General features: G+C 43.4%; 1 protein-coding gene across 5 annotated transcripts in view; it reads left to right on the top strand.

Moving 5' to 3' along the window:
• Window positions 1-70,981: 70,981 nt before the first annotated feature.
• Window positions 70,982-72,089, top strand: part of nrxn3b (neurexin 3b) — a 610,311-nt gene continuing 609,203 nt past the window's right edge. For all 5 annotated transcript variants that reach the window (XM_036976206.1, XM_036976207.1, XM_036976208.1 and 2 more), the window contains exon 1: window positions 70,982-72,089. This exon is cut by the window's right edge and continues 78 nt beyond it. In XM_036976206.1, the coding sequence (XP_036832101.1) occupies window positions 71,471-72,089 (619 nt within the window). In that variant the 5' untranslated portion in view covers window positions 70,982-71,470.

Here is a 72,089-nt window from a genome sequence, read left to right as displayed (position 1 = left end):
TGCCTGCCTGCCTGCCTGCCTGCCTGCCTGCCTGCCTGCCTGCCTGCCTGCCTGCCTGCCTGCCTGCCTGCCTGCCTGCCTGCCTGCCTGCCTGCCTGCCTGCCTGCCTGCCTGCCTGCCTGCCTGCCTGCCTGCCTGCCTGCCTGCCTGCCTGCCTGCCTGCCTGCCTGCCTGCCTGCCTGCCTATTCAATAATCTCTTCATTAGCCAAATGAAAGAGAATTTGAAGAAAGCTCAGCTGGAGAGCCAATCAGATAATGGAAATGTCAGTTAGAGACTAGAAATGAAGGACGTTGTAGATCTGAATCAGTCTGGAGGACAAGACTGACTCATAGGGGGACTGTGGGTTTAGGATGTCTCTGCAGTATAGAACAACTTCCTGGAAAACCACTTCACCTTTCGTCATAAATAAACTGCAATATATATTTGAGTAGGTCTTGAGGACATTTCATTTGGAAGAAGATGCTCTTGGTTTAGATTAGTTGAAAATACACTAAGCAGAATGTACTATAGCCTAGTCTAGGGCCCTCCAAGGCTTTCTGATTCCTATCCATTTAGCTATCTTATGGTAAATTCAACACACTGTATTGTGCTTGCCTTCGGCTTGTTCATATATAACTCTATATCTCCAGCTCATAACTCTGTAGCTCAGACAATTTTACCCGTTAGCCCTCTGAATTCGAACTCCTAACCCTTCCTTCCTGCCATTGACTGAGCCGTCTCCTATCACCCTACAGAAGCTCTACTGCTATTCGAAAAGCAAACATTAGCCATGTCGAGGACCGCTAGCTCTCTATCCGGCTCTCTTTCAGTCATCTCTCCACCTCTCTCCATCTCTTTCCCCCTCTCTCCACTATCGTATCGAGGGATCACCAGTCAGTGGAATGTGTGTGTGTGTGTGTGTGTGTGTGTGTGTGTATGTGTTAATGTGGGCTCCATGCAGGGCAGGTCGAAGTGACTGCTGTACCTTTCATTACCGTGCCAGTCAGTATGTGATTGCCTTGCAGATGGAGGGTGTGGAATATGAATGAAGTGATCCCTGATGAGAAAGTGTGTTAAAGGTGCTTGCACAGATCTGATCTGGCTCACGACCACACTCACACACACACACACACACACACACACACACACACACATACACACACACACACACACACCCTCTCTCTTTCTCTTGCACTGTGAGCCTGGAGAAACAGAGGGAACGTGGTCCTTCACATATCTGGCTGCTTGGTTCGTTCCCTTTCTATGCATTTCATGGAAGATACATTTGAGAGTAGCTAGACCCAGTGTTCTTAGGTTTTTATTTTCCAAGCCAAGGGAGGACAACTTCAATGAAATGTCTGTACCCTCCATCTCACAAAAACTTCAAAGTCGGAACCTTTTCTTTGGAAAACAAATTTCCTCTCCTCCAGAAAGTAAAACTAGTAGAAAGTGTGGATAACTGAGGAGGTATCCCAAATGACACCCTTTTCCCTACACAGTGCAATACTCATGACCAGATTCCTATTGGCCCTGGTCAAAAGTAGTGCACTATAAAGGGAATATGTGTGCCACATCTGACAAAACCAGTGAAAACATAATGTAATGTCCACTTGATTGCTGTGTTATGGTTTTCATATTTGTCTCGGTCTTTCTTTGCTGAGGAAGCAACAGAGGGAATGGGAGGAGTCATGTACCATATGAAGGTCTGAAATGAATGGACCATTTCTGTTCTTGTAAAGAAAGACACAACCACATGTTCCTAAGACACAACCACATGTTCCTAAGACACATTCACTTGTTCCTCTGACACAATCATGTGTTCCTCAGAAACAATCACCTGTTCCCAAGACCTGTTCCTCAGACACAATCACCAGTTCCCAAGACCTGTTCCTCAGACACAATCACCTGTTCCCAAGACCTGTTCCTCAGACACAATCACCTGTTCCTCAGACACAATCACCTGTTCCTCAGACACAATCACCTGTTCCTCAGACACAATCACCTGTTCCTCAGACACAATCACCCGTTCCTCAGACACAATCATCTGTTCCTCAGACACAATCACCTGTTCCTCAGACACAATCACCTGTTCCTCAGACACAATCACCTGTTCCTCAGACACAATCTTGTTCCTCAGACACAATCTTGTTCCTCAGACACAATCACCTGTTCTCTTCTGTCTGTTCTCTTTGTCTCTCTCTTTGTCTTCTGTCTGTTCTCTTTGTCTCTCTCTTTCTCTTCTGTCTGTTCTATTTGTCTCTCTCTTCCTCTTGTCTGTTCTATTTGTCTCTCTCTTTCTCTTCTGCCTGTTCTATTTGTCTCTCTTTCTCTTCTGTCTCTCTTCGATCTGGCTATCTCTGACTCTCCATGATTCTATCTTCCTTTTCTCTCTCTGTCTCTGCCTTGTTGCCTTTCTGTCTCTCTCAATTCAATTCAAAGGGCTTCATTGGCATGGGAAACACATGTTTACATTGCCACAGAAAGTGAAATAGACAATAAACAATAGTGCACTACTCTCTCTCTCTCTCTCTCTGTTTCTCTCTCACACACACACACTCACTCACACACACACAATTTCCCCCAATTTTCTGACACGTCACAATGAAAAATGCACACAAACACACGCACACACACAAACACAAAATCACACACTATATAATTACACATTGTGACAGATTCACCTGCCTCTATGTTGATAATCTCTACCTGCCTCTATGTTGATAATCTTCCTAACAGTTGTGTCTGCTTCACGTGATGTATTGTTGTCTCTAACTTCTTGCCCTATGTGCTGTTGTCTGTGCCCGATAATGTGTGTACTACGTTTTGTGATGCTACCATGTTGTGCTGCTGCCATGTTGTGATGCTACCATGCTGTGTTGTCATGTGTTGCTGCCATGCTGTTGTCTTACGTCTCTCTTTACGTAGTGTTGTGGTGTCTCTCTTCTCGTGATGTGTGTTTTGTCATATATATATATATATATATATATATATATATATATATACATATATATATTTTTTTCAGTCCTGCGGGGACTGGGGCTGGGAGTTCCTATACATATATATAGGAACTCCCAGCCCCAGTCCCTGCAGGAGGCATTTTGGTTGGCCGTCATTGTGAGTAAGAACTTGCCTAGTTAAATAAAGGTTAACTAAATAAAAATATATTAATGACAGTAACGTATTGTAGATGCTAGGGCTGCAGCTGGAATGAACAGCATGCAACCCAAATGGCACACTATTCCCTTTATAGTGCAAAGTGCACTACTTTTGACAAGGATCCACAGGACACTATATAGGGAATAGGGTGCCATTTGGGAAACAAACAATGATCCTAGCTGGTCATAGCTGTTTTAGCTGGTTCTAGCTGTTTTAGCTGGTCCTAGCTGTTTTAGCTGGTCCTAGCTGTTTTAGCTGGTCCTATCTGTTTTAGCTGGTCCTAGCTGGTCCTAGCTGGTCCTAGCTGTTTTAGCTGGTCCTAGCTGTTTTAGCTGATCCTAGCTGGTCCTAGCTGTTTTAGCTGGTCCTAGCTGTTTTAGCTGGTCCTAGCTGTTTTAGATGGTCCTAGCTGTTTTAGCTGGTCCTAGCTGTTTTAGCGGGTCCTAGCTGTTTTAGTTGATATAGCTGGTCCTAGCTGTTTTAGCTGTTTTACCTGGTCCTAGCTGTTTTAGCTGGTCCTAGCTGGTCCTAGCTGTTTTAGCTGGTCCTAGCTGTTTAGCTGACCCTAGCTGTTTTAGCTGGTCCTAGCTGTTTTAGCTGGTCCTAGCTGGTCCTAGCTGTTTTAGCGGGTCCTAGCTGTTTTAGCGGGTCCTAGCTGGTCCTAGCTGTTTTATCGGGTCCTAGCTGTTTAGCGGGTCCTAGCTGTTTTAGCGGGTCCTAGCTGTTTTAGCGGGTCCTAGCAGTTTTAGCGCGTCCTAGCTGGTCCGGGCTGTTTTAGCTGGTCCTAGCTGTTTTAGCTGGTCCTAGCTGTTTTAGCTGGTCCTAGCTGATCCTATCTGTTTTAGCTGATCCTATCTGTTTTAGCTGGTCCTAGCTGTTTTAGCTGGTCCTAGCTGTTTTAGCTGGTCCTAGCTGTTTTAGCTGGTCCTAGCTCGTCCTAGCTGTTTTAGCTGGTCCTAGCTGTTTTAGCTGGTCCTAGCTGTTTTAGCTGCTCCTAGCTGTTTTAGCTGATCCTATCTGTTTTAGCTGGTCCTAGCTGGTCCTAGTTGGGTCTAGCTGGTCAGATACAAATGGATTTGTCCATTCTAGACAGAAACTGTCTGAAATCTGACTTGGTCTGAGAAACAGAAGGTCATTTCTATAAATGTGTTTTTGGTATGGAGGAATTTGTAGATCTTTTAGTTTTGCATCTGTATTCACCGTGGGTATCAAGGTCAACTGAAGGTCAAGGTTACAACTGGCTGATACACATTATTATTATTATTCTGTGTGTGTGTCTGTGTATATGAGAATGGACAGAAGTGTATCTGGTCCTCGGGAATTATATCTGGGTGCCACCTGTAAGCGTGTTTGTGCTTCCCTGTGTTTGTGTGTGTGTGTGTGTGTGTGTTCACACGCATACGCGCTCACATTTCCATATCTGTGCGTGTGTGCTTGAGCATCTATGTGTGTTTGTGAGTAGCAATCTCCCCGCGACCATCTGGCCACAGCACTTAGTTATCACACAACTAGCCTTGCCAGGTGCCCAGGTGTCAGGGTGATCAGATGCCACAGCCGGGCCACCAACACCTCCATGCTTCCTGGACCCAGGGCAGCTCTACACTCAGACAGGCTGACAGTGATCCTAGCCAGGTAATCTTTTAAGTTATGAACTGAAGGGCTGTGGAGTGTAGTGGAGCTCAAAAGATCGGATGTCTCCCATTTAAATGGAGAGGGCATGTCCCTGTTGCATACATCCACTATGAGAGGCTCATGGTCCCACCCTCCCAAAAGCCTGGAAGGGATGAGCGTGCCAAGCCTTTGAGTTCCTAGCTTCGACCCCGCAGCACACAAACTCTTACACAAACTAGCTGATTGATGATTTTCTTAATAATGTGTTTTTGTTATTGTTGCTTTGCTTGGTATTTCCCTTAAGCTACCCAGGAAAGAGCTAGAAATAGCCCATATTACATTTTTTTCTGATTGCTTAGGCACTCTCTTTGAAACTATAGGATCTTTTTTGAAAAACTCTAACCACAAAACCTTACACCAAACCAGCAAAACATTATACATCTCTTGCAAAGGCAAACAAGTCTAGCAAAGCTCTTCAAACTCTTTTAAAAATGGGTGGTTTTGGGTCAATACAGTACAGTACACACAAACCATCATTTGAATAAGCTCACGAAGCACCAACTAGGCACTGATTGTATAAATGAAAAACACTTGTGGCTGTTGCTTTTTCTGTGTGCAGGGCACGGCAGTTTGCAATAAAGGTTTGTCGTACATGTAGTAAACACACATACACACAGGTATCCAAATGTTTAACGTATGGATGTGTATTCCGAACATAACACACTCTCAAAACAAATGAGGAAAAGTTGTTTTTCTCAATGTGTTCTAACACTCCTCAAACAACAACACGTGCAGTAGAAGAAAACAAAAATATGTGTGCTAGAAAACAAAATAACAGAAAAAAAAGAAGCTACATCTCACCTTCTTTGTGGGTCTGGCCATGAGACCTCCTCCACATCACATGTTGTCTTGAGCTAGGCAGCGTGGAAGGTATGGCCTGGAGGGCTGTATCCAGGCCTGGCATGACCCCTGACCCATGTCTCCACAAGCCTCATCCATTGCCTGTAGAAGTGGTATGCGTTGGTGGGACTGGCGATTATACACCTTCCAACGCCATGCAGAGAAGAATTCAACAATTGGATTCAAGAACAGAGAGTATGGAGGGAGATTGAGTGCAATGAGAAGTGGGTGACCTGTGAACAAATTGCGGACCACAGCAGCCCGGTGGAAACTAACATTGTCCCAGATGATAACGTACCTGGGCTGCTCTGGCCCCTGGTCATTAGGGATTAGTCTGGTGACAAAACAATGTAGCACAGTACAGAAAGACAGAGATCAGTCAATATGATGTAGCACCATACACTTCCAGATCCACTACCAATGATAGGATAGTATTGCTTACCTGCACATATTCATATCTCAGTTGTTTTACACGGTATGAGTCTCTTTCGAAAGGGACTCTGTACAGCTGATTCATCCTAAATCTATTGTGTTTCAGTAGACAAGACAGTGCAGAGAGACTCTATTTCAGTTGACGAGACAGTGCAGAGAGACTCACTCTGTTTCAGTTGACGAGACAGTGCAGAGAGACTCACTCTGTTTCAGTAGACGAGACAGTGCAGAGAGACTCACTCTGTTTCAGTAGACGAGACGGTGCAGAGAGACTCACTCTGTTTCAGTAGACGAGACAGTGCAGAGAGACTCACTCTGTTTCAGTTGACGAGACAGTGCAGAGAGACTCACTCTGTTTCAGTTGACGAGACAGTGCAGAGAGACTCACTCTGTTTCAGTAGACGAGACAGTGCAGAGAGACTCACTCTGTTTCAGTAGACGAGACAGTGCAGACTCACTCTGTTTCAGTAGACGAGACAGTGCAGAGAGACTCACTCTGTTTCAGTGGACGAGACAGTGCAGAGAGACTCACTCTGCTGACGTTTTGTAATATGGTGTTATCTGCCAATATGTGGTACTGCAGGTCTCTGAGTCTGATGCAGTTATTTGCAATGACCATATTTACAATGTGGGTCCCCTGCTCTGGGGTGAACAGTCAACCTCTTCCACCAGATGCTGGTTTTCTTGCAGTTCTGTAAAAACATTTGAATGGTTTTAGTGATAGATCCTTCTCATTATGAAAGTACAGTACATATTACTGTACCAGTAAGACTACAGCCCTTACAGTTACTTACCGGTTCTCATTTAGAAATGTCCTAATGATACCTGCAACAGTATAGCGGCTCAGATTTGGTTGAGCCCGTTGCCCAGCCTCCCTCATGCTCATCCCTTGGTTGACAATATGGTCAACCATAGTCGCTCTGATGTCATCAGTTATTGTATTCCTTCTCCCCCGTCCTACTTCACCTCTTATTTCTCATCCTCGTCCTTGTCCTCCTTGTTGTCCTCTGCCTCCTCCTTTTTGTCCTCATCTTGTTCTCACCCCCTCTTACTCTCTGTCCAATACTGGCCTCCATTGTTGTCCAAACCAAATGTTTACCTGTGGCCTATTTATGGTGCTCAAGCTCTGATTTGTAAGTCAACTCATTATCTAAAAGTGTTTTCACGTCTGTCAATGTGGAAAGGCAATTGGCAAAATTGTGTCGCAATGTAGAGACAGACCAATGTTTACAGTTTTGCTAGAAGTGTGTTTTTAAATTGCAAACTGAGTGTAAAGAAGTGAGTTGTGTACAGTTTTGCAAAAAGTGTGTTATAAAATTACAACCTGAGTGTAAAGCAGAGAACGTGCATTCAGTTTGGCACACTTGGTAAATGCATTGGCTACAAGTGTTAATGGTTTCAGAAATACACTGTTAGTGTTTAAGCTTTCAGAAAAAAACTGTAATACATGTAGCCTTAGAAATAAAGTTCATGAAATCAATAACCTGCTAAGATCAGATAACATTAATATATTAGCCATTTGTAAGACTAACTTAAATAATTCATTTTATTATACAGCAGTAGCAATAGAAGGAAATTACATATACAGAAGAGACATGAATGCCTATGTGGGAGGTGCTGCTGTATATATTCAGAGTCAAATCCCTTTAATGCATAAAGAAGATGCTTATGTCAAGTTATTGAAGTGCTGTGGATGCATGTTCACCTAGCTCATCTAAAGCCTATTCTGCAAGGGTGTTTTTATAGGCCACCAAGTGCTAACAGTCAGTATATAGGTAATGTGTTTGAAATAGAGGTCGACCGATTATGATTTTTCAACGCCGATACCGGTATCTATTATTGGAGGACCAAAAAAAGCCGATACCGATTAATTAGACTGTTTTCTATTTTTTTATTTGTAATAATGACAATTACAACAATACTGATTGAACACTTATTTTAACTTAATATAATACATCAACAAAAATCTATTTAGCCTCAAATAAATAATGAAATATGTTCAATTTGGTTTAAATAATGCAAAAAGAAAGTGTTGGAGAATAAAGTAAAATATGTGCCATGTAAAAAAAGTTAACGTTTGAGTTCCTTGCTCAGAACATGAGAACATATGAAAGCTGGTGGTTCCTTTTAACATGAGACTTCAATATACCAAGGTAAGAGGTTTAGGTTGTAGTTAATATAGTATTTGTAGGACTATTTCTCTCTATACCATTTGTATTTCATATACCTTTGACTATTGGATGTTCTTATAGGCACGTTAGTATTGCCAGTGTAACAGTATAGCTTCCATCCCTCTCCTCGCCCCTACCTGGGCACGAAACAGCAACACATCAATAACAACCACCCATCGCTCCACAAAATCCACGGCCCATTTCACATCAGTTACACCAGCCTCATCTCGGGAGTTGATAGGCTTGAAGTCATAAACAGCGCAATGTTTGAAGCACAGCGAAGAGCTGCTGGCAAAACGCACGAAAGTGCTGTTTGAAATAATCCTTATGAGCCTGCTGATGCCTACCACTGCTCGGTCAGACTGTTCTATCAAATATCAAATCATATACTTAATAATATATTAACAAGATGTTTATCTTTCATTTGCTGTATTGGACTTGTTAATGTGTGAAAGTTACATATTTCCCCAAAATATTTTTTTATTTCGCACGCTGCCTTTTCAGTGGAATGTTGTCAAGGGGTTCCGCTAGCGGAACGCCTGCCCTAGAAGGTTTAACCTGTCTCTCTTCTCTGGGGAGGTTTCCATTGCTTGGAAGGCAGCCACGGTGCGTCCTTTATTTAAAGGGGAGATCAAGCTGATCCTAACTGTGATAGACCAATTTCTATTTTTCCCTGTTTATCAAAAGTGCTGGAAAAACTTGTCAGTAATAAACTGACTGGGTTTCTTGAAATTGATAGTATTCTCCCTGGTATGCAACCTGGCTTCCGCTCAGGTTATGGATATGTCACTGCAACCTTAAAGGTCCTCAACTATGTCACCATTGCCCTTGATTCTAAGCAATGTTGTGCTGCTATTTTTATTTATTTGACCAAAGCTTTTGATACGGAAGACCATGGGTGTCAAACTCTGTCCCGTGGGCCAAATTTGGTCCGCGGGGTAATTATATTTGGCCCGCGAGACAATACCAAATTACTACTAGAGCTGGCCCGCCGGTATTATACAGCGCATTCACCACTAATACTACGAATCCCATAATGCTCTGCTGTTTTCGCGCGCCAATCAGGACAGGACCCAGAAACGCTCTCTCCTCTGTGACAGTAGTCATAGCAACATAGACGCTACAACTGTCAGCGAGCTAACCCTTCCCAAAAATGGCGAAAAGAAAGGCAGAAAACAGGAGCTTTCTGGACAAGTGGGAGGCAGAATATCTGTTTACATATGTAAAAGACAAACCTGTTTGTCTTGTTTGTGGAGTCAACGTGGCTGTAAGTAAGGAGTACAACATTAGACGACACTATGAAACGAAACACCATGACAAATACAAGGACCTGGACATGACTCAAAGGGAGCCAGAAAGTAGAGGAGATGAAAAGAAGTTTGGTTTCACAACAGAATATGTTTAAAAAAGCCACATCACAAAGCGAGGCTGCTGTAAAGGCTAGTTATATAGTGGCAGCAGAGATCGCAAAATCAGCCCGGCCCTTTAATGAGGGAGAGTTCATGAAAAAGTGCATGATGAAGGTTTGTGACCTCGTATGCCCAGAGAAAAAACAAGCATTTTCAAACATGAGCCTGAGCAGGAACACAGTAGCTGATCGCACATGTGATCTTGCCACCAATCTGTATGACCAGCTGATGGAAAAGGGAAAAGATTTTGTTGCGTTCTCCCTCGCTGTGGATGAGAGCTGCGACGCATCTGATACTGCTCAGCTGTCAGTCTTCATCCGTGGAGTGGACTCAAATCTGTGTGTTACGGAGGAGCTATTAGGATTCAAATCAATGCATGGCACAACCACAGGAAAGGAAATCTTTGAGGAGGTTTCCAAATGTGTAACTGAAATAAAGCTGCCGTGGGATAAACTCGTTGGATTAACGACAGATGGTGCGCCAGCGATGTGCGGTAAAAAGAGTGGACTGGTGGGCATGGTTCGGGAGAAGATGCGGGAAGAGAACTGTGCAGGTGAGCTAACTGTTTACCACTGCATCATACATCAGGAAGCACTGTGTGCCAAAGCCCTAAAGATGGAACATGTTATGACCACAGTAACACAGGTAGTTAACTTTATAAGAGCCAAAGGTCTAAATCACCGCCAGTTTAAATCTTTTCTGGAGGAGTGTGGTTCGGAATACGCAGACGTGCCGTATCACACAGAGGTGAGATGGCTAAGCAGAGGAAAAGTACTGAACAGATGTTTCGAGCTGCGTGAGGAAATATGTCAATTCCTGGAAACCAAAGGGAAGGATACAGCAGAGCTCCGGGAGCAAAAGTTCCTGTGTGAGCTGGCCTTTCTCTGTGACATCTCGAGCCATCTCGATGCGCTGAACCTGCAGCTTCAGGGGTGGGGGCGCATCATCACAGACATGTACGCTGCAGTGAGGACCTTCAAAACTAAACTGTGCCTGTGGGAGAATCAGATGCTGCAAGGAAACCCTTGCCATTTTCCCTGCTGCCAATCCATAAAAGCGCAGATCTCTACCGCCGTGTTCCCATGCGCACAGTTTGCTGAAAAACTCAGTGTTCTCGCCGCTGAGTTTAGCCGGCGATTTGCCGACTTCGATGCCCAGAAATGCAAGTTTGAACTGCTTAGTAATCCCTTCGCAGTTGATGTGGAAAATGCACCAACCAACATCCAAATGGAGCTGATTGAACTCCAGTGCAACGACACGCTGAAGTCAAAGTATGATGCTGTGGGCGCCGCACAGTTTCCACGGTTCATCCCTGACACAATGCCTCAGCTCCGCACCCAAGCTGCTCAGATGCTCTCCATGTTCGGCAGCACTTATCTATGCGAGCAACTTTTCTCCTCGATGAAGATGACCAAAACAACTCAGAGGAGACGTCTGACTGATGAACATCTTCGCTCGATACTGAGGATTTCTTCAGCTCAGAGCTTGAGCCCAGACATTGATGAACTAGCATCCAAGAAGAGATGCCAGGTATCTGGCTTGGGCACATCAGATTAGACCAGTGTGCAATAATTAACGTTTTCTTTATGCACTTTTTCTTGCTACAAGGCATGGGCTTGAATGGTTGATTGATTTATTATCATTTTATTTGTAAAATTATTAGCCAGTGGAAAAAGTTTATTTTGGTATTTAAATCAGAAGGCTGCAAATAGAAAAGAGGCATTCAATTTTTATTTAAATTTTATTTATTTAATAAATGAATGCCATTGATGTGTTTTTTCATTTGAAATTCGATTTTGCATGTCTCCACTATTAAATTATATATTGTATGGTAATAAGCGATGCTTGTTCCATATTCAATGTTAAAGCAAAACTTGTTTGGGTCCATATTAAAATGTTAATTTGTTCAATGTTGGCCCGTGACTTTGTTCAGGTTTTACATTTTGGCCCACTGGGTATTTGAGTTTGACACCCTTGCGGTAGACCATTCCACTCTTGTGGACCGGCTAAGGAGTATTGGTGTCTCTGAGGGGTCTTTGGCCTGGTTTGCTAACTACTTCTCTCAAAGAGCGCAGTGTATAAAGTCAGAACATCTGCCCTCTCAGCCAACAACATATGCAGATGATACAGCCTTATACTCAGCTGGCCCCTCCTATGATTTTTTGTTAAACGCTCTACAACAACGCTTTCTTAGTGTCCAACAATCTATCTCTGCCCTTGACCTTGTTCTGAACACCTTTAAAACAAAGGTCATGTGGTTTGGTAAGTAAATGACCGTATCCCCACAGGTGGGATTACTACCTCTGAGGGTTTAGAGCTTGAGGTAGTCCTCCTCATACAAGTACTTGGGAGTATGGCTAGACAGTACACTGTCCTTCTCTCAGCACATATCAAAGCTGCAGGCTAAAGTTAAATCTAGACTTGGTTTCCTCTATCGTAATCACTCCTCTTTCACCCAGCTGCCAAACTAACCCTGATTCAGATGACCATCCTACCCATGCTAGATTACAGAGACGTAATTTATAGATTGACAGGTAAAGGTGCTCTCGAGCCGCTGGATGTTCTTTACCATTCGGCCATCAGATTTGCCACCAATTCTCCTTATAGGACACATCACTGCACTTTCATTTTTAATCCCAGCCCCTGTCCCCGCAGGAGGCCTTTTGCCTATTGGTAGGCCGTCATTGTAAATAAGAATTTCTTCTCAACTGACTTGCCGAGTGAAATAAAATAAAATAACAAAAATGTAATAAAAAGTGTAATGAGAAGAGAGTACCTATGTTTTCCCTCAGATCTCTAGCGCGTGAAAAAGCTGAAGGAGAAGGAAGAAACTGTGTTTTCCCTCTCATGGGGTTTTCTAGCATAATGAGGAGAAGTTGTGAGGGATGGTTTAGCCTGACGCAGACCACAGTCCTTACACTTTCATCTCACACTCCAGTCTCTGTTATCCTACTGCTCTTCTGCTCTCTCCCTCTGTTATCCTACTGCTCTCTACCTCTCTCCCTCTGTTATCCTACTGCTCTCTACCTCTCTCCCTCTGTTATCCTACCTCTCTCACTCTCTCACTCACTCTCTCACTCACCTTCATCCGAACACAGAGCTAGTGTTCTCAACTCCTGAGTACCTACCTAGTTCTACTGCATCCGTCCCAGCCTGCATAGACAATCCACTGACTCCTCACAGAGTTGGTCCTGATACATACTGTAGTGTTGCATTGATCTGTATGATATGATTCCAGATCCCGGGGTGTCATCACTATGGCTATTTAGCTGTAGGATCGGTGACTCACCATCCACATAAGAGTCACAGCAAATCGATAACACTTTACTTGACACCCAGTGTGATAACCATGTCAGAAAATGTCATAACAACTAATATATCGTGTCAGAACATGTCATAATATGGTAATAACAATGTCATGGCCCAAATATTTACACCTGTTGTGACATTGCTTAATTGCTTTCTTTTACGGCTGGTTATGACACCTACATAAGAGTGTCAAAACCCACATTTACTCAAATGTTTTTTTTCCTGCCAAAATGTTTCCTTTCATTTCAACATTTGTTTCTTAAATCTTTTGTTGTTGTTGTAATTCATTATTTACAGTCATTTATATTCATCATATTGTAGAAAGTAAAGAAACTTTATGAAGCATTATGACCATCCTGTGTCATTTTATTTGGACTAAGAAAATAATTTTTGTTACACAGTCAAGAAGCATTATAACCATCATAATCATATAAACCAGATTGGCCTATCACATACATGCCCTTATATCAGTCATCAGTCAAAAAGAGGGTGTCTTGTCCTGCTCCTGAAATCTGCTCCTGCATTCCCCCAGTCATCAGCAACAGAGGTTTGAGGTAGGTGCCTGTCTGTAGCAACAGTTTACATTGGCGCATTACGTGCAGGATTGTTTTGATTCCAAAAAAATACAGTAATTTTGCAGAAATGGACCTTCTTGCAGTTCCTACCGCTTCCACTGGATGTCACCAGTCTTTAGAAATTGGTTGAGGTTTTTCCTTTGTGTAATGAAGAAGTAGCCCTGTTCAAAATGAGGGTCACTTTAAGTGTGCTGTTAGATAGAGGGGCGTGACCAGAAAGGTAGCGTCAATTTGTTTTCTTCCTGTATTGAACACAGATCATCCCGTTTTCAAATGTATCAATTATTTACTTAAAAAATACCTAAAGTTGTATTACAGAAGTAGTTTGAAATGTTTTGGAAAAGTTTACAGGTAACTTTTGAGATATTTTGTAGTCACGCTGCCCAAGTTGGAACCAGTGTTTTTCTGGACAAAGCGCCAAATAAATGGACATTTTGGATATATATCAATGGAATTATTAGAACAAAAGGACCATTTGTGATGTTTATGGGACATATTGGAGTGCCAGCAAAAGAAGCTTGTCAAAGGTAAAGGCAAGATTTATATTTTAATTTCTGCGTTTTGTGTCGCGCCTGCAGGGTTGAAATATGCTTTCTCTCTTTGTTTACGGAGGTGCTATCCTCAGATAATAGCACCGTATGCTTTCGCCGAAAAGCCTTTTTGAAATCTGACATGTTGGCTGGATTCACAACAAGTGTAGATTTAATTTGGTATCTTACATGTGAGATTTCATGAAAGTTTGATTTTTATAGTAATTTATTTGAATTTGGCGCTCTGCATTTTCACTGGCTTTTGGCCAGGCCACTAGCGTCCCACAGAGAGGTTAATGCAACTGCGTTGTCAGATTTCAAAAAAACTTTGCGGAAAAAGCATAATCAGATAACGGCGCTCAAAACCCAAAACAGCCGCAGGAATATCCGCCATTTTGGAGTCAACAGAAGTTAAAAATAACACCATAAATATTCACTTACCTTTGATGATCTTCATCAGAAGGCACTCCCAGGAATCCCAGTTTGACAATAAATGACTGATTTGTTCTAAAGTTCCATCATTTATGTCCAAATAGCCACTTGTTGTTGGCGTGTTCAACCCAGTAATCCATCTCCATGAGGCACAGGCACTACGTCCAGACAAAAACTCCAAAAGTTCCGCTATAGTCCTTTAGAAATATGTCAAAAGATGTATGGAATCAATCGTTAGGATGCTTTTAACTTCTTGCGACGAGCAAACCCGTATCCGGGAGCATAATCATAGCCTCAAACGCGTTAACATAACGCAACGGACATAAATACCCCTAGAAACTTTTCCTTTTCATGAAAATTGCATATGAAATTAAATAAATATATTCAAACACAAGCTTAGCCTTTTGTTAACAACACTGTCATCTCAGATTTTCAAAATATGCGTTACAGCCAACGCTAGACAAGCATTTGTGTAAGTTTATCATGGCATAATGCTATGCTAGGCTCTGCTGGCAGCAGGCAACATTTTCACAAAAATAAGAAAAGCAACCAAATTAAATAATTTACATTTGAAGAACTTCGGATGCTTTCACTCAGGAGAGTGATAGCAAATGTTCCTTTTTTCCAAAAATACTATTTTTGTAGGCGAAAACTGTGCTTGGCTGAGAAATCAACCGAAAAATGCTACAACTATAACGCCGAAATTTTTTCAAAATTAGCTACATAATATCGACAAAAACATGACAAACGTTGTTTAGCATCCATCCTCAAGGTTTTTTAACAAATATATTCGATAATATATCCGTCGAGGCAGTTGGTTTCTCATAAGAAGCGACTGGAAAAATGGCTACCTCAGTATTTTACGCAAGGTTTTCTGCGGGAGACACCATGTGACCACATGTGGTCCCTTACAGCCATTCTCCAATGGAAATGCCTAAAAAGACGTCACAATGCTGTAGACACCTTGGGGAAAACGTGGAAAACGTAAGCTCATTCGTAGCTCATTCACGGCCATATAAGGAGTCATTGGCATGAGGCGGTTTCAAAAAATGCGGCACTTCCTGGTTGTTTTTTATCTGGGTTTCGCCTGTAACATCAGTTCTGTGGCACTCACAGACAATATCTTTGCAGTATTGTAAACGTCAGAGTGTCTTCTTTCCAAAGTTGTCAATTATATGCATAGTCGAGCATCTTTTCGTGACAAAATATATTTTTTAAAACAGGAACATTTTTCATCCAAAAATTTAAATAGCGCCCCCTAAATCCAACTGGTTAACATAAAACATCATTAATGTTCCAACTGGATAATTCCTTTGTCTGAAGAAAAGCACTGGAACGAGAGGTAACTCTGTCGGGAGCGCGCGTCATGAGACCAAGGCACTCTGCCAGACCACTGACTCAAAGAGGTCTCATGAGCCCCTCCTTTATAGTAGAATCCTCATTCAAGTTTCTAAAGACGGTTGACATCTAGTGGAAGTGGTAGGAAGTGCAACTTTATCCATATCTCAATGTGTATTCGGTAGGCCAAGCTTTGAAAAACTACAAACCTCAGATGTCCCACTTCCTGGTTGGATTTTTCTCCGTTTTTTGCATGCCATATGAGTTCTGTTATACTAACAGGCGTCATTCAAACAGCTTTAGAAACGTCAGAGTGTTTTCTATCCAATACTAATAACATTATGCATATATTAGCATCTGGATCTAAACCATCTGACCCAGATGTTTTTTTGGGGTCAAGTTTAAGGAGCTCCTTTAACACCTCGGACTCAGTGAGCTCCTGCAGGGAGAATCTTTGTAGAGGGGCAGGGGAAAAATAGGGAGGAGCATTGGGGATAGAGGAGCAGAGTAGCCTTTTCTGGGTGTTTAGAGTCATACCTTGTGGGATTGGTAATAATCTGAGAAAGATTTAGGGAGTCCCATTGCTTTAGGAACTTGGTTAGGTTGTTTAAGCATGTCCCAGTTTAGGTCACCTAGCAGGACAAATTCAGGCTTAGTGTAAGTGGACAGGAAAGAGCTTAGGGCAGGTAGGGTACAGGCCGGTGCTGATGGAGGACGACAACACCAAGTAACATTCAACGAAGAGCTATTTGAAAGTTTAATGCTTAAAACCAGCAAATCACATTTTTTGGGACAGACTTGGTGGAGACAACCGAGCACTGAAGGTGATCCTTGGCAAAGATTGCCACTCCACCACCTTTGGAAGATCTGTCTTGCCAAAAAAGGTTGTAACCAGAAAGGTTAACATCAGTATTCAAAACACTCTTCCTTAACCAAGTCTCAGTAATGACCAACACATCTGGATTGGAGCTGTGAACCCACACTTTCAATTGATCCATTTTAGGTAATAAGCTTCTAGTGTTAACATGCAGAAAACCCAGGCTTTTACAAGAGCAGAAATCAGTGGAGCAGATATCAGAGCACAAGTCAGAATTGGGGCTAGCAACAGTAGATGGGCCAGGGTGTACATGCACAGTTCCAGATATCATCAACAGGAATACAATCAAGGCACGACAGAGGACAGAGAGAGCTCTATAGTGCTGATTTATGACATAGGAATGTGCATGAGGTGGCAACAAGATCATATAATACAGCCATTTCAATTAGGTATCATGAATACAAAGCCGGCGAGAGGTGGTTTGAATAGGTATGGAGGCCAAGAGTCCGTCTAACCAATAGAGAGTCAGCGTCCAGAGTGTGGGAACAATCATAGTCTGTCCCACCACTGGGTAAACATACTCTACGCTACAACCCCATGAGAGGGAAAACACAGTTTCTCTCTTCACCCTCTCTTCAACAGAATAGTGCCAAAATATGTGATTCTCGCCCTTCGGCAAACTAGGTAGTTTAATGCGAATGCTAAAAGTAACTCAAATATCTCAAATAGTATCTCAACCAAGGACTGCTACTGTGTCTATACAACTATTTAAAGGTGCCCCTGTATCTTTCTTAAGGGCTGACGTCAGTGTGAAAAAGCAGCAGAACTCTTCTCACCACCCTACTGTACCACGTATATCCTGCCCAGGACTTGATGGTTACATTAACGTGGCATTTATGATGAAATATCAGCCTCTCATCGTTGGTATTTCAGAATGTTAGTTCAGTCCACCTACAGTCTCCTCCTCCATTGATCTGAATATCCATCCTGTTGAGCACCAAACAGTTTGCTTGTGTGTTCATCTCTCCCTCTCTCTCTGTGTGTGTTATGTTATGTTGTGTGTGTGTGTGTGTGCAACACACTTGGGAAGATAAATTGGTTCCATTAAGAGGAGAGTTAGATCTGTTTTACTGACCAGAATCTGCAAAATTGGTTTCTCATCGATGTCCTTGGGAGTGTAATCACTTTGACCCTCTAACGGTCTCATCACACACACACACACACACACACACACACACACACACATACACACACACACACACACACACACACACACACACACACACACACACACACACACACACACACACACACTATGAAACTGGATCTCGTCTAAACCCACAGGGTTGGCGCATTAGGATGCGTAATAGTAGGCTGGTAACAATGGGATGGTATTATGGCATGGCAGTGTACACACACACCCACTGTACACAGACACACACAAACACACACAGTCTCTATTGCCATGGTATTCTGTGAATTCTCACAGTGCAGGCCACTAAGAAGCTAGGGACCCCTCTTTGTACTGGTATTCTTTATGAATGGATGCAGGACTGTAGCTATATTTGGCACATGATTCACTTTACAGAAACAGAACTATGAACGGTCAGAAAACAGAGATAGAGAAAAATATATTGACAGGGAGATAGGGATGACGAAAGCTGCAGGACTACAGAGGGAGAGAGAGAGAAGAAGAGAGCAGGAAGACAACAGAGTGAGAGAGAGGAGGAAGACAACAGAGAGAGAGGCAGAGGGAGCGACAGAGAGCAGTAGGACAACAGAGAGAGACAGAGAGGGAGAGAGAGAGAGAGAGCAGGAAGACTACAGAGAGGGAGGGAGGGAGAGAGAGAGAGAGAGCGAGAGAGATGGAAAAGATGGAAAACTACAGAGACAGAGAGAGAGACAGAGAGAGAGAGAGGGCGAGAGAGCAGGAAGACTACAGAGAGGGGGGACGAGAGGGAGAGAGGGAGAAAGAGAGAGAGATGGAAAACTACAGAGAGAGAGAGGGAGAGAGAGAGCAGAACAACTACAGAGAGAAAGGGAGAGAGAGCAGGAAGACTACAGAGAGAGAGAGAGAGAGCAGGAAGAATACAGAGAGTCGGGGAGAGAGAAAGCGAGCAGTAGCACAACAGAGAGAGAGAGAGAGAGAGAGAGAGGGAGAGAGCAGTAGGACAACAGAGAGAGAGGGAGAGAGAAAGCAGTAGGACAACAGAGAGAGAGGGAGAGAGAAAGCAGTAGGACAACAGAGAGAGAGGAAGAGAGAATGCAGTAGGACAACAGAGAGAGAGGGAGAGAGAGCAGTAGGACTACAGAGAGAGGGAGAGAGAAAGCAGTAGGACAACAGAGAGAGAGGGAGAGAGAGAGCAGTAGGACAACAGAGAGACAGGGAGAGAGAGAGCAGTTGCACAACAGAGAGAGAGGGAGAGGGAGAGAGAGAGAGAGAGAGAGAGAGAGAGCAGTATGACTACAGAGAGAGAGGGAGAGAAAAAGCAGTATGACAACAGAGAGAGAGGGAGAGAAAAAGCAGTAGGACAACAGAGCTGTTGGCTCTGTACAAACTGAGCGTCCAACAACTCCAACATTTTCAATTCCATTAAATCCCAACTTTTAAACGGAATAAGCATGCGCAACCTAAAATCCCCAGTCAGGGGATCCTCCATCATGAATGTTTTGGTTGCGGATTTCCTTGTTGCTAAAATAGAACTCCACACAGCCACAGGGAAGTCCATTCTTTCTTTGTATTTTCACCCTGTGAAATACTCTTCCTGAGGAGTCAGGGGTACCTTCCGAACGGGTCTCGTAGCCTGTGAACAAGCTATAACCCTTGGTGATAAGTCTCAGTTCGGGACACAAAACCTGGTGAAAAACCGTCCAGTCTTCAACCCCATAGTCCACTCCTAATGTCTGGTCTGTATATTCTTCTCCTTCGGCTACCGTATAGAGGTTCACTCTACAGGCCAGGTAATCAAAAAGATACCCCCATTGCTGTCCATTAGACATCAGCACTTTATCTTTCAGCGTAGTTGCGGGCGGTATCTGGGTTCTATACACACTTAGAAACCGCTTTTTTTGGCGCATCGTATATTGCGGCATTATACTTGGCCCTTTCTCTATGTTTCAGCCGTGGACCTGCTTCCGTTGTTACAGTCATCACAGCTTTGCCACTGATCACAAAATCCATGTTTAAAAATCTTGTTTACTGTTCTGGGGTCGCATGCCTTGTTCTGGACTTTTATTTATAATGTGTCTGCCACAGCCAATACCCCGGACATTCCTGCTTCATCAGATAACAACCATAAGGGCAATAAAACTGGGGGTGTGGGGCCATACTCTTTCAAAAGTTAAAACACAGAACCCCCCCCCCCCAGTTCAACCAGGTCCCTAGACATCAATCAGCATGACAACTTCAAAGGATGCAATTTAGATATAAAATAACACACCCTCTAACACGTGACCACAGGAACAGGATGTCCTGGCCGGAGGCCCATATTTGGACATGTACACGTGATCATGGACACAGGGTCATAAATCAAAATTTTGACCTGTGCCGTCTACTTTATTCTTTCTCATAACCTCCACTATGTCACCAGGACATATATACAGGATACTGCCCTCTACAACATAACCTTCACTATGTCACCAGGACATATATACAGGATACTAGCCTCCACAACACTATGTCACCAGGACATATACAGGATACTACCCTCCACAACACTATGTCACCAGGACATATAGAGGATACTGCCCTAAACAACATAACCTTCACTATGTCACCAGGACATATACAGGATATTGCCCTCAACAACATTACATTCACTCCAAATGAAAACTCCAAACCTACAACCTGATTTTGGAATTACCTGGAATGATTCCTACACTCAAGGATTATTATTCCCAAACTATACATCAAATGGCTCCGTCAAACAAACAGAAACCTGAAAACACCATCCAACCTGGAACTGAGCCAGTAATGCTTAGTCTGAAGTTATTTTTTACTTCTAATAGCCAAGAAGAAAAATACGTTACAATGATGTATTTTGCTTTATAAGGACTGAATGCTGAGGCTACCAAGCATGATATGACAAAGAGATACAACTTGAAATAGTACTGATGTGTCAAAGCCCATTCTAATTCCACCCTTATTTAACCAGGTAGGCAAGTTGAGAACAAGTTCTCATTTACAACCGCGACCTGGCCAAGTTCAAGCAAAGCAGTACTACACATACAACAACACAGAGTTACACATGGAGTAAAACAAACATACAGTCAATAATACAGTAGAAACAAGTCTATATACAATGTGAGCAAATGAGGTGAGATACGGGAGGTAAAGGCAAAAAAAAGGCCATGGTGGCAAAGTAAATACAATATAGCAAGTAGAACACTAGAATGGTAGATTTGCAGTGGAGGAATGTGCAAAGTAGAAATAAAAATAGTGGGGTGCAAAGGAGCAAAATAAATAAATAAATAAAATAAATACAGTAGGGAAAGAGGTAGTTGTTTGGGCTAAATTATAGATGGGCTATGTACAGGTGCAGTAATCTGTGAGCTGCTCTGACAGCTGGTGCTTAAAGCTAGTGAGGGAGTTGAGTGTTTCCAGTTTCAGAGAATTTTGAAGTTCGTTCCAGTCATTGGCAGCAGAGAACTGGAAGGAGAGGCGGCCAAAGAAATAATTGGTTTTGGGGGTGACCAGAGAGATATACCTGCTGGAGCGCGTGCTACAGGTGGGTGATGCTATGGTGACCAGCGAGCTGAGATAAGGGGGGACTTTACCTAGAAGTGTCTTGTAGATGACATGGAGCCAGTGGGTTTGGCAACGAGTATGAAGCGAGGGCCAGCCAACAAGAGCGTACAGGTTGCAATGGTGGGTAGTATATGGGGCTTTGGTGACAAAACGGATGGCACTGTGATAGACTGCATCCAATTTGTTGAGTAGGGTATTGGAGGCTATTTTGTAAATGACATTGCCAAAGTCGAGGATTGGTAGGATGGTCAGTTTTACAAGGGTATGTTTGGCAGCATGAGTGAAGGATGCTTTCTTGCGAAATAGGAAGCCAATTCTAGATTTAGAGATGTTTGATGTTGGTCTGGAAGGAGAGATTACAGTCTAACCAGACACCTAGGTATTTATAGTTGTCCACATATTCTAAGTCAGAGCTGTCCAGAGTAGTAATGTTGGACAGGCGGGCAGGTGCAGGCAACGATCAGTTGAAGAGCATGCATTTAGTTTTACTTGTATTTAAGAGCAATTGGAGGCCACGGAAGGAGAGTTGTTTGGCATTGAAGCTTGCCTGGAGGGTTGTTAACACATTGTCCAAAGAAGGGCCAGAAGTATACAGAATGGTGTCATCTGCGTAGAGGTGGATCAGAGACTCACCAGCAGCAAGAGCGACATCATTGATGTATACAGAGAAGAGAGTCGGTCCAAGATTTGAACCGTGTGGCACCCCCATAGAGTCTGCCAGAGGTCCGGACAACAGACCCTCCGATTTGACACACAACTCTATCAGAGAAGTAGTTGGTGAACCAGGCGAGGCAATCATTTGAGAAACCAAGGCTGTCGAGTCTGCCGATGAGGATGTGGTGATTGACAGAGTCGAAAGCCTTGGCCAGATCAATGAATATGGCTGTACAGTAATGTTTCTTATCGATGGCAGTTAAGATATCGTTTAGGACCTTGAGCGTGGCCTGTTCGCTGAAGTGTTTCAGGGAGCGTTTGACAGTGATGAGTGGAGGTCGTTTGACCTCTGACCCATTACGAATGCAGGCAATGAGGCAGTGATCGCTGAGATCTTGGTTGAAAACAGCAGAGGTGTATTTAGAGGGCAAGTTGGTTAGGATGATATCTATGAGGGTGCCCGTGTTTATGGCTTTGGGGTGGTACCTGGTAGGTTCATTGATAATTTGTGTGAGATTGAGGGCATCAAGCTTAGATTGTCGGATGGCTGGATTGTTAAGCATGTTCCAGTTTAGGTCGCCTAGCAGCACGAGCTCTGAAGATAGATGGGGGGCAATCAGTTCACATATGGTGTCCAGAGCACAGCTGGGGGCAGAGGGTGGTCTATAGCAGGCGGCAATGGTGAGAGACTTGTTTTTAGAGAGGTGGATTTTAAAAGTAGAATTTTAAATTGTTTGGGCATCACTGCCACCTTTGGCAGTTCTATCTTGTCTGAAAATTTTGTAGTTAGGGATGAAAATGTCAGAATTTTTCCTAAGTCTTCCTAAGCCAGGATTCAGACACGGCTAGGACATCAGGGTTGGCAGAGTGTGCTAAAGCAGTGAATAAAACAAACTTAGGGAGGAGGCTTCCAATGTTAACATGCATGAAACCAAGGCTATTACGGTTACAGAAGTCATCAAAAGAGAGCGCCTGGGGAATAGGAGTGGAGCTAGGCACTGCAGGGCCTGGATTCACTTCTACATCACCAGAGGAACAGAGGAGTAGGATAAGGTACGGCTAAAAGCAATGAGAATTGGTCGTCTAGAACGTCTGGAACAGAGAGTAAAAGGGGGCTTCTGGGGCGATGAAATAGCTTCAAGGTATAATGTACAGACAAATGTATGGTAGGATGTGAATACAGTGGAGGTAAACCTAGGTATTGAGTGATGATGAGAGAGATTTTGTCTCTAGAAACATAATTGAAACCAGGAGATGTCATCTCATGTGCGGGTGGTGGAACTAATAGGTTGGATAAGGTATATTGAGCAGGACTAGAGGCTCTACAGTGAAATAAGCCAATAAACACTATCCAGAACAGCAATGGACAAGACATATTGACATTAAGGAGAGGCATGCTTAGTCGAGTGATCAAAAGGGTCCAGTGAGTAGTGAGGTTGGTTGGGGTCACGGCGATTCAGACAGCTAGCCTGGCCATCGGCAGCAAGCTAGCAGAGGATGGAGGTCTGTTTTTAGCCACCTTGTGCATTTCCGTCGGTAGGATTAGTGAGGTTCCGTGTGGTAGAGGGGATCAATCCAATTCACAAAAAAAATAGATATAGTTATAGAGCCCAACAATGGCAAGAGAGCCCCATCTTAATGGAGAGGCCTCCCGCTGTTCAGAGGTAATTAAAATGCAGTACCCTCTGTATGTAACGAATAATAAGACACGAAAATAATACAAACTCAAGCTCCTTATGGAAAATAAGTAGACACGTTTTGCTGACTATTATAAAAATGGGAACATAAGCAACCTTATCTTCCACACAGACCATCCCCTGGCATGGAACAGTGCTATATTAGCACACTACCCCTCTTTTAAGAGAGGGGGTGTTATAACGAGGGGTTGAAACTCAGGATACTAGACAACGAGGACTCTGAGTCAGCTAATATGAATCTCTATAAGTCTGGTGGAATATTGGTACAGGGTAACTCCCAACAGTTTCAGCTGGACTTTCACCTAATCAAAGAAATAGCTCAGCAGGAGAAGCTTTCCCTTGAGAAAGATACCCTCACCCCAAGCGGGTCAGACCAGACCTCTTCATTACATAACCCCACAGACAAGCAACCACAAGCAGATAGTCAATCTCACAGCACAGAATACTACTCCCTCATTGAAATGATGGATACATTTACCCAGCTGGAGGTGAGGCAGGTGGAGCTGGAACAGCAGGTGATTACACTCCAGTCAGCACAGATCCAGACAACAGTCCAGCACAACAAAACCCCCTTAAACCAGACCAAAAATCAGTAATTCTCACCCACTGTTCCCCAGTAAGCAGTCATTGTAAATAGTAATTTGTTCTTAACTGACTTGCCTCGTTAAATAAAGTTTAAATATATATTTTATAATGAACAACCCATTAGAAAGGTGCCCCCCCCAGAACAGCCAACCTCAACTCCCGACAAAAGTCTCGACAACACAGCAGGACAGTCCACCCCAGACCCTGACCACGTTGATAACACAGCAGAACAGTCCACCCCAGACCCTGACCACGTTGATAACACAGCAGGACTGTCCACCACAGACCCTGACCACATTGATAACACAGCAGGACAGTCCACCCCAGACCCTGACCACGTTGATAACACAGCAGGACAGTCCACCCCAGACCCTGACCACGTTGATAACACAGCAGGACAGTCCACCCCAGACCCTGACCACGTTGATAGCACAGCAGGACAGTCCACCCCAGACCCTGACCACGTTGATAACACAGCAGGAAAGTCCACCCCAGACCCTGACCACGTTGATAACACAGCAGGACAGTACACCCCAGACCCTGACTACATTGATAACACAGCAGGAAAGTCCACCCCAGACCCTGACCACGTTGGTAACACAGCAGGACAGTCCACCCCAGACCCTGACCATGTTGATAACACAGCAGGACAGTCCACCCCAGACCCTGACCACGTTGATAACACAGCAGGAGAGTCCACCCCAGACCCTGACCACGTTGATAACACAGCAGGACAGTCCACCCCAGACCCTGACCACGTTGATACCACAGCAGGACAGTCCACCCCAGACCCTGACCACGTTGATAACACAGCTGAACAGTCCAAAGCAGACCCTGACCATGTTGATAACACAGCAGGACAGTCCACCCCAGACCCTGACCACGTTGATAACACAGCAGGACAGTCCACCCCAGACCCTGACCACGTTGATAACACAGCTGAACAGTCCACCCCAGACCCTGACCACGTTGATAACACAGCAGGACAGTCCACCCCAGACCACGTTGATAACACAGCTGAACAGTCCAAACCAGACCCAGACCACGTTGATAACACAGCAGGACAGTCCACCCCAGACCCTGACCACGTTGATAACACAGCAGGACAGTCCACCCCAGACCCTGACCACGTTGATAACACAGCAGGACAGTCCAGCCCAGACCCTGACCACGTTGATAACACAGCAGGACAGTCCACCCCAGACCCTGACCACGTTGATAACACAGCAGGACAGACCACCCCAGACCCTGACCACGTTGATAACACAGCAGGACAGTCCACCCCAGACCCTGACCACGTTGATAACACAGCTGAACAGTCCAAACCAGACCCAGACCACGTTGATAACACAGCAGGACAGTCCACCCCAGACCCTGACCACGTTGATAACACAGCAGGACAGTCCACCCCAGACCCTGACCACGTTGATAACACAGCAGGACAGTCCACCCCAGACCCTGACCACGTTGATAACACAGCAGGACAGACCACCCCAGACCCTGACCACGTTGATAACACAGCAGGACAGTCCACCCCAGACCCTGACCACGTTGATAACACAGCTGAACAGTCCAAACCAGACCCTGACCACGTTGATAACACAGCAGGACAGTCCACCCCAGACCCTGACCACGTTGATAACACAGCAGGACAGTCCACCCCAGACCCTGACCACGTTGATAACACAGCTGAACAGTCCACCCCAGACCCTGACCACGTTGATAACACAGCAGGACAGTCCACCCCAGACCCTGACCACGTTGATAACACAGCAGGACAGTCCACCCCAGACCCTGACCACGTTGATAACACAGCAGGACAGACCACCCCAGACCCTGACCACGTTGATAACACAGCAGGACAGTCCACCCCAGACCCTGACCACGTTGATAACACAGCTGAACAGTCCAAACCAGACCCAGACCACGTTGATAACACAGCAGGACAGTCCACCCCAGACCCTGACCATGTTGATAACACAGCAGGACAGTCCACCCCAGACCCTGACCACGTTGATAGCACAGCAGGACAGTCCACCCCAGACCCTGACCACGTTGATAACACAGCAGGAAAGTCCACCCCAGACCCTGACCACGTTGATAACACAGCAGGACAGTACACCCCAGACCCTGACCACATTGATAACACAGCAGGAAAGTCCACCCCAGACCCTGACCACGTTGATAACACAGCAGGACAGTCCACCCCAGACCCTGACCACGTTGATAACACAGAAGCACAGGCCACCCCAGACCCTGACCACGTTGATAACACAGCAGGACAGTCCACCCCAGACCCTGACCACGTTGATAACACAGCTGAACAGTCCAAAGCAGACCCTGACCATGTTGATAACACAGCAGGACAGTCCACCCCAGACCCTGACCACGTTGATAACACAGCAGGACAGTCCACCCCAGACCCTGACCACGTTGATAACACAGCTGAACAGTCCACCCCAGACCCTGACCACGTTGATAACAAAGCAGGACAGTCCACCCCAGACCCTGACCACGTTGATAACACAGCAGGACAGTCCACCCCAGACCCTGACCACGTTGATAACACAGCAGGACAGTCCACCCCAGACCCTGACCACGTTGATAACACAGCAGGACAGACCACCCCAGACCCTGACCACGTTGATAACACAGCAGGACAGTCCACCCCAGACCCTGACCACGTTGATAACACAGCTGAACAGTCCAAACCAGACCCAGACCACGTTGATAACACAGCAGGACAGTCCACCCCAGACCCTGACCACGTTGATAACACAGCAGGACAGTCCACCCCAGACCCTGACCACGTTGATAACACAGCAGGACAGTCCAACCCAGACCCTGACCACGTTGATAACACAGCAGGACAGACCACCCCAGACCCTGACCACGTTGATAACACAGCAGGACAGTCCACCCCAGACCCTGACCACGTTGATAACACAGCTGAACAGTCCAAACCAGACCCTGACCACGTTGATAACACAGCAGGACAGTCCACCCCAGACCATGACCACGTTGATAACACAGCAGGACAGTCCACCCCAGACCCTGACCACGTTGATAACACAGCTGAACAGTCCACCCCAGACCCTGACCACGTTGATAACACAGCAGGACAGTCCACCCCAGACCCTGACCACGTTGATAACACAGCAGGACAGTCCACCCCAGACCCTGACCACGTTGATAACACAGCAGGACAGACCACCCCAGACCCTGACCATGTTGATAACACAGCAGGACAGTCCACCCCAGACCCTGACCACGTTGATAACACAGCTGAACAGTCCAAACCAGACCCAGACCACGTTGATAACACAGCAGGACAGTCCACCCCAGACCCTGACCACGTTGATAACACAGCAGGACAGTCCACCCCAGACCCTGACCACGTTGATAACACAGCAGGACAGTCCAACCCAGACCCTGACCACGTTGATAACACAGCTGAACAGTCCAAACCAGACCCAGACCACGTTGATAACACAGCAGGACAGTCCACCCCAGACCCTGACCACGTTGATGACACAGCTGAACAGTCCACCCCAGACCCTGACCACGTTGATAACACAGCAGGACAGTCCACCCCAGACCCTGACCACGTTGATAACACAGCTGAACAGTCCACCCCAGACCCTGACCACGTTGATAACACAGCAGGACAGTCCACCCCAGACCCTGACCACGTTGATAACACAGCAGGACAGACCACCCCAGACCCTGACCACGTTGATAACACAGCAGGACAGTCCACCCCAGACCCTGACCACGTTGATAACACAGCAGGACAGACCACCCCAGACCCTGACCACGTTGATAACACAGTGCCACAGATCACCCCAGACCCTGACCATGTTGATAACACAGCAGGACAGTCCACCCCAGACCCTGACCACGTTGATAACACAGCAGGACAGACCACCCCAGACCCTGACCACGTTGATAACACAGCAGGACAGTCCACCCCAGACCCTGACCACGTTGATAACACAGCTGAACAGTCCAAACCAGACCCTGACAACGTTGATAACACAGCAGGACAGTCCACCCCAGACCCTGACCACGTTGATAACACAGCAGGACAGTCCACCACAGACCCTGACCACGTTGATAACACAGCAGGACAGTCCACCCCAGACCCTGACCACGTTGATGACACAGCTGAACAGTCCACCCCAGACCCTGACCACGTTGATAACACAGCAGGACAGTCCACCCCAGACCCTGACCACGTTGATAACACAGCTGAACAGTCCACCCCAGACCCTGACCACGTTGATAACACAGCAGGACAGTCCACCCCAGACCCTGACCACGTTGATAACACAGCAGGACAGACCACCCCAGACCCTGACCACGTTGATAACACAGCAGGACAGTCCACCCCAGACCCTGACCACGTTGATAACACAGCAGGACAGTCCACCCCAGACCCTGACCATGTTGATAACACAGCAGGACAGACCACCCCAGACCCTGACCACGTTGATAACACAGCAGGACAGTCCACCCCAGACCCTGACCACGTTGATAACACAGCAGGACAGACCACCCCAGACCCTGACCACGTTGATAACACAGCAGGACAGTCCACCCCAGACCCTGACCACGTTGATAACACAGCTGAACAGTCCACCCCAGACCCTGACCACATTGATAACAGAGCAGGACAGTCCACCCCAGACCCTGACCACTTTGATAACACAGCAGGACAGTCCACCCCAGACCCTGACCACGTTGATAACACAGCAGGACAGTCCACCCCAGACCCTGACCACGTTGATAACACAGCAGGACAGTCCACCCCAGACCCTGACCACGTTGATGACACAGCAGGAAAGTCCACCCCAGACCCTGACCACGTTGATAACACAGCAGGACAGTCCACCCCAGACCCTGACCACGTTGATAACACAGCTGAACAGTCCAAACCAGACCCTGACCACGTTGATAACACAGCAGAACAGTCCACCCCAGACCCTGACCACATTGATAACACAGCAGGACAGTCCACCCCAGACCTTGACCACGTTGATAACACAGCAGGACAGTCCACCCCAGACCCTGACCACGTTGATAACACAGCAGGACAGTCCACCCCAGACCCTGACTACGTTGATAACACAGCAGGACAGTCCACCCCAGACCCTGACCACGTTGATAACACAGCAGGAGAGTCCACCCCAGACCCTGACCACGTTGATAACACAGCAGGACAGTCCACCCCAGACCCTGACCACGTTTATTAACACAGCAGGACAGTCCACCCCAGACCCTGACCACGTTGATAACACAGCAGGACAGGCAAATGACGAACCCCAAGCCCAGGGGATCCCACCCCCTCTGAGCACCCCCTCTGAGCAACCCCCCCGGTCAGCCACCCTGATGACCCTTCTGACAACCCCACCACACCAACTGAGGACATATACAAACAACAGATTATACTCCTTATGCACTCAAAGGGATAATATATTCAAGGAAATACACTTTTTCCCGAACACACAGTGTCTAAACTCTGGTGTCCAAACACCCAGTGTACCCTACACCTTCTGTCTGAGGTCCAACTAGGGTCACCCAGTCACATAATAATACACACAGGCACAAACGACCTGAGAGCACAGCAGGAAAGGGTGGCCACCCCACTGAAGGGAGTGATTGAAAAGCTTATTCTACTTTCCCCAACGCACAAGTGGTTATCTCCACTTTTCTACCATGAAAAGACTTCCATGCTGCTACCATCCAATGGTTAAACGCAAGTATTTCCCGTGACTGTGCCTCAAAAACCAAATATTTACCTGGCCAACCACTGCTCATTGGACTTGAACAACCTTTACGACCAGGTCCTCCTATACAAGGCAGCAGTGCCCACCTTCGCCCGGACCCTAAAGGACATCACTCTCAACCGCAGCCCCACCACTTCACACAGGAGCAACAGATCAGTAGACACCCTGCCCAGACCAGTGAGACACTCTCCCAGCACTGCGGGAACCCCCAGCACAGACCTGAAAATAGAGGACCCACGCCGAGAGGACCTTCATCCAGACCACAACACCACCTGCCACATCCAAACCCCACCACAGTCAATCAACACCCATCCAAGTCAACAATGCCCATAGCCCATGTAGGCCTTCTCAGATTAGACCTATGCCCCTCCTGCCCACCCCATTCCCCACACTCCCGCAAAGAGGGCCTCAACATAGAAGTCACACATACGCCCAGGCCGTGAACAGGCAAACAGGCCCAACCCCCGTACTTACACTAGCCCAAGCCAATGGCATGTACCAGATGCTCAGCAGGCTCTGCTCACACTTACTTGCCTGAGGCCAAACCACACGAACAACAACATTGGACACTTTATGGAACACAAAGCCTTCACTATTTCATCCTGGAATATCCAAGCCCTGAGGTCATCTGCCTTTATGGAACACAAAGCCTTCACTATTTAATCCTGGAATATCCCAGGTCTGAGGTCATCTGCCTTTGGCCTAAAGAGCAGGAACCTGGACTTCAAAGAAATCGAAAATACAAACATTGTCATCCTACAAGAAACATGGAATAGAGGAGACGGACCCACTGGTTGCCCACTGGGTTATAGAGAGTTGGTAGTCCCATCCACCAAACTACCAGGTGTGAAACAGGGAAGAGACTCAGGGGGTATGCTAATTGGGTATAGAGCAGACCTAACCAACTCTATAATATAAGTCAAAACAGGACATTTTTAAATTTGGCAAGAAATAAAAAATAAAAATACATCTTAACAGAGAAAAGTGTCCTCCTCTCTGCTACCTATATCCCCCCACTAGAATCCCAATACTTTAATGAAGACAGCTTCTCCATCATGGAGGGGGAAAGTTACTAGTCTGTGACAACCTAAATGCCAGAACCGGACAATAACCTGACACCCTCAGCACACAGGGGGACAAACACCAGCCTGGAGGTGACAGCATTCCCTCCCCCATATGCCCCCTATGCACAACTATGACAACATAACCAACAAAAACGGGTCACAACTCCTGCAGCTCTGTCACATGCTGGGTATGTACAAAGTCAATGGTAGGCTTCGAGTGGACTCCAATGGTAGGTACACCTATAGCTCATCTCTTGGCAGTAGTACTGTAGACTACTTTATCACTGACCTCAACTCAGAGTCTCTCAGAGCGTTCACAGTCAGTCCACTGACACCCCTATCAGACCACAGCAAAATTACAGTCTACTTGAACAGAACAATACTCAATCACGAAGCATCAAAACCACAGGATTTGAATAATATTAAGGAATGCTATAGATGGAAGGAATGTAGTTTGTAAACCTACCAAAAAACAATTAGGCAACAACAAATTCAATCCCTTTTACACAACATCCTGGACAAAACGTTCCACTGTAATAGTGAAGGTGTAAACTTGGCAGTAGAAAATCTTAACAGTGTGTTTGACCTCTCAGCTTCCCTATCAAAAACAATTAACAACAATGACAAATGGTTTGATGAAGGATTAAGAAACCTAAGAAAGAAATTGAGAAACCTGTCCAATCAAAAACATACAGTGCCTTACAAAAGTATTCATCCTCCTTGGTGTTTTTCTGTAATTTAAATGGATTTTTATTTGGATTTCTGTCACTACTTCCACCGAAGTTGTTCCCTCTCCTTGTTCGTTCGGCGGTCGACGTCACCTGCTTTCTAGCCACCACCGATCCATGTTTAATTTTTCCTTTTGTTTTGTCTGTTTACACACCTGGTTCCCATCTCATAATTATGTTCCTTATTTAACCCTCTGGTTTCCCTTTCTGTTTTGTGCGTGATTGTCTTTCGTGTATTCCGGTGTGTTATATTTTGAGTCCTGTTTTGTCCTTGTCTGGAACGGGATTTTGTTACGTTTTGCATTGAGTAAATCGGTTATTGTTACCTGTGTCCTGAGCCTGACTCCTTCGCTATCTTTTAGATACACTCTGACAATTTCATGTAATGGACATACACAAATGAATCTAAATTGGTGAAGTGAAATGAAAAAAGATTACTTGTTTCAAAAAAGTATAAAACATTTAAGACTTAAGTGGTGCGTGCGTAATTATTCACCCCATTTGCTATGAAGACCCTAAATAAGATCTGGTGCAATCAATTACCTTCAGAAGTCACATAATTAATTAAATAAAAAGTAAACCTGTGTGCAAGCTAAGTGTCACATGATCCGTCACATGGTCTCAGTATATATACACCTATTCTGAAAGGCCCTAGAGTCTGCAACACCACTAAGCAAGCGGCACTACAAAGCAAGCGGCACCATGAAGACCAAGGAGCTCTCCAAACAGGTCAGGGACAAAATCAGGGTTGTGTTATAAAAAAATATCAGAAACTTCTAACATCCCACGGAGCACGATTAAAACCATTTTTTTTAAATGGAAAGAATATGGCACCACAACAAATCTGCCAAGAGATGGCCGCCCACCAACACTCATGGACCAGGGAAGGAGGGCATTAATGAGAGTGGCAACAAAGAGACCAAAGATAACCATGAAGCAGCTACAAAGCTCCACAGCGGAGATTGGAGTATCTGTCCATAGGACCACAGAGCTGGGCTTTAAGGAATAATGGCCAGAAAAAAAGCCATTGCTTCATTAAAGAAATAAGCAAACATGTTTGGTGTTCGCCAAAAGGCATGTGGGAAACTCCCCAAACATATGGAAGAAGGTACTCTGGTCAGATGAGACTAAAATTGAGCTTTTTGGCCATCAAGGAAAACGCTATGTCTGGCCCAAATCCAACACCTCTCATCACCCCGAGAACAGCATCCCCACAGTGACGCATGGTGGTGGCAGCATCATGCCGTGGGGATGTTTTTCATCAGCAGGGACTGGGAAACTGATCAGAATTGAAGGATGGCGCTAAATACTGGGAAATTCTTGAGGGAAACCTGTTTCAGTCTTCCAGAGATTTTAGACTGGGATGGAGGTTCACCTTCCAACGGGACAATGACTCTAAGCATACTGCTATAGCGACACTCGAGTGGTTTAAGGGGAAACATTTAAATGTCTTGGAATGGCCTAGTCAAAGCCCAGACCTCAATCTAATTGAGAATCTGTGGTATGACTTAAAGGTTGATGTACACCACCGGAACCCATCCAACTTGAAGGAGCTGGAGCAGTTTTGCCTTGAAAAATGGGCAAACATCCCAGTGGCTAGATGTGCTAAGCTTATAGAGACATACCCCAAGAGACTTGCAAAAGGTGGCTTGACAAAGTATTGACTTTGGGGGGGTGTACAGATATGCACGCTAAAGTTTTCAGTTGTTTATTTCTTGTTTGTTTCACACCAAAAAATATTTTACATCTTCAAAGTGGTAGCCATGTTGTGTAAATCAAATGATACCTACCCCCCAAAAATGTATTTAAATTCCAGGCCAAGGGGGTAAATACTTTCGCATGCCACTGTGGAGACCCAGAAAAGCTGAGTATACGCCTTCACTATGGTGAATCACGAAAACAATACAGAAATACACTACAGAAAAAGAAGGAACAGCATGTCAGAAATCAGCTTAAATGTAATTGAAGAATCCATAGACTCTAACCACTTCCGGGAAAATTGGAAAACACTAAAGAAATGACAACACAAAGAGTTACGTATCCAAATGGAGATGTGAACCTTCTCCAAAAATGTTGGCTCTATAACAACGAACAAACAGCAAAGACATGATCAAATATAAATCTTAGAATCAACTATTAAAGACTACCAGAATCCACTGGATTCTCCAATTAGTATTAACTACAGGAAAAAATAAAAACCCTCCAATCCAAAACAGCCTGCGGTGTTTATGGTATCCTCAATGAAATGACAACAAATTCCAATTGCTTATACTTAAACTATTTAACATCATCCTTAGCTCCGGCATCTTCCCCAATATTTGGAACCAAGGGCTGATCACCCCAATCCACAAAAGTGGAGACACATTTGACCCCAATAACTATCGTGGGATATGCGTCAACAGCAAACTTGGGAAAATCCTCTGCATTATAATTGACAGCAGACTTGTACATTTCCTCAGTGAAAATGAAGTACTGAGCAAATGTCAATTAGATTTTTACCTAATTATCGCACGACAGACTACATATTCACCCTTTATACCCTAATTGACAAACAAACTAACCAAAATAAAGGCAAAGTCTTCTCATGATTTGTTTATTTAAAAAAAGCCTTAGACTCAATTTGGCATGAGGGTCTGCTAAACAAATTGATGAAATGTGAAACATCGGACACCGGATAGGCTGTATAGGTTTTCACGTTACGTTTATTGTTTTTGTATTGTTTTTGTTTCGTCTTTATTAAGATGTATCGAATCAACCACGCTGCATTTTGGTCCGACTTTCCTTCAACCGAAGAAAACCGTAACACACTGTGGCTGGATTAACGATAATTGTATCTTTAAAATGGTGCCTAATATTTGTATGTTTGAGAAATTTGATTTATGAGATTTCTGTTAATTTGAATTTGGCGCTCTGCAATTTCATTGGCCGTTGGCGATGGGTTCCACTAGCGGAACGGGGTTCCCCAGTCCTAGACAGGCAAGAATCTGAAGTCAAATGTCTACTGTTTGCTGATGATCTGGTGCTTCTGTCCCCAACCAAGGAGGGCCTACAGCAGCACCTAGATCTTCTGCACCGATTCTGCCCTGACAGTAAATCTCAGCAAGTCAAACATAATGGTGTTCCAAAAAAGGTCCAGTTGCCGGGAACCACAAATACACATTTATTCTAGACACTGTTGCTCTAGAGCACACAAAAAACTCTACATACTCTAGATTAAACATCGGCGCCACAAGTAACTTCCACAAAGCTGTGAACGATCTGAGACAAGGTAAGAAGGGCGTTCTATGCCATCAAAAGGAACATAAAATTTGACATACCAATTAGGATATTGCTAAAAATACTTGAATCAGTTATAGAACCCTTTGCCCTTCATGGTTGTGAGGTCTGGGGTCCGCTCACCAACCAAGAATTCACAAAATGGGACAAAAACCAAATTGACACTGCATGCAGAATTCTACAAAAATATCCTCTGCGTGCAAAGTGAAACACCAAATAATGCATGCAAAGCAGAATTAGGCCGAAACCCGCTAATGATCAAAATCCAGAAAGGTGCCATTAAATTCTACAACTACCTAAAAGGAAGCGATTCTCAAACCTTCCATAACAAAGTCATCACCTACAGAAAGATGAACCTGGAGAAGAGTCCCCTAAGCATGCTGGTCCTGTGGCTCTTTTCTCAAACACAAACAGACCCCACAGAGCCCTAGGATAACAACACAATTAGACCCAACCAAATCATGAGAAAACAGAAAGATAATTACTTGACACATTGAAAATAATTCACAAAATAACTGAGAAAAGTAGAATGCTATTTGGACCTAAACAGAGAGTACACAGTGGCAGAGTACCTGACCACTGTGACTGACCCAAACTTAAGGAAAGATTTGACTATGTACAAACTCTGTGAGCCTTGCTATTGAGAAAGCCGCCGTAGGCAGACCTGGCTTTCAAGAGAAGACAGGCTATGTACACACTGCCCACATGCACAGTGCCCAAATGAGGTGGAAACTGAGCTGCACTTCCCAACCTCCTGCCAAATGTATGACCATATTAGAGAGACATATTTACCTCAGATTACACAGATCAACAAAAAATTTGAAAACAAACACTCTTTTGATAAACTCCCATATCTACTGGTGAAATACCAGTGTGCCATCACAGCAGCAAGATGTGTGACCTGTTGCCACAAGGGCAACCAGTGAAGAACAAACACCATTGTAAATACAACCCATATTTATGCTTATTTATGTTTATTTATTTTCTCTTTGTACTTGATCCATTTGCACATCATTACATCACTGTCTATATACATAATATGACATTTGTAATGTCTTTATTCTTTTGTAACTTCTGAGAGTGTAATGTTTACTGTTCATTTCTATTGTGTATTTCACTTGTGTTTATTATCTACTCTAATTGCTTTGGCAATGTGAACTTATGCTTCCAATGCCAATAAAGCCCCTGAATTGAATTGAGAGAGAAAGAGAGGGAGAGAGCAGGAAGACTAAAGAGAGAGAGAGAGAGAGAGAGAGAGAGAGAGAGAAAGAGAGAGAGCGAGAGAGAGAGAGAGAGAGAGAGAGAGAGAGCAGGAAGTCTACAGTTCAATTTCCAGGTCAAGGAATCATTGTATCATTGTATTGTTTAATGAGGGAAGATAATATATTATACCACTTTCATTTCTGAGAAAAAGTACTATTTCTGAGAGGCTAGCTCTCCCATGGACAGTGACATTCTTTATCAACATGATTATATACTCACAGCACAGACCTGTGTGTGCGCCTCTCTCTCTCTCTCCCCCTCTCTCTCTCTCTCTCTCTCTCTCTCTCTCTCTCTCTCTCTTTACATTAATTAGCCTCATAGACCTGCCTCATACACTACATGACCAAAGGTATGTGGACAATCATGGGCATTAATATGGAGTTGGTCCATCCTTTGCTGCTATAATAGCAGACTGCTGATGGTGAAGCATGATTCATCACTCCAGAGAACGCATTTCCACTGCTCCACAGTCCAACGGTGGCAAGCTTTACACCACTACAGTTGATACTTGACATTGCAAATGGTGATCTGAGGCTTGTGTGCGGCTGCTCGGCCATGGAAACCCATTTCATTAAGTTCCTGATGAACAGTTTTTTGTGCTGAAGTTGCTTCCAGAGGCAATGTGGAACTCTGTAGTGAGTGTTGCAACCGAGGACAGACGTTCTGTGAACTTGTGAGCTTCTGTGATCCACTTCGCGGCTGAGCCGTGGTTGCTCCTAGACTTTTCCACTTCCCAATAACAGCACTAACAGCTAACTGGGGCAGCTCTAGCAGGTCAGCAATTGTACAACCTGACTTGTTAAAAAGGTGGCATTCTGTGACGGTGCCACATTCAAAGTCGCCGAGCTCTTCAGTAAGGCAATTCCACTTCCAATGTTTGTCTATGGAGATTGCATGGTTGTGTACTCAATTTCAATACTCCTGTCAGCAACTAATTCACTCATTTAAAGAGGAGTCCACATACTGTTGTATAAATAGTATATGTCACTACACCAGATTAGCTTTGATCTCAGCCCTACAAGGACTGATAGGGTTAGGGACCAGGACCTATTTCAGGGCAAAACTATCAACTTGCATTGCCAAGTAAGTGTTGCAGCACCCTCATTATAGCATGAGATTAGGCCTACCTTTAAAATATGGCCTAGTCTTTGTCTTGTTCAGGTAAAATGTTTACCAGTTTTGCCAATAGGAGGATTTACCTAAAATGTATTCAACTAATGTATACCATAAGTGACTCATGAGCAATTAAAATGTGTCATCCATCGTGGTCGTGACTCGTGAAACATTCAATATGGCCGTTGCTCTGTCTGTGACTTCAGCACCATGGACAGCATCACTGCATTCAGATTCGAGAGAGTTCTCCGCAGAAGGCAATTGTACAATTTCATTGCATGACATTGCAAAACAAGTCACGTTTTCACTTCCGCAATGTCCTGCAGAAGTTATTTAGAATACTAATCCCCAGGAGGTCCAGCCATGCTAGCCTCTCCTAGCAGGGAAATTGAGCCTACAATGCTATTTTTCTCATAATGAGAATTATGATGACTGACTACATATACATTCTGATAGTTCAGCTGCTTTTGACATTAATTAGGCTTGCTTAGCCTCAGGACCAAACTTCCCTCCACTTCGTCGTCCTACCTACTGTACGTCTTTAAATGGCGTGTTTTGGGAAGTGAGTAGAGGGAGGGACGGTAATTCTCGTGTGTGAGAATCTAGTGCGAGCCCATCAGTTGCGCTGAGTAGCGCGAACAGAGCGGCGCTGTAGAGAAGCGCGTTCACAGAGAGATTGGGATAAAGAGAGAGAGAGATTGAGCCATTCCGGGGACAGAGAAAGAGAGCGCTGCACTGGTAATAACCTTCTTATCACCTTACCATCATCATCACGAGCATCTACTGGATGTACTAAAACCAAACGGTGTTTTGCTGTATATGAGACTTTATTTGGGATTATTGAGATATTGTTTGAACCTTTTTACGGTAATGAAGGTAAAAATAGCTGTTTTTTTTTTGTATTTCAAAAATAATAATATTCTCTGTTCTTTATTTTACTGAGTGTAACCGGTAAAACGACTCATGTATTCTACAACAGTTTTGGGTTTATTTTCACATCTTCAAAAGGTTATCTTTGGACGAGGGGATACAGTGATGCACATACATTTTGCGTCGGCCAGTTTTGGGGATGTTTTAGACTGACGTGGAATTCTAGGACCGCTCGACGATTTTTTTGGAGGAGAACTCTCCTTATCAACAAACAAAGTAAGTAACTTATATGGCGTTTGAAACAAGCAATTTGTGGATAAGGTCAATGCATAATTATTAGGATATAAATATAGCTCGTCGTGTTGAGGAGGGAAACGCAAGCATGGCAAAGTTTCAGTTCATTTAACGGCTGTATAAATGCTCTCACACATTGCTCCGAACATTCTGGGACTAGTCATCTGAATGTAAGGATGAGGTAAGCGTCATAATATGAACTATCACCACGAATGCATAAAGTTGTAATTACACAATGTTCCAGTAAACGAAGGAACGAACCCAAATCCTGTAACAAATCCTTGTTGGTCACATCGTGCAGACTGCCCTCGTGCCTGGAGCAGGAATTGAGCGCGAGGAGGAGAGAGCATCACGAAGTAGGCTACCTTCGCTCTCGGTTGATATAGTCTTTATCGGAGCCCTATCGTTGAAAATGTATTTTGAATTGTTTGAATAGTTGATGTAGGTTTATTGCAGCTGATATAGTCTAACAATTCCACATTACTTCAGTTGATGAAGATCAATGTTCTGGTAAACGCGGGCATGTGCCCGGGCCCTCTGAGTTGGCTGTTCTTTGTAAGGATTCATATTTGTATTTCAAGGACAACTCTTCAAATGTAGATTAAGGCATACGGTCAGAGGTAGCCTATAGGCCTATATTCGAATCGAAGTATCTAAACCCTATGAGAGTAAAACATATGACCATTAATTCATAAATCACATTATTTTCTATAGGTAATGACAGAAAACTGCAAAGCTGAAAAGTGTGTTTGACCTGTTAAGCATTTCGAAGCAGCAGCGTGTATGTTAAAGTCTTGCGGGATTTGATGTCATATTAAACCGTACCCCTCAATGAGATTCCCCCTCAATGAGACAGAATCTCGGTGCTGAGTGAATGTGACAGATAGGGAACGCAGCGGATGGAGGCAGATAGTTCAGCTCACAGTGTGAAATACGTTACCCCCGACCGACAGACACATGAACCTTCACCTGTTCTGTCAAATAAAGTTCACACCAACCCCCCTCATAGATTTAACTCAAAATAAAGTTTACAACCACACCTTAGTGCTGAGTTATTAACCAACATTTCAGTTATTTTTTGTTTTTTTTAAAACAACTAATTCTCTTACAATTAAATTAGTTGAATTCCATTTTTTGTAATCATAAAAAAAAAAAATGTGAGCTCAAGAGTGTCACAGAATGAGTCATAATACCCATAAAACCTAGAGGTCAACAGGGAAATCGTTCCAATCAGGGAAATGGTTCCAATCGTTTTTCCTTCATTCATTTTTCCCATAGGGGATTTTAGAAACACTTAAACTAAGAGCTGTGTTTTGAGTACTGTATTCTTACCCTGGCGTGAGGTTTTGATAACCATGTAAATCTCTATAGGACAAGGTGACTTTCATCAGTATATTCTCCTGTATTTACCCCCCAAAATGAAATGCTAATTAGGCTATCATAAAGAACAACAAGTTTTTTTAAATGTAACCTTTATTTAACTAGTCAAGTCAGTTAAGAACAAAGTCTTATCTACAATGACGGCCTACCTCGGCCAAACCCTAACTTGGACGACGCTGGGCCAATTGTGCGCAACCCTATGGGACTCCCAATGGTGGAAAAACGATTGGAACCATTTCCCTGTTTGACCGCTAGGTTTTATGGGTATTATGACAACTCCACTATGGAGTTCTATGGGCAGATTGCTCTGCAGTTTATCTAGAGATGAATCAGATAATGCCCAAACTGTAGAATGTAGTAGGGAGTTGTAATTTCCAACAGGCCAGTGTTCTACATAGTTTAGTGCAGAAAACATAATTAACTACAATGACCACAATCCATTGCGCAGCTACATCATCTGATCTGTTTATTTTACGCCTGCTATGAATGCGTGATAAAAAAGCGGGGATTCGCGAGGGTTCTCTACCTGAAAATACATGATCTAAGTGATTGGTTGTTGGTATTCAGCAGTCATAACAGTAGACCTTATTTTCTTTTAAATACTAAAGTAGCAGATCTATAGACATGAGATGACTTGGAATGAAACAATAGTCATCAAATGAAACAAGTGTAATATCACACAACTGGTATTAAAGTAATGTGAATATATGATGGTTAATCACCAGTGATGGACAGTCACTACCATCATGGGACTTTACTTGTTTTATTATGTGTTGATACAGCATTCAACCACCATGTTGCATTTAATGTTTTCATAATCCAACCGAAACCAACTCAAAAAAGCACTAAATCGTTCAACACTACCACGAATACCATGGTGTATTTTTTTTATTTGGAAATCGACTGTGCCACTTCAGCATGCTTTTGTGGCACTGTTGATGCCACACAGTGCTACAGGTCAGTAGGTCGAGGGTTCGCCGACCACCACAGATGGGCTCACTCTCCCTGCCCATTTCATTACACTACGATCAGAGCCGGCTGCACACAATCATCAACTGGGGTATATCAGATTTAACATTTTTATGCCATATTTATAATTAAATAAAATAGTTTCACAGGTTTCTGTGCAAAGACACACACAGCTAATAATCAAAGCATAACAACTTTGGGCACTTCAATATCATGGTTTGCGTTTGACACCACAATCAATAGGCAATCTCTACAAACAGAAAATACATACCTCGCTACCTTGCAGGCCTACTCATTATCAAAGGATTGGCTTGACAATCACCAAACTTTATGGTGTTGAATGGCCGCTGCACAGTTTGGATTGATTGATTGATTTTATTTGTCAGTAATAAAAATCTATACATACAGTCCCTTCAGAAAGTATTCAAACACCTTGGCTTTTTATAAAATTTGTTATGGTATAGCCTTATTCAAACATTTATTGAAACACATTTTCCTCATCTACACACAATACCCCATAATGACAAAGCAAAACAGTTTACATTTTTGCTATTTTATTAAAAAATTGTTTTTTTAAATGAGACATTTACTTAAGAATTCAGACCCTTTACTCAGTACTTGGTTGAATTACCTTTGGCAGCGATCACAGCCTCAAGTCTTCTTGGGTATGACGCTACAAGCTTGGCACATCTGTATTTGGGGAGTTTCTACCATTCTTCTCTGCAGATCCTCTCAAGCTCTGCCAGGTTGGATGGGGAGCGTTGCTGCACAGCTATTTTCAGGTATTTCCAGAGATGTACGTTCGGGTTAAATTCGGGCTCTGGCTGGGCCACTCAAGGTCATTCAGAGACTACTCCTGCGTTGTCTTGGCTGTGTGCTTAGGGTCGTTGTCCTGTTGGAAGGTGAATCTTTGCCCTGTCTGAGGTCCTGAGCGCTCTGGAACAGGTTTTCATCTCTGTACTTTGCTCTGTTCATCATTGCCTTGATCCTGACTAGTCACCCAGTCCCTGCCGCTGAAAAACATCCCCACAGCATGATGCTGCCACCACCATGCTTCACCGTAGGGATGGTGCCAGGTTTCTGCAGATGTTAAGCTTGGCATTTAGGCCAAAGAGTTCAATCTTTGTTTTATCAGACCAGAGTACCTTCAATGCTGCAGACGCGCGAACCAGGGACCCTCTGCACACATCAACAACAGTCACCCACGAAGCATCGTTACCCATCGCTCCACAAAAGCTGCGGCCTTTGCAGAGCAAGGGGAACCACTACTTCAAGGTCTCAGAGCAAGTGACGTCACCGATTGAAACGTTATTTAGCGCGCACCGCTAACTAAGCTAGCAGTTTCACATCCGTTACACATGCAATGTCAACTCTGGGACCTTATATAGACAGGTGTGTGCCTTTCCAAATCATCTCCAGTCAATTAGATCAAGTTGTAGAAACATCTCAAGGATGATGAATTTAAGCAGGATGCAACTGAGTTCAAATTCAAGTTTCATAGCAAAGGGATTGAATACATGTTTATTATTTTCAATAAATGTGCAAACATTTCTAAAAACCTGTTTTGGCTTAGTCATTATGAGGTATTGTGTATAGATTGCTGGGGAATAGTTTTCTTCATAAATCTGTTTTAGAATATGTCTATAACATAACAATTATTTCCCAAAACACTGTAAGGGATTTATTTCCATTGTGCTCCCTATAAATTAATATGTAGTCAGTACATAAAAAAACAACTTCCCATATACCAAATAAAAATTACAAGCTAAATGGGTTTCCACCTCGTTTGCAACTCTAGGCCTACTGTAGGTTTTGCCACAAAAAAAATGTTGCGTAGGTATAGGGAATGTGCCCACTCTGGTATTGGTATGTGCTCTCTAGTCAACAGCTCACAGATACAGTGGAGGTATAGCCTACTACATGATGAGATTATGGACAAAAGTGGACAAGATATTTTTGGGGGACAAATGGCAGCCAAACATCAATCATGTCACCAGAATAAGACCCTCAATATTTATTGAAATGATCATCAAGCTCATCACCCTGTGAAGTTCATCTTTACTGATTTCATCTGCACCCTAATATTCCGCATGCTTTCCCATGATGTCATGACATTTTCTATCCGACATGTACTTTACCCACTTAAAAAGGTTGGATGGAAACCTGATTAATGTTAAGGCTTTTTGAGGATGCTGGAATGATATTTTAGACAAACGCTGGCATGCCTAGAGAAGAAACGCTGGCATGCCTAGAGAAGAAACGCTGGCATGCCTAGAGAAGAAACGCTGGCATGCCTAGAGAAGAAACGCTGGCATGCCTAGAGAAGAAACGCTGGCATGCCTAGAGAAGAAACGCTGGCATGCCTAGAGAAGAAACGCTGGCATGCCTAGAGAAGAAACGCTGGCATGCCTAGAGAAGAAACTCTGGCATGCCTAGAGAAGAAACTCTGGCATGCCTAAAGAAGACTTGAAATAGCCTAATCAGATCTGTAACATCGACACAGGGAGTCGGGAAGCAGGTGCAGTTAGTGAGTTTAATATGAACGAACATAGAACGATACAAAAGAGAAACGTTGGACAAGGAAACATAACCAATACTGGCTGATAACTGATAACAAAAGAGTGTTATATAAAGGGTAAGTAATCAGGGAGTAATTAAGTCCAGGTGAGACTGATGATGAGACGCAGGTGTGCGTAAAGATGCCATTACCGGTGTTAGTACACCAGCGACATTGAGCGCCGGAGAGGGAGAGCGGGGGTAGACGTGACAGTACCCGACGCACGGCTCCAGACACAGGATGACGCCAGCTAGGTGGACGGCCCGGGAGCAAGAAACGCACCAGTCCGGACGACGAAGGTGGAATTCTCAGATGCTGTTGGGATCTAGAATGTCATCCACCTGAACCCAGCACTGTTGCTGTGTCCCTCCCAGTCCACCAGGTACTGGAACCAACTCCCATGACGTCAGGAGACCAGAAGTGATCTGACGGCATAGGCGGGGCTCCCCTCGATGTCCAAGAGAGGCAGAGCGGTGTCGTGGGGGACAACATCAGCCAAGGGACCAGGAACCACTGGCCTGAGGGGGGAAACATGAAAAGATGGTGATATCCGGTAGTTAGTTGGGAGTTTTAATCTGTAAGTTACCTCGTTGACCCTCCGGATGACATTGAACACCCCCACAAACAGGGGACTCAGCTTCTTACAGGGCAGGCGGAGTGGGAGGTTCCTAGTAGAGAGATCACCAGGATGGAACACGGGAGCATCATCGTGGTGGTTATGCGCCTGCTCTTTCTGACGGTGGACGGTGCACTGGAGTCTCATGTGGGCATCGTTCCATACCTCTTCTGCGCACTTGAACCACTCGTCCACTGCAGGAGCTTCGTTCTGGCTCGGAGTCCACAGAGCCAGGTCCGGCTGATAACCCAGAACACACTGGAAGAGAGTCAACCCAGTGGAGGAGTGTTGCAATGAATTCTGGGCGTATTCACCCCAAGGAACGAATTGGGACCACTTCCTCTGCCGGTCCTGGCAGTGACTTCTCAAGAACCTCCCCAGCTACAGGTTCATCCTCTCCACCTGCCTGTTAGATTGAGGCCGGTACCCGGAAGGGAGGCTTACCGTGACACCCAGCCTTCCATACACAAGTTGTGAATTGGGGACCACAATCTGAGACGATATCCTCTGGAAGGCCAAAGTGCTGAAAGACCTGCTGGAACAGTGCCTCAGCGACCAGGAGAGCGGTAGGGAGACCAGAGAGAGGGATGGAACAATATGATTGAGAATCTGTCTACAACCATCAGAGGGGAGATTAGTGATGAAAGCAATGGACAAATGAGACCAGGGATGCTGAGGCACTGGAATGTGAAGGAGTTTTCCTGCTGGTGCGTGCCGGGGAGATCTAGATTGAGTATATAGTGAACATGAGTTGACATAGTGTGCAAAGTCCTGCTCCAAAGTGGGCCACCAGTATTTCTCAGAAAGGGATTGATTGGTGGCATCGCTGACCTGGGTGGACTGCTGGATGTGCTGGGGTGCTGGCTCTGTAACGTCGACACAGGGAGTCGGGAAGCAGGGGAACTTAGTGAGTTTAATATGAACCTACATAGACCGATACAAAACAAGAGAACCGTCTGACAAGGAAACATAACCAATACTGGCTGATAACTGATAACAAAAGAGTGCTATATAAAAGGGTAAGTAATCAGGGAGTAATGAAGTCCAGGTGTGACTGATGATGAGATGCAGGTGTGCGTAAAGATGAGTTGCCATTACCAGTGGTTAGTAGACAGGCGATGTTGGGCACCGGAGAGAGGGAGTAGACATGACAGGTTATGACATTGTGACTGGTTGTGTTGATGGCACACATAAAAGGTCATACATTTTAAAAGTTAAATGATAAATATTTTGGCTATAGTACAAGGAATAGCCACTAAGATTGTAGAGGAGGCAGAGCGCATAACTGGGCTTGCAGGGAGCGTATGTGGCCACACTATTATAGGACGACTTGGGAGAATGATGATCTGCAACAGCCAGCTCATTTCAATATCAGAGGTAAAAATGCAACCAGACTGGCCTGCTACTGTGCCTTTCTAGACCTTACAAACTGCCCAGAGTAGTCCCACATCTGATCCAAATGGAATTATTAAACATTCAAATCACAGGGCTTTTGCGTCATTATTTCAATGACATTTTCACTGCATCCTAGAGTAGAAATTTGTACTCCCTTGAAAACAATAATGCAATTATTCATTGCATTGTTGTGTTCTGTTGTAGGCTGGTCTAGGTAGGATAATTATATCGTCCCCGAACAAGATTCATAGGGGAGCTTTTTTAGCTGCATGTCTCATGTCTAAATGTGTTTTTCATGCGATGAACCGGCCTCTCAGCTGCTTATCAGCTATTCCTATTTGTTCTTGTGGATTCATATTGAAAATTGATGCAGCTTGGAATGCTTTTATGCGTGGCATGATTGCTAGTTAGTCTACTGCAGACCTGGACAAACAATCCACTATTGTCTCTATGAATGGTGGAGAGGGCAGAATATATTGTTAGACTGGCAGACCATATTGACCTGTAGTATAGTAAATGAAAGTGTAGTGCTTAAGGGAAGTACCAGAACACCTTGATATAGGGGAGGTGCATATAAAAAGATTAGTCAATTTGTCTATGATGGAACAAAATTATATATTAAAACGTGCAAATGAGTGAATGTAAACCAGTGAAAAAACGCACCACACTCCCCTCTGCCCAATAAAAAAAATACAACCCTCCCCAAATTAAAAAAATAAAGAAAAAGGTTTACAACCCTCCAATATTTTTGTCCCAAATTTAGATCTGTCCCTAACGGTACCTCATGCCATCTTCTCATGTCCGTTGGCCTTGAATAATTAAACGCATATATAACGGAAAATGTAGGCGATATATAGTAACGCATCCTTTAACAGTGACGGGTTTAGCTTAATGCCAACAGAAATGAGATGGAAATCTGACTACGCCAGTGGAGGCTGCTGAGGGGAGAATAGCTCATTATAACATCTGGAACTGAGCGAATGGAATGGCATCAAACCACGTTTTTTATGTATTTGATATCATTCCACCGATGCCACTCCAGCCATTAAAAGGAGCCCGTCCTCCCCAATTAAGGTGCCACCAACCCCCTGTGGACTATGCCTATAGTTCATGTGTGTAGCGTATAATTGAGTCGTTGAATACGTAGCCTAATACAGTATAAGGCACATTACATAAAACATACTCGATCTGTTTTAACAGCAATTACAGGCCTAATATGGACAAAAAAATCGGAATATATTATAATGGAGTCCTTGAATATGTTATATAACCCCTGAAACATTGTTTTAATTCAAGAGATGGACACCTGATCCCATAGTATTGTGCTCCCAATAACTCATCCTGATTGACTGAAGCAGGTCTAGAGAGAGGCAGCATGGGCCATTTTCATAGAGAGACTAGCTGGATATCAGGTTTCATGGAACCATGGCCCCTTAGCTAATTATCACTACCACTTCTGAATGGCAACCTGTGCACCTTATTAGCTGATACTAGGTCTGCTTCCCCATAGGCCCTGGTCAAATGTAGTGCGCTATGTAGGGAATATGGTGCCATCTGGAGGATGCACATTAAGCCTTCTGCATCTATATATCTCTCACTATGGGGCAATAACATGGACATACTGTATATGAATTTGTTACAGGTCAATACACCCTTCCAGGCCCTTTGACCTCTCTCTGGATTTAACTTTAGATACTGGTAGTTAGCATGGCTTCTCAATAACAACGCTAACTAGTATCTTATCAGCTAATACTACAGGTCTGTATCTTACATTTCAGTCTTCTAGCAGATGCTCTTATCCAGAGAGACTTACAGGAGCAATTAGGGTTAAGAGCCTTGCTCAAGGGCACCGACAGATTTTTCACCTAGTCGGCTCGGGGATTCAAACCAGCAAACTTTCTGTTACTGGCCCGACTTTACTGGCCCAACGCGCTTAACCATTAGGCTACCTACCTCCTCACAGTGGAGCAATAGCGTTGACAGGACATACCAATGGGTCACTAAGCCTTCCCAGGCCCTGTAACCTCTCTCTAGACCTACTATCCCCAGAAGGAAACACCTTTAGACATGTCCAGAGAGCAGAGCAGGCTCAACAATGGTGGTTGTCAATGTTTGCGTCCCAAATGGCACCCTTTTCCCTATAGAGTGCACTACTTTTGATCAAGGCTCTGGTCAAAAGTAGTTTACTGCGTAGGGAATAGGGTGCCATTAGGGACTCAGGCCAATAGATAATAGGCCCAGGATGGTGGTTGAGGCATTGTCAATGAGAGCCACCACATTGTATTAGCATTAGAGAGTATCAGTGCCCAGAAGTCAACAGAAGGCTTACTGCTCTCTGCAAATAGATTAACTTCTCAGAACAGGCAGGTGGTTAAAGAGCCTATTGTGTGTCAGCATATGTCGCTCTGGTAACACCATGATTGGACTCGGCATTTGTCTGGGGCTGAAGAGACCATGGACAGAGACCACTCAATGACAAGGGCAGCAGGCTGGATGAGTACACACGTTGGCCTACTAATGTATGTAGAAGGATATAAGGTTTATCTGACTGAAGACAATGAATGAATAATCTTTTGTATAGCTCTTTTGAGCTCATGAAAGAGAACAAGATAAATGTTTGGTTAGACTTATGCCTTTTAATTGGATGATTAATAAAGGCCTCATGTTGTGTTTAGGTCACTTGTAGGGTAATGAGTTCCCTTTCAGTCAGTCAACTTCGGTACAACATACTATTGGGGCATCACACTCTCACGACTTCGGTACAACATACTATTGGGGCATCACACTCTCACGACTTCGGTACAACATACTTTTGGGGCATCACACTCTCACGACTTCGGTACAACATACTATTGGGGCATCACACTCTCATGACTTCGGTACAACATACTATTGGGGCATCACACTCTCACGACTTTGGTACAACATACTATTGGGGCATCACACTCTCACGACTTTGGTACAACATACTATTGGGGCATCACACTCTCACGACTTCGGTACAACATACTATTGGGGCATCACACTCTCACGACTTCGGTTGAAGGATTTACAATCACGCCTGACAAGGCCAAAACACGGCCTCGCTGGAAGCCCTGCCTTCCACAGGTGTTAAGCTTGAGGATCAGATTCATTCCTTCAATTATTCCGCTCCTTACCTCGGTGTGAACAGGAACGATTCACGCTACTAAATCAAACAGTTGGAACATGAGACTGTATTGTGCCAACTAAGCTGTCCTTTAGTGGTAGATGGTGCTCACACCCTGGACATTGCAGTAGTAGTAAAATAACTGGGGAAGCCAATCCCCCCCCAAAAAGGGTGTATTGTGTTGTGATAATTGTGTTGTTTGCTCTATAACCTGTTAGTTCATATGCCTTGACACTGTGATCCTGTATGTAGGCCTAAGGCCAAGACCATAAGAAGACACAGTGACAGAACACAGTGACAGAACACATTCAACCACACATTTGTTTCATTACAAAACCGGAGAGCAACATCTGTCCAGTGAAGTCCACAAAACATATTGCATGTAACAGACAGTTACATGACCTACAGCCTGGTCAAGCAAGGTGGCATGACTGGCCTGTGAGGATCAGGTCTACAGAGATATCTCTCCCTCCCGCAGAGGGAAAGAGGTATGGCGGTGGGGGGTTTTATGACATCATGCCCATCGCAAATTATAAAGCAGCAGACCAACTCCTTTCTGGTCTTTCATGTGAGAGATCGAAATGTCTGCGTGCCCTGTGAAGAGTCTACTACCCAAAATTACAGAACATCAAATAAATAGACTTTGGGACAATATATTTCATCTTCCGAATGGGTGAGAATAATTATGGACGGGATATGAAAATGAATGTCTATTTTATGATGTCATTGAAAGTTAAATGAGGACGTTATAACGAAAAACATGGGAACTTGAAGAGTTTGATGTTTACATCCTTCACTTTGTGTAGAAAATATCCAGATTAAAGAGAATGTTTTTGTGACGATGAGGCTGTGATTTTAGTAGTCTAACGAGATCATAGTAAATTGTGATACCTTGCCTTGTAACTAGCTACGCCCCAGGGAACCCAGGGAGTGTGTCATAAAGACAGAAACGCCATCTATCTACCCTAGGGTATAAACATGTGAGGTAAGAATTTACATATCAGAATAGAGGACCATGCGCTGCAGCCAGGGTCCACAATTAGTGGATGACCCCAAAATACAATACGAGGTTGAAGAGGACAAATTAACCTCTTAGCAATCAATGCTACATCTGAGTACTGTATCTAAGAAGGTGAATTCAAGCAGGACCACCCGGTTATTCTCTTCAAGTCACTGGTTGTCTACACAGCTCTCATACCCACGCTGGGAGCATCGACGCGGCTGATTAGCCTCCTCAGAAGACCACTCTCACAGAAATATTGCAAGGAAAAAGACAACTAAGAGAAAGGACATTGTGACATCTTGTGGACAATCAGAGACTTACACCCGATAACGAAGGAGACGGCCATCGAAAGAACAAGGCCGTACCTATCCCACTAAGCGGAACTTGGTCCACGAAGACATACCCAATGGAAGACTTCAACACGTAAATACATGCATTACAATTCTTACCCATAAGAGCGGCAGTTCGGGGCAAGGTGTTTGGGCTAAACTAAGCATAGTTTACAAATGCATCCAGGTGTTGCTTTTCTCTCTTGCATTTCTCTCTCTCTCTTTCTCTTTAAATCTCCATCTTCTGTAACACGAGTCATATTGTGTTGGTCCGCTAGGGACCTGTTGTCATGGTATTAAGTTCTAATCAATAACTGCAACTGTGTGTGTGTGTGTGTGTGTGTGTGTGTGTGTGTGTGTGTGTGTGCGTGTATCTTATGTTATCATTTAGCTTATTAGTAAATAAATAATGAACTAAATTTGTGTGATACGAAATGATTAGTGACACGGGTTTGTGTAATTTATTTATTTATTTATTTTAATTTTACCCCCTTTTCTCCCCAATTTCGTGGTATCCAATTGTTAGTAATTACCATCTTGTCTCATCGCTACAACTCCCGTACGGGCTCGGGAGAGACGAAGGTCGAAAGCCATGCGTCCTCCGAAACACAATCCAACCAAGCCGCACTGCTTCTTAACACAGCGCGCCTCCAACCCGGAAGCCAGCCGCACCAATGTGTCAGAGGAAACACCGTGCACCTGGCTACCTTGGTTAGCGCGCACTGTGCCCGGCCTGCCACAGGAGTCGCTGGTGCGCGATGAGACAAGGATATCCCTACCGGCCAAACCCTCCCTAACCCGGACGACGATAGGCCAATTGTGCGCCCCCCCACGGACCTCCCGTTCGCGGCCGGTTGCGAGGGGTTTGTGTACATTTAAATGACTATGGGATGTTCAGAATGAGACTGATATGAGGAAATGATTGACTGCTATAAGGAAATGATTGACTGCTATGATATTGAGATTCTGATTTAATCTTGAGTTCATTTGGAAACGGTAACTCATTATCTGAGGACAGCGCCCCGCATACAAAAGCATGAAAAACATATTTCAACCAGGCAGGTGCAACACAAAAGTCAGAAATAGCGATATAATAAATGCCTTACCTTTGATGATCTTCTTCTGTTGGCACTCCAAAAGGTCCCAGATACATCACAAATTATCCTTTTGTTCGATAATGTCCTTCTTTATATCCATAACAACTCAGTTTAGCTAGCGCGCTTCAGTCAATAATCCATCCAGTTTCCCTCCATCAAAATGCATACAAAATGAATCCCAAACGTTACTAATAAACTTTTCCAAACAAGTCAAACGTTTATAATCAAACCTTAGGTACCCTAATATGTAAATAAGCGAACAACATTTAAGATGGAGAATCGTCATTGTCTTTACCAAAGAAAAATATCAAAGAAAGCGCCCTCTTCCACGCGCTTGGAAACACTACAGCCAAAATGGGAGCCACCTAGAAAAACAACCATTTCTGGCTAATTTTTCCAAAAACCAGCATGAAACCTTTTTGAAAGACTGATGACATCTAGTGGAAGCCCTAGGAACTGCAATCTGGGAGGATTTTGCCTTATAATTAAAGTGAATGCCATTGAAAACAGTGGTAGGCTGAATTTTCTTTTTTTGGGATGGTTTGTCCTCGGGGTTTCGCCCGACATATCCTTTCTATTATACTCACAAACATCATTTTAACAGTGTTTTCTATCCAAATCTACCAATTATATGCATATCCTAGTTTCTGGGCCTTGTAACAGGCAGTTTACTTTGGGCACGCTTTTCATCTGGACGTGAAAATACTGCCCCCTACCCAAGAGAGGTTAAACAAACTTTTCCCGGGGTGTTTACTCAGTTAATTGTTATATTATTAATTTAATCACGTAATAATAAACATAGTAAATTATTCGATAAATATCATGTTATCGCATTAACAATTGCAACTTCACGACAAAGGTAATGTTTCTGACATTTTCAAACTATTAAGCAACTTTTGATTTAGAACCATGGAGTGCTACTGCAAATCACAAAGAAAACAGGAGCTGCTTCCTCTATTCCAGCACCATTTCAACTTCAACATTTCAACGTCATCTAATCACCTAAATATTTTGTCCAATCAATGCCAGCTAAATATTATGTGGCTGTCCATGGTACTGATTTCTGTGTTTGTGTGTGTGTGTGTGTGTGTGTGTGTGTGTGTGTTTTTTTGTATTTTTGTATTTTCTTCTGTAAATGTTTTGGGGAAGCCTGGCTTCCTTTGGCATCCATGAATACTGAGACATTGTGTGCTGAAGTTTGTATGGCTCTCATAACCTTCCCAATCACAAACAATGAGTTATTCCTCAAATTGCTTGTCCTGTCTATTTCAATAAATAAGATGGCTGACGTGACTGAAACAACACAGTCTAACAAGCCAGGTTTGGGTTAGTGCCCTAATTTTTTCATTTTTTATTTCACCTTTATTTAACCAGGTAAGGCAGTTGAGAACAAGTTCTAATTTGCAACTGCGACCTGGCCAAGATAAAGCAAAGCAATTTGACACATTCAACAACACAGAGTTACACATGGAGTAAAGAAAACATACAGTCAGATAATACAGTAGAAAAATCTATACACAGCATGTGCAAATGAGGTAGGATAAGAGAGGTAAGGCAATAAATAGGCCATGGTGGCAAATTAATTACAATATGAGATGAATGTGCAAGTTGAGATACTGGGGTTGAGATAAAGGATCAAGATAAATAAATAAATACAGATGTTTACAGATGAGCTATGTACAGGTGCAGTGATCTGTGAGCTGCTCTGACAGCTGGTGCTTAAAGCTAGTAAGGGAGGTAAGAGTCTCCAGCTTCAGAGATTTTTGCAGTTCGTTCCAGTCGTTGGCAGCAGAGAACTGGAAGGAGAGGCGGCCAAAGGAAGAATTGGCTTTGGGGGTGACCAGAGAGATATACCTGCTGGAGCGCGTGCTACGGGTGGATGCTGCTATGGTGACCAGTGAGCTGAGTCTAGCAGAGACTTGTACATGACCTGGAGCCAGTGGGTTTGGCGACGAGTATGAAGCGAGGGCCAGCAAACGAGATCGTACAGGTCGCAATGGTGGGTAGTATATGGGGCTTTGGTGACAAAACAGATGGCACTGTGATAGACTGTATCCAATTTGTTGAGTAGAGTGCTGGAGGTATTTTGTAAATTACATCGCCAAAGTCTAGGATCGGTAGGATGGTCAGTTTTACAAGGGTATGTTTGGTAGCATGAGAGAAGGAGGCTTTGTTGCAAAATTGAAAGCCGATTCTAGATTTCATTTTGGATGGGAGACGTTTAATGTGAGTCTGGAAGGAGAGTTTACAGTTTAACCAGACACCTAGGTATTTGTAGTTGTCCACATTAGAGGTCGACCGATTAATCGGCATGGCCGATTAATTGGGGCCGATTTCAAGTTTTCATAAGAATCGGAAATCTATATTTTTGGACACCGATTTGACCGATTAAAAAAATACATATATATTTTTTTGTTACAACTTTTATTTAACTCCGCAAGTCAGGTAAGAACACACCTTACCTTCTGAGCTCCGGGATTCAATCTTGCAACCTTACAGTTAACTAGTTCAACGCTCTAACCACCTGCCTCTCATTGCACTCCACGAAGAGCCTGCCTGTTACGAGAATGCAGTAAGGAGCCAAGGTAAGTTGCTAGCTAGCATTAAACTTATCTTATAAAAAACAATCAATCAATCATAATCACTAGTTAACTACACATGGTTGATGCTATTACCAGTTTATCTAGTGTGTTTTGCGTTGCATATAATCAATGTAACGCAGGGGGATGATAAAGAAAAAAAAGCACAATCGACTGCACCTAACCATAAACACCAATGCCTTTCTTAAAATCAATACACAGAAGTATATATTTATAAACCTGCGTATTTAGCGAAAATAAATCCAGATGAAATTGTGTCACTTCTCTTGCGTTCATTGCACGCAGAGTCAGGTTATATGCAATAGTTGGGCCGCCTGGCTTGTTGCAAACTAATTTGCCAGAAGGTTGTACAATGTAACAGGAATATTTAGACTTAGGGTTGTCACCCGTTAGATAAAATTCAGAACGGTTCCCTATTTCACTGAAATAATAAACGTTCAGTTTTCTAAATGATAGTTTCCAGGTTAGACCATATTAATGACCTAAGGCTCGTATTTCTGTGTGTTATTATGTTACAATTAAGTCTATTTGATATTTGATAGAGCAGTCTGACTAAGCTGTGGTAAGCAACAACAGGGACGTAAGCTTCAAGTATTGCGTAGTTTATGACTTCAAGCCTATCAACTCCCAAGATTAGGCTGGTGTTATCGATGTGCAATGGCTAGCTAGTTAGCTGGGTGCGCGCTAATAGCGTTTCAATCTGTGACGTAACTTGCCCTGATGAAGACAGCTTTGCTGTCGAAACGTTGGTAAAATTAAAATTAAAATTGCATCTGAGCTCCTAGAGTGTGCGGCTCTCCTTTATTTTTACGTAACTCGCTCTGAGACCTTGAAGTAGTTGTTCCCCTTGCTCTGCAAGGGCCGCGGCTTTTGTGGAGCGATGGGTAACGCTGCTTTGAGGGTGGCTGTTGTCGATGTGTTCCTCGTTCAAGCCCAAGTAGGGGCAAAGAGAGAGACGGAAGCTACACTGTTACACTGGCAATACTAAAGTGCCTATAAGAACATCCAATAGTCAAAGGTATATGAAATACAAATGGTATAGAGAGAAAAAGTCCTATAAATACTATATTAACTACAACCTAAAACCTCTTACCTTGGTATATTGAAGTCTCATGTTAAAAGGAAGCATCAACTTTCATATGTTCTCATGTTCTGAGCAAGGAACTTAAACGTTAGCTTTTTTACATTTCACATATTGCACTTTGACTTTCTTCTCCAAAACTTTGTTTTTGCATTATTTAAACCAAATGTAACATGTTTCATTATTTATTTGAGGCTAAATAGATCTTTATTGATGTATTATATTAAGTTAAAATAAGTGTTAGTTCAGTATTGTTGTAATTGTCATTATTACAATTTTTTTTTAAAATCAGCTGATTAATCTTTTTTTGGTCCTCCATTAATCGGTACCGGCGTTGAAAAATCATAATCGGTCGACCTCTAGTCCACAAATTCTAAGTCAGAACCGTCCAGAGTAGTGATGCTGGACGGGCGGGCAGCGATCGGTTGAATAGCATGCATTTAGTTTGACTTGCATTTAAAAGCAGTTGGAGGCCACGGAAGGAGAGTTGTATGCCATAGAAGATCATCCGGAGGTTAGTTAACAGTTTCCAACGAAGAGCCAGAGGTATACAGAATGGTGTTGTCTGCGTAGAGGTGGATCAAAGAATCACCAGCAGCAAGAGCGACATCATTGATGTATACAGAGAAGAGAGTCGACCCAAGATTTGAGCCCTGTGGCACCCCCATAGAGACTGCCAGAGGTCCGGACAACAGGCCCTCCGATTTGACATACTGAACTCTATCGGAGAAGTTGTTGGTGAACCAAGCGAGGCAATCATTTGAGAAACCAAGGCTGTTGAGTCTGCCAATAAGAATTTTGTGGTTGACAGAGTCGAAAGCCTTAGCCAGGTCGATGAATACGGCTGCACAGGAATGTCTTTTATCGATGACGGTTATTATATCGTTTAGGACCTTGAGCGTGGCTGATGTGCACCCATGACCAGCTCTGAAATCAGATTGCATAGCGCAGAAGGTACGTTGAGATAATGCTTTAAAATATACTCACGTTTGTTGTCTTGTATGTCTCGGCTTGGTGCATGTGTAAAGGACGTCACGTTGCTTGCTTAGCGAGTACCACTTCCTCCCAATTCAGCCCATACCTTGCGTAGAACTCAGTACCACTGCCTCACAAACACACTTGACCGCCCTCAAGCGAATTAGCGGATCACCTCAAAAGCTAGCTAATGAAGGAACGCAAGCAAGATACTTCAGGCTGAGGAATAAGTTTCACACAACCCAATGTGCTACATTCACCCCTCAAACTTATTCAACAGCGACCGCAGCACAACAGCAGATCCAGGTCATGGCATAACTGTAAAGGACGTCACACCTGGGACGAACTTTGGCTTGGAATAGCACTGCTTGCCTCTCTTCACAGAAGGGTCTGGGTCCCACCTTGGTGATCCAGTCCTAAGCAGACTTTTGAGACCAGGCTAGCTAACAAGCGCTGCATGGCATGCTAGCCAGGTTAGCTAACCCGGTAAGGCAAGATTGCTACTACTAGCTATTCCTGCCTCCCCATTTTGGAGTTGCTTGGGTAGCTCTCTTGTTTAGTGTACATAGCGTTAAATCGCTTGGTTATTCTTAACGGACCGTGCTGCGGTCAAAGAGGCTAAGCCTAGCTTAGACTAATGAGCCTCCTGGCTAATGTCGGCTACCATGTATAACTTCCAGTGAATGACGCGTACTAGCATTCACCCGGAGAATTGGAAACCAATTCCTATCTTAAATTCCTGGAGTTGGAGGGAGTAAAGGAAGCGTGGGTTGCATGCTCCTTCGATGAGGAAGTAGACCCCGAGCAGCTGCGCCGCTCCACACAAACATAACTGTGATGCCAGTGCCCTGCTTTTTGTCATGGCAAACGGGGCACTATGTCAGCCTTTGCCTGACACCTCTGTGCCTATAAGTGACTCGGTCTTCATGCAGGCTATACAGTCTCACAGAAGCATGCATGTGTGTTGGAAGCTTGCCCGTGTTTCCTGCTACCCCCTGGTCCCCCCGCGCTCCATGGTGTTCATTGGGTTCAAGGGGTATAGCAGTCTCCCCAGGTTGAGAGTAATAAGTTGGGCAATTTGCTCTTGTCGAGGAAATAATGAATCAAATATTTCTCAGATACCGGAGCTTGAGAATTCATATAGACTTTATTACAAAAGTAATAAAGCTGAGCAATTCCATGGAAGAACTGATTCTCCATTCTCAGTACTCTGCTTTTATCCGATTTATGTAAATGATTAATACCTTCTAGCCTTGATCACCCCACTCCTTCTGCAGGTCAATTGGTGCCAATAACTGATTAGCTAATGTTACTGTCCAAAGATCTTCACAAGTTCAGGCCGATGTTGTCTATGTATGATTAACCCATGTGCATGTCTAGTAGCTTTCACAAGATCAGATATGGCCGAGACCAGTCACACACCAGTCACCTTCAAATGTTTTTGATACTATTCAGTCTACAAGGGCTGTATGCATATACAGTAAGTGGAAAGCATTTGAAATCTGGTGCCAAGTTAATGGCCTTGTTCCTTTCAGTGCTCTGTTAGGGACATACTTATCTTCCGACAAGATATTTTTGCGCAGGGCTTAGCATTCTCCACGTTAAAAGCGTACCACTCTCCCAGTGTGTCAAGTGGGAATTGACGAAGCCTCGCCAGGGGATTTGTTTCATTTATCCAGTCAGAATGTTCTAGCAACAGCCCTAGCAACAGAAGCTAGAACTCACAAAATCCCATTGTGATGTAGAGGAGGACACTATTTGGCATGAAAGGCCCAACACTTGGCTTTGCGTTTCCTGGAAGGTGTACCTTGTCTCAGACCGGTCTCTAGACCTATTGCGTCCACATGAGACTTGGCACTGTTTGCGGCCTCCTTTGAACTTCTGGAGTCAGTGTATCTGAAGATCCTCTCCTACGAAACCTCCTTCCTCATGGCTTTCGACCTTGGCTAAACGTTTTGGGGAGGACTAAGGTGACATTGTGTCCAAATACGGCCTTCGCCCTGAAAGTCATGGCTATGTCTTATAGGTCCTTAGCTTTTGAGCTATCTCCTCCTTTTGCTTCTGAAAGCAACTGAAGTTACATGCCCTGTGTCCATTGTGAGCTTTACACATGTCCATTTAACAGACCTGGGATATCCAGTTATGTGACCAGATTTTTGTCTGTTTCACTAATCCAGCTCTAAGCTACGTCTTTCCCACTGGATCTCTGTGGCAACGTCTTTCCCACTGGATCTCTGTGGCAACGTCTTTCCCACTGGATCTCTGTGGCAACGTCTTTCCCACTGGATCTCTGTGGCAACGTCTTTCCCACTGGATCTCTGTGGCAACGTCTTTCCCACTGGATCTCTGTGTCAACGTCTTTCCCACTGGATCTCTGTGGCTGTCTCTTATAGCAGCAAGGGGCAAAGGCTACCTAGCCCCACCGGTGATCTGGCAGTGTCTTGGGCGCTGTTTTAAAGGTTGACTATAGGAGATATTTGTGCTGCAGAGATTTGGTCATCACCATACACTGTCTGCTCTTAGTGTGCTTACAGCTGGGACGGGGTAAATTCACTAATCAGTGTGCCATGTGCGCAATACTCAGACTGCCGCATCTGGCAGGGTCAGGTCTGAGTAGTCTGCCATGGGTCGTTTCATTTAGTATCCGTTGAGGTCCACCTGGGGCGTGATTATATTTCCCCATGTTATGTTGCAATGAATTTCCCTGACTGAAAGGGAAAATGACATTATGTCTAGAACTACTGTTCCCTGAAGGAGGGAAATGAGGTACAAAACCTGTTTGGCCCTGCGCCGCCCGATCCTGGGCTTTGTGAAGAGCGTGATTAAGTGCTCGGATTCATTCCTTCAATTTATCACCTGTGGGAATGCGGGACTTCCAGAGAGTCACGGATTTCATTGGCATTGTCAGGCGTGATTGTAGATCCTTCAACCGAAGTCACGAGAGTACGGCTCCCCATTGTATGTTGTACCTCGTTTCCCTCCTACATGGAACCGTAGTTATAAACAATCATAATGTAAAAAACAAATTCTGACAACGTGGCCTGACAGGGAAGAGGATATTTTGTTTTGGGGCCAGGTCACAAGGTCATGAAAAACTCTGGGCTCTAGTATTTGGTCATATGCTGCTTGCTAAAGCATGCATACACATGCACAAGGCAAAATTATGGGTGTTTCTCAAAATGCATATTACCACGCTCCGAGCACGCAAATTGGAGGACAGGACAGTCGGTGTTCAAAGTATGCTAAACACACCACAGAGGGTACTTCTCGAATGTCTACTCCGTTTGTACATATTTTAAAGCATGCATCGATGCTTCAACGGAAAGTATGCACAGAAATATGCCGCAAACATGTATAAAATTATTAAAATGTCCTGAAATGTCTTTAAATTATTTGAGCTGAAGCCAGAGAAAATAAATTCTGACTTCGGAATTAAATGTTGCTGAATAACATCTCATATGTTGCCTGAATAAAAATATTTGATCTTGATAAGTTAAGTAATATATGCTGTGTTAATCTTGTTTACCTGCCTACAATACACACTGTAGAGTTCCTAGATCGCAAGCCCATACATAGTAAGTCAATAGGGCTAACTGGCTAGCTAGCTAACCACAAAGAATTCGTAGCTAGCTACTCATCAAAAATTTACATTTACCTTGCATAATATCAGTTATAGGTCAATTTTGCCTGTTTAACTAACTGGCTAGCTGTATTATTACGATTCACATATATTGAATTGTAATATTCACATAGTTGTAAGTATTGTGTATATTTTGTTTTGTGTCTATTGTTGCCATTGTCCTGGCTGGAAGAAGGTTCAGTGAATGGGAGGTGCAGCGTGAGGTAATACAGTAGGGGGAGTGAAAGTGCTTCTCAGATGTAATGTTTTATGTGTTCTCTACACTCGTCCTCACAAGACTGTGCTCAAGAGAACGTCCTCAGAGAATTCACTTGGAACATGAGTGTGTAGAGCACGGTAGTATGCATATTGAGAAACACCTAGAGTGTATTCATATTTGCATATTCATAAACATTCCCCGCACCTATGGGAGCCACCTCATCAAGTGGGTAGCATCCATAACATCTTCATGAATAGCTGTTTATGATGGTAATCCCCTGAAGATATGGGAATGAAAGGGAATATGGTGCTGCTGGATAATTAGTATGTTTTATCAGGCTGCAGAAGGTCCTTAGGGATACAGTGAGTGGTTAGCTACAGTGCATTTGGAAAGTATTCAGACCCCTTCCCTTTTTTCTATTTATTTTTTACGTTACAGCCTTATTCTAAAATGGATCAAATAAAATCCTCATCAATCTATACCCAAAACCCCATAATGACAAAGCAAAAACAGATTTTTTTTTTAAATGTTGCAAATATAAGTAAAAACAAAAATACCATATTGGCACAAGTATTCAGACCTTTTGCTATTAGACCCTTTGCTATGAGAATTGAGCTCAGGTGTATTCTGTATGTTCAGGTGCATTGAAGTATCTGTCCATAGGACCACTTTAAGCTGTACACTTCACAGAGCTGGGCTTTACGGAAGAGTGGCCAGAAAAAAGCCATTGCTTGAAGAAAAAAGTGAGCAAACACATTTGGTGTTCGCCAAAAGGCATGTGGGAGACTCCCCAAACATATGGAAGAAGGTACTTTGGTCAGATAAGACTAAAACTGAGCTTTTTGGCCATCATGGAAAACCCTATGTCTGGCCCAAACCCAACACCTCTCATCACCCCGAGAACAGTGAAGTATGGTGGGGAAGTATCATGCTGTGGAGATGTTTTTCATCAGCGGGGACTGGGAAACTGGTCAGAATGAAAGGAATGATGGTTGGCACTAAATACAGTGAAATTCTTGAGGGAAACTTGTTTTAGTCTTCCAGAGATTTGAGACTGGGATGGAGGTTCACCTTCCAGCAGGACAATGACCCTAAGTATACTGCTAAAGCAACACTCAAGTGGTTAAAGGGGAAACATTTAAATGTCTTGGAATGGCCTAGTCAAATCCCAGACCTCAATTCAATTGAGAATCTGTAGTATGTACACCAGCGGAATCCATCCAACTTGAAGGACCTGGATCAGTTTTGCCTTAACTTGTTATGGCTGCAATCCCAATACCGGGATCGATATGACAACTACCAGTGAAAATAGAGGCTGCCAAATTCAAACCACAGAAATCTCATAATTACAATTCCTAAAACATACATGTGTTGTATATCATTTAAACGCTATTCTCGTTGTTAATCCCACCAAAGTGTCCGATTTCAAATAGGCTTTTTAGCGAAAGCACTACAAACGATTATGTTAGGTCACCACCAAACCACAATAAGCACAGACATTTTCGAACAAAATATAGCATTCACAAAAACCAGAAATAAAGATAAAATGAATCACTAACCTTGAATTATCTTCATCAGATGACACTCATAGGACTTCATGTTACACAATACATGCATATTTTGTTTGATAAAGTTCATATTTATATAAAAGAATCTGAGTTTACATTGGCTATTTAGTTCCAAAAACATCAAGTGATATTGCATAGCCACATCCTTTCAACAGAAATACTCATCATAAATGTACATGATAATACAAGTTATACACCTGGAATTATAGATATACCTCTCCTTAATGCAACCGCTGTCTCAGATTTTCTTTTAAAGTTTTCGGAAAAGCAGCACATGCAATAATCTGAGACGGCGCTCAGAACAGAAGCCAAATTAGCCGCCATGTTGGAGTCAAGAGAAACCAGAAAATACCTGATAAATGTTTCCTTACCTTTGATGAACTTCATCAGAATGCAGTCCTAGGAATCCATGGTCCTCAATAAATGCTTGATTTGATCGAAAATGCCTGTTATTTATGTCCAATTAGCTACTTTGGTTAGCGTGTTTGGTAAACAATTCCAAAGTCACAAAGCGCGTCCACTATAACGTGACGAAATGTCCAAAAGTTCCGTAACAGTCAGTAGAAACATGTCAAACGATGTACTGAATAAATCTTTAGAATGTTGTTTACATATATCTTAAATAGCGTTCCAACCGGAGATTTAGAATGACTTCTAATGAGCGGTGGAACGCAGGTGCTTCCCCTGTGAACGCGCATAGTGAATGCTTGGTCAACTCGTGGCAGTGGTGACTATTTCCTGTTTCATTCAACCCCTCTTCACATTAGAGTCATCAGACAAAGTTCTATTGACTGTTGACATCTAGTGGAAGGCGTAGGAAGTGAAAACTCATACATATCTCGCTGTAATTTCAATGAGAGGTGGGTTGAAGATCTGCCACCCCCAGAAAAAAAACAGGAAGTGGAATTTCTCTGTTTTTTTTATGCTATATGAGTTCTGTTATACTCACAGACGTCATTCAAACAGTTTTAGAAACGTCAGAGTGTTTTCTATCCAATACTAATAATAATATGCATATATTAGCAACTGAGACTGAGGAGCTGGCCGTTTACAATGGGCACCTTTTCATCCAAGCTACTCAATAATGCCCCTGCAGCCATAAAAAGTTAAAGAATGGGCAAAAATCCCAGTGGCTAGATGTGCTAAGCTTATAGAGACATACCCCAAGCCGTAATTGCTGCAACAGGTGGCTCTACAAATTATTGCCTTTGGGTGGGTGAATAGCTAAGCATGCTGAAGTTTTCAGTTTTTTTTGTGTTATCTCTTGTTTGTTTCACAATAAAACATATTTAGCATCTTCAAAGTGGTATGCATGGTGTGTAAATCAAAATTATACAAACCCCAAAAAATCGATTTTAATTCCAGGTTGTAAGGCAACAAAATAGGAAAAATGCCAAATTGGCTGAATACTTTTGCCACATTCCTGAATACACTGTCTACACACTACCAGAGCTACAATGATGTCACAGGCTACAAAACATGTTCCACCTCACCTCATAGTACTACAGTCATGAGTAGGAAATAGTAGGATTGAGAAAGAGACAGATTGATTATTATTATAGATTGATTATTATTCTTCATAATTGTGACTCCATTAGCTCAACTTACTGTGTGAGTCATTAGGAAAGGCACATATTGATTTATTTGGTAGCACTTTACATTATAGCACATAAGAAAGTGTTAACATCATGGTAATAGTATGGTAACCAGAAATTTTGCTTATCTTTCATAATATTTCAATACTGACTGAGACACGTCAATTCAAGCTTTCAAAACTCAGAGTTAAAGGCATCTGAAATGCCAAAGATATCTTCAGTTCATATTTAATTTGTAGGACACATCCAGAATTGTAAAAATGCTCATTAACCTTTAATTGGTGTTAATATTGGTTACTTAAAGCTATTTAATGACCACGGAGATGTTATCAAATCAGCATTTTTAACAAACTAGGCTTCAGTTCTCATCAGCTCAGTTGATTGCAGGACATACAAGGCAGTAACAATATGATCACACTGGACACACCACGTCATTTCAAAGTATACTTGAAGTTGGAAGTTTACATACACTTAGGTTAGAGTCATTAAAACTCGTTTTTCAGCGACTCCACAAATTTAATGTTAACAAACTATAGTTTTGGTAAGTCAGTTAAGACATCTATTTTGTGCAATACACAAGTAATTATTTCAACAATTGTTTACAGACAAATTATTTCACCTATATTTTGCTTTATCACAATTCCAGTGGGTCAACTAAGTTGACTGTGCCTTTAAACAGCTTGGAAAATTACAGAAAATGATGTCATGGCTTTAGAAGCTTCTGATAGGCTGATTGACATAATTTCAGTCAATTGGAGGTGTACCTGTGGATGCATTTCAAGGCCTACCTTCAAACTCAGTGCCTCTTTGCTTTGTATCATTGGAAAATCAAAAGAAATCAGCCAAGACCTCAGAAAAAAAATTGTAGAGCTCCACAAGTCTGGTTCATCCTTGGGAGCAATTTCCAAATGCCTTAAGGTACCACATCCATCTGTACAAACAATAGTATAAACACAATGGGACCATGCAGCCATCATACCGCTCAGGAAGGAGACGCGTTCTGTCTTCTAGAGATGAACGTACGTTGGTGCGAAAAGTGCAAATCAATCCCAGGAACAACAGAAAAGGACCTTGTGAAGATGCTGGAGGAAACAGGTACAAAAGTATCTATATCCACAGTAAAACAAGTTCTATTTCGACATAACCTGAAAGGTCGCATAGCAAGGAAGAAGCCACTGCTCCAAAACCGCCATAAAAAAAGCCAGACTACAGTTTGCAACTGCACATGAGGACAAAGATCTTACTTTTTGGAGAAATGTCCTCTGTTCCATCAAAAATAGAACTGTTTGGCCGTAATGACCATCGTTATGTTTGGAGGTAAAAGGGTGAGGCTTGCAAGCCGAAGAACACCATCCCAACTGTGAATCACATGGGTGGCAGTATCCTGTGTGGGGGTGCTTGCTGCAGGAGGGACTGGTGCACTTCACCTCACTTCATGAGGAATGAAAATTAAGTGTAGATATGGAAGCAACATCTAAAGACATCAATCAGGAAGTTAAAGCTTGGTCCCAAATGGGTCTTCCAAATGGACAATGACCCCAAGCATACTTCCAAAGTTGTGGCAAAATTGCTTAAGTACAACAAAGTCAAGGTATTGGAGTGGCCATCACAAAGCCCTGACCTCAATCCTATAAAAATGAGTGGGCAGAACTGAAAAAGCGTGTGCGAGCAAGGAGGCCTACAAACCTGACTCAGTTACACCAGCTCTGTCAGGAGGAATGGGCCACAATCCACCAAATTTATTGTGGGAAGCTTGTGGAAATCTACCTGAAACATTTGACCCAAGTTAAACAATTTAAGGGCAATGCTACAAAATACTAATTGAGTGTATGTAAACGTCTGATCCACTGGGAATGTGATGAAAGAAATAAAAGCTGAATAAATAATTATCTCTACTATTATTCTGACATTTCACATTCTTAAAATAGAGTGGTGATCCTAACTGACCTAATACAGGGAATTTTAATCGGATTAAATTGTGAAAACTGATTTTAAATGTATTTGGCCAAGGTATATGTCAACTTCCGACTTCAACTATAGTATGTATCATTTGGAAATATTTGTTTGACACATTGATCAAGGAGATTACAACCTATATTCACCAACTCAAAAATACAGACGAAAAGGTATTTTGACTTTCCAATGTGTTATGTATCTCTATCTTAAAGCACAACCAAATTCCAGTGGAAAAGCAATGTCTGATTTTTTATTTAGTTGTGTCATGACGTTGCCCTCTTTGGGTACAGAGACCACCATCCCCCGCTCTCTGCTCCTACAACCATGCTGCTGTGGTCAGAGAGGTCATAAATTCCTAGGGAAGACCCTGCCTCATGGCCACACAGTATAGAGACAGAGTGAAGTTTCACAGAGAACAATGGAATTTCTTCCACCTCACAGAACTTGAGGTTCGAACAACATTTGTGTTCCGGAGAAGGTATAAAAGATCGGTGAAGAATCCAGCTACGAACTGGTCCGTTTGTTACATTTTGGTGAAGCTCGTGGGCGACGGTGCGGCACATTACCATAACGCTGTTTATGTAATAGCCTCAGATATGAGGTTTACATCTAATTGTTGTATAAGATGAATGAGTGATGATGATACTGTTTGTAAAAATGTGTAATGTGATTTTGGACTGTTTAATCAAGGAAACTCCAATTCCCTTTTGAGCTTAACTAAATCAGAGGACCGCCCGTGAGCCAGCCCAGTTAGGGTCGGGCATCCTGGGACAGGCCCTGCAATTCCGAATAAAACCCCAACTTTGAGAAGTTCTCACTAGACCATGTTTTTCTCCCATTACGAGAGGACAAAGGTTACAGACCATGTTTTCTCTCAATCACAAGAGGACAAAGGTTGAGACGATTGCTGAATCTTTTAACCATACCACGTGGTTAAACTCTTAGACTATCGATACCGACAGAATAAGAAGTCTTTGATATTAATTACTAGTCTGCAGCTAGGAATTTGGTATCATTGAACTCGAAGACCGACCAACCGCAGAGACATCCATTCTACAACAACATGCATAAATGTCCCTCTGAGCTATGCACTCTAACCACAACAGAGAGAGGAAGAGAGAGGACAGAAACTCTCCAACAGAAACTAACTTTTCAGCAGAGATCCCGACGACACACCTAGCGTAAATATATATATTGATTGCAGTTGTTCCCGAATGAGTGAGCGTTCATGTGCAAAGGATTAGCATTTCAATTACTATAATTATCATCTTTTCTTCTCAGTCGACCCCCACTTCCCTTTTGTACAACAAGCCGTCATGCCGGTTTAGGCCACTAGGGCACATTCTCCTATCATTTCGTGTAACCATATTTACTTTGTTTGTTTGTTTGTTTATGCATTTCTGTGAATTACTTAGTTAGTAAATAAATGATTTAAGACAATTGATGTATGGATGACTCATAGTGAAGACTGGGTTCGTGCAGATAACCAACAATTTACGACGTTTGGAATGAGACTAATGTGAGGTAAAGTAAATAATTAATTCATTCGAAGACTAATTGATCAGATATAAAATATCTGAAAAGTTATATTAGGAAATTCTAACTTTGTAATCTGAACATCTTCCTTGGTGCCCCGACTTCCTAGGTAATTACAGTTACATGATTAATCAGTTTAATCACGTAATATTAATTACAGAATGTTTGATAAAAACTACGTCTTCAGTTAATGATAGTAAAGACACGACAGTTGTCACCCAAAATATCACTGCGCTTTCAACAATTTTACCTGCACAGCAAAGTTAAAATGGGAATACAATGTCAGATATTTCCTTTATTTATTCAACAGATTTAATGCGTTATCACAGTTCTTCATCTAGTAGTATAACTAAATGACCTGGATGGCAGTTGAGATTAAATTAAATGGTGCAAGTGATGTTGTTCAAGATTCTGCACAGATTTTCCAGCAATTGTGAAGATCTTCTCAGACCTGCGATGACCTATGCATGCTATCTTGAAAATGTTATAGTTACAGTAACCTCAAAATGTGGCCATGGATGTGTTACTCATTTTAAAGTTGAATGTTATATTATTTTATAAGATAGCCTTAACATTCAACTATTTACTGTATAACAAAAGTAATATTTAATTGTGTTTGGTTGACAACGCAACTCAATATCAACATTTAAAGGAGACGTATCTACTGCTTGGATAGATCCATCTGAGCCACTGGCTTGATCCCATTCTTTAACACTTGAACCGCCTAGGCCAATGGCCACTGACGTTTGTCCTGCTCTTTCCCTGACTGCTCCTTCCTTGACTTTTCCTAAATGTTTGTATTTTACACTGCTCATTTATCAGAATTTGGAACAAACAGAAACGTATTTAGAGCCTTTTTACTTGTTATTTTCACACCTATTCCGAATGTAACCTGCCAAGACAACGTACTGTAGGACGTTGGTACCCAGCCAGGCGCTAATGCTTCTCTCTCTCCTCACTGAATGAATGACAAATGGATAAATGGGTAATCATTGTGCACCTTCACCATTTAATTTAAAATAGGCTAACAGAATGGTACAGAGGGTGAAGAGGTTGATTGAATTTAGAAAGACAACAGCGTAATGATTCGTTTGTGTTATGCCTTTTTATCAGCAGCGATGTAATTTGACCGTACACTTAGCGGGTTGATACAATTCTCTTTTATGTATTACTTTGTAAAAATAAGCTGTTATGGGAATGTTCCATTTACTTTAACTCTATAACTAATCAAATGTATTGTCAGGGAAACCAAAACATGTGACATATTGCAGTAGGCTTTTAGAATAATGCAAAACATATCCTTGACTCTATCCACAGCGCCGCAAACAATGCCAGCCGCCTGAATGAATGACAAATGGATGGAATAGGCGATAATTGTTCAAGTTACTTCGCAATCGAATTTAAATTAGACCTTACTGAAGGATGAGGTTGATTTAATTTAGAACTACAATAATGTAATGATTAGTTTGTGTTATGCCTATCAATCAACCGTGGCTCTCGTTTTAATAATATTCCCGCACACCTTACATGTTGATACTATTCTCTTTTACGTTTTACTTTGTAAAATACAGGACTGTTTTATTTACGGTATTATTGACTGTAACTCTATCACTAATCGGATGTATTGTCAGGGAAAGGAAAACATGCTATGTGTTGCAGTAGGCCTTTAGAATAATGCAAAACATATCCTTGACTCGATCCAAATTGATGAGAGGGAAACAAACAATGCCAGTCAACCTGCACAGCCGGCCCATTGAATCTACACCTTAAACTGTACCGAAACTAATTTCGCAACTTGATAAGAGTTACAAGATTATATTAACTATAGACAAGATTAAAGACTATAGACAAGATTAAATTAACAATCTGATGAGTAACAATATTAGGCATATCAGTTGTCAAATTGTACATGAAGTGATGGTAACATCTTGTACATGACAGACGCAGGGAAAGGAGCATTGCTTTATCAAATCCTCCTTCAGTCCCATGCAGGTAAAACATTCATGATTTCTATATGCATTTTGAAAGAGCATGTTCTGCAGTTTCTATGACACTTTGTCTAACAAATTAAACAATTCAATTCAGCTCTTTTTCCAAATTGCACTTTTTGCAAGAATATCGTGCTGTCCATGCATTCTGCTCATGATCACTCCACTGTCCATGCATTCTGCTCATGACCACTACACTGTCCATGCATTCAACTCATGACCACTCCACTGTCCGTGCATTCAGCTCATGACCACTCCACTGTCCATGCATTCAACTAATGACCACTCCACTGTCCACGCATTCAACTCATGATCACTCCACTGTCCGTGCATTCAACTCATGACCACTACACTGTCCATGCATTCAACTCATGACCACTACACTGTCCATGCATTCAACTCATGACCACTCCACTGTCCAAACATTCAGCACATGGCCACTCCTGCAGCAGCATTTCTCTGGCTACTATAAGGAAACACTAGTACTGCAATAATTTAATATATGCTGTTCTGTTGTCAATGGATGAATAGGAGCTAAAAGGACTAACTTTTGGTTAGTACTTGCTGAATGGCTTTCCATATCTGGGGAAAGATGAAACCAGGCCAGCGGGTGAGCGACTGTCTGAGACTGTGGGTTTGAGATTCCTGGAGCCTTACATGGGCAAAGGTGGAAATGTGACCATGGAAAACTTTGTCACATATATATCCCTGGCAGACAAGTTGATTGCAAAGAACACTAGCCTGCTGGGAACAGTGAACAGATAAAAGGCAGGAGCTGCCCCCCTCTGCACAGAACAACATACCAGCGGAGCTGTACTCCACATCAGTGATGGAGAGTGGTCAGCAACACTCACGGTGTACAGATGTAAAATAAATATGAATGTTTGCATCCTCAGCACCATAAATCCCACTGGCTTCGTGAGAACTACATGAATGCCAAGAAAGAAGCTACAGCCACCAAGCAGGCAGCAGGTCCTGCTGTCCCTCTTCCCCAAGCAGCACAGCTCCAAGCAGGCAGCAGGTCCTGCTGTCCCTCTTCCCAAGCAGCACAGCTCCAAGCAGGCAGCAGGTCCTGCTGTCCCTCTTACCCAAGCAGCACAGCTCCAAGCAGGCAGCAGGTCCTGCTCTCCCTCTTCCCCAAGCAGCACAGCTTCAAGCAGGCACAGACTAAGCCAGTGGCACAGTTGGAACTATCCAAGCAGAAAATACATCTGTTTCAAATGTTGCTATTTGGTTGCATAAAATAAAATATAATTAAATAGCTTTGCATTTTAAATGAACCAGAGCTTGAAACCCTAGTCCTATTGTATTGTCTATATTTAGTTGAATTCTGGGTTTAATTGAAACAAAAGCTGTTGATGACTTTGCAAATGCTATATAGGCCTAAATACACTGCATGACCAAACGTACTATATGTGAACTCCTGCTCGTCAAACATGTCATTCCAAAATTATGGGCATATATTTGGTGTTGGTCTTCCATTTGCTGCTATAACAGCCTCCACTCTTCTGGGAAGGCTTCCCACTAGATGTTGGAACATTGCTGCGGGGATTTGCTTCCATTCAGCCACAAGAGCATTAGTGAAGTTGGGCACTGGTGTTTGGCGATTAGGCCTGGCTCGCAGTCGGCATTCCAATTCATCCCAAAGGTGTTCAATGGGGTTTAGGTCAGGGCTCTGTGCAGGCCAGTCAAGTTCTTCCACACCAATCTCCACAAACCATTTCTGTAGAGACCTTGCGTTGTGCTTGGGGGCATGTTCATGCTTAAACAAGAAAGGGCCTTCCCCACAATGTTGCCACAATGTTGGAAGCACAGAATCGTCTGGAATGTCATTGTATGCTGTAGCGTTAAGATTTCCCCTCACTGGACCTGGAACTAGCCCGAACCATGAAAAAACAGCCCCAGGCCATTATTCCTCCTAAACCAAACTTTACAGTTGGCACTATGCATTGGGGCAGGTAACAATTCCCCCGGGCATTTTTCCACTTCACAATAACAGCACTTACAGGTCAGGAATTTGACAAAACTGACTTGTTGGAAAGGTGTCATCCTATGACAGTGCCACGTTGAAAGTCACTGAGCTCTTCAGTAAGGCCATTCTACTGCCAATGTTTGTCTATGTAGATTCCAAGGCTGTGCACTCAATTTTACACTCCTGTCAGCAATGGTTGTGGCTGAAATAGCCCTAACCACTCACTTGAAGGGCAGTCCTCATACTTATGTATATATAGTGTAGCATCACTGTTGATATATGTGTGATAAAGTACGGTCACATTTCATTTGCTCTGTTAAACCTACCCTTTGGAATGACTCTGAAAGCAATAGTGAATCTATTTAGTTTTCAAGTGATCTCTCCACATCATTCCCATGAAATTACATTGGCAATAGTCAGTGGAAAAAAACAGCCGGGCTGGTTTAATGCCCTAGATGGGAGGCCAAAGGGTAAGTGAATATATATCAATTCTCCAGTAGGAAGTGCTGGCAGCAACATTTTTATGGTGATTTCAGACTTTTGTTGCAACCTACAGTCAATGTATGTTTTTGGGTGAGCTGTGATTCATAGATGTGTTGTGTATGCTGAATAATGTCATTTCTGTTGTTTTGCAGTGACGTCTCTGTAAGGCCTGAAACTGGACTAGGAAGTACAGTACTATGGGACGTGGCTACGGATCTTGACCCAAAATGGCCGCTGTGTGTTTTAATCCTTGCAGTCGCCTCAAAGGAAACAACTCATCGATGGGCCTCTGTATCACTGACAGAACACACTAAGGATCAGCCTCATCACACTAAGGATTGATTCTCTCAAGGTTATCCTCCTTAGTAGGAATACAGATGTTTCTTCTCCATTATCTGCAGCTCAGACTTGGAATTAAATGGTCTCCCATACTTCAGTGATTTCAATATCAGATCTTTATCACAGTCTAAAGGATATTGCGTCACCTTCCTGACTAGAGCAGGTGGTATATACATTGAATAGCCTATATTCGTCATTGAACTGAAAACACCTCTGATGCTATTCCGAATCTAAAGGATTTCTCCCTCTAACCTCTAACCTCAACTGGCATAACCCTATAGCTCTACATAGTGTTTTTCTACAATGAATCCCTTTAGTCTCCCTCAGTGTGTCCTCCTGCTTCTCAGTACTCTACTGGGCCTGTGTCAGGGCCTGGAGTTCAGGGGTTCTGAGGGCCAGTGGGCACGGTACCTCCGCTGGGACGCCAGTACCAGAAGTGACCTCACCTTCCAGTTCAAAACAGACATGTCCGACGCCCTGATCCTCTACTTCGACGACGGCGGCTACTGTGACTTCCTGCTTCTCACTGTAACGGAAGGGAAGCTACAGCTTCGCTTCAGCATTGATTGCGCTGAGACCACAGTCACCGCTGACAAATCGGTCAACGACAGCTGCTGGCACTTTGCGATGGTCAGCCGACACAACCTCAGAACGGTCTTGGCCCTGGACGGGCAGACCAAGGCGGAGGATGTTCGACCAGAGCGCCAGTTCATGATTGTCGTCAGTGACCTGTTCCTCGGGGGCATACCCGGAGACATCAGGACCTCGGTCATCACCCTGCCGACGGTTAGAGAGCTGCCTCCGTTCAAAGGAGTTATCAAAGATCTGAATTACGGGAACAAGGTTCCCAAGCTGATCAACAGTCAGAAGGTACGTCTGGAGGAGATGGGTCTCTGTACTGGGAACCCGTGTGAGAATGGAG

This window comes from Oncorhynchus mykiss, chromosome 4 (assembly GCF_013265735.2).
Source record: "Oncorhynchus mykiss isolate Arlee chromosome 4, USDA_OmykA_1.1, whole genome shotgun sequence".
In the NCBI taxonomy this organism is placed as follows: Eukaryota; Metazoa; Chordata; class Actinopteri; order Salmoniformes; family Salmonidae; genus Oncorhynchus; species Oncorhynchus mykiss.
This window is presented reverse-complemented; position numbering and strand designations above follow the sequence as displayed.